Below are 72,089 nucleotides of genomic sequence, written 5' to 3' on the forward strand. Positions count from 1 at the left end.
AGAAATTGAACAAGCCATTAATGAACTCCCTAAGAAAAAATCCCCAGGGCCAGATGGGTTTACGGGTGAGTTTTACCAAACATTTAAAGAACAATTCATTCCAATATTATACAAATTATTTGGAAAAATAGGTGAAGAAGAAGTTCTACCAAATTCATTTTATGACACAAATATGGTGGTGATAGCAAAATCAGGCAAAGCAAAAACAGAGAAAGAAAATTATAGACCAATTTCCCTAATGAATACTGATGCTAAAATCTTAAATAAGATATTATCAAGGAGATTACAGCAAGTGATCACCAGGATAATACACTATGACCAGGTGGGATTTTTACCAGGAATGCAGGGCTGGTTCAACATTAGGAAAACTATCAATATAATCAACCATAGCAATAATAAAACTAACCCAAATCATATGATTATCTTAATAGATGCATAGAAAGCTTTTGACAAACTACAACACCCATTCCTAATAAAAACACTACAGAGTTTAGGAATAGGTAGAGCTTTCTTTAGAATAATAAACAGTATCTACCTAAAGCCATCAGCAAGCATTATATGCAATGGAGATAAATTAGAGGCCTTCCCAATAAGATCAGGGGTGAAACAGGGATGTCCATTATCACCCCTATTATTTAATATTGTACTAGAAATGTTAGCTTTAGCAATCAGAGAAGGGAAAGGAATTAAAGGAATTAGAATAGGCAAGGAGGAAACAAAACTATCACTCTTTGCAGATGATATGATGGTACAGTTAGAGAATCCTCAAGAATCAACTCAAAAATTACTTGAAACAATTAGCAACTTTAGCAAAGTAGCAGGATATAAAATAAATCCACATAAATCATCAGCATTTCTAGACATGACCAACAAAGTCCAGCAGCAAGAGATAGAAAGAGAAATTCCATTTAAAGTAACAGTACATAATATAAAATACTTGGGAGTCTACTTGCCAAGACAAACCCAGGAACTCTATGAACACAACTACCAAACACTCTTCACACAAATCAAATCAGATCTAAATAATTGGAAAGATATCAATTGCTCATGGATAGGCAGAGCTAATATAGTAAAAATGACAATACTACCTAAATTAATTTACTTATTCAGTGCCATACTAATCAGACTACCTAAAAATTATTTTATAGAGCTAGAAAAAATAATAACAAAATTTATCTGGAAAAACAAAAAATCAAGAATATCCAGGGAAATAATGAAAAGAAATTCACAGGAAGGTGGGTTAGCGGTACCAAACCTGGAACTCTACTATAAAGCAGCAGTCATCAAAATTATCTGGTACTGGCTAAGAAATAGAGTGGAGGATCAATGGAATAGGCTAGGCACAGGAAACACAGTAGTAACTGACACTAGTAATGTAGTATTTGATAAACCCAAAGACTCCAGCTTCTGGTATAGGAACTCAGTATTTGACAAAAACTGCTGGGAAAACTAAAAGATAGTATGGCAGAAATTAGGCATAGACCAACATCTTACACCTTATACTAAAATAAGGTCAAAATGGATACATGATTTAGATATAAGAGGTGATACCATAGGTAAATTAGGAGAGAAAGGAATAGTCTACCTATCAGATCTTTGGAAATAATAATTAGAGAGATGCAAATTAAAACAACTCTGAGGTATCACCTGACACCTATGAGATTGCCTAATATGACAAAAAAGGAAAATAATAAATGTTGGAGAAGCTGTGGAAAATTTGCAACACTAATGCATTGTTGGTGGAGCTATGAACTGATCCAACCATTCTGGAGAACAATTTGGAATTATGCGCAAAGGGTGATAAAACTGTACATACCCTTTGACCCAGCAATACCACTTTTGGGTCTTTTTTCCAAAGAAATCATGGAAAGGGGAAAGGGACCCACATGTACAAAAATATTTATAGCTGCTCTTTATGTGGTGGCAAAGAATTGTAAATTGAGGGGATGCCCATCAATTGGGGAATGGCTGGACAAGTTGTGGTATATGAATACAATGAAATACTATTGTGCTGTAAGAAACGATGAGCAGGAGGAGTTCAGAGAAACCTGAAGGGTCTTGCGTGGGTTGATGATGAGTGAGATGAGCAAAACTAGAATAACATTGTACACAGTATCATCAACATTGAGTGTTGATCTACTGTAATGGACTAGATTCTTCTCACCAATGCAATGGTACAGAAGAGTTCCAGGGAACTCATGATAGAAGAGGATCTCCAAATCCAGGGGGAAAAAAAAGAACTGTGGAGTATAGATGCTGAATGATCCATACTATTTCTTTTGTTTTTGATGCTGATGTTTTTCTATTTTGAGGTTTTTCATCATTGCTCTGATTTTTCTCTTATAGCTTGACTAATGCAGAAATATGTTTAATGTTATTATGTGTGTATATATATACATATATATATATATCTCCTATATCAGATTACCTGCTGTCTAGGGGAGTGGGGAGGGAGGGAGAAAAATCTGAAATTGCAAAGCTTGTATAAACAAAAGTTGAGAACTATATTGACATGTAACGGGAAAAAATAAAATACTTTATTAATTTCAAAAATATATATGTATATATGCATATATACACATATGCATATGTATGATTATATATAAACATATAGGCTTTATCAGCAATACTTTGGATTCATGGAAATCATTGTATTTAAATTTTTTTATTGTCATTTTTATATTTATTGTTATTGACCATAGTTCTTACAAATTTCAAAGCAATTTGTCTTTACAGTGTTGTGTTACTATATAAATTGTTCTCTTGATTTTGTTCATTTCATTATTCATCAGTTTATAAACATCTTCAAAATTGTTTGTTTTTATATTATTGTTTATGCTCTAGCATTAATTTTTCTTTTCATTCTGCTCATTTCACTGTTCCTCAGCCTATAACAATTGCTATCCTGGTCCCCATTCTGCCTGAAAGTCAGTCAGTTATATTTCACTCCTCCCAAAAGGTTCTCTTGTACACTTAAAGCATTTGGGGGTGTCTATATTCTTTGCCAATGGCCCCAGTCCCAGCTGTTGATGTTCTACCATTTGTAGGAGTTGGGTCCTTGACATCCTTATTTCATTTAGTCACCAACAGTTGGATTAGCTTTTACAAAGGAATAAAGGTATCAAACAAATTTACTCCCTAACATGTGACACAAATTTCCCCCTGCTAAGATTCTAAGATGGAAAAAAAAAATTATTAGTAGTTTTATTATGATCCACCCAAGGTGGTATGCTGAAGAGAAATTTTGGTGTGAAGGCCTCAGCCTAGGTTATATTCTGTCAGGATCCTAAATTCAACTAGTATATTCTAATCCACAGTTTTCATTCTTAACTATCTTATACAATGCTTTTCACACAACTACCCTTTGAGGCAGTTAGTGTGTGGTTAATTAATTTTAAAAAATTGTTATATTCTCATTTTGTAGATTTGAAAATTGAGTCCCAGAGAACTGAATTGGGTGCCTGAGGACACACAGATAGTAAGTAGCAGAACAAGGATTTGAACTTGTAATACTTTTTGTTTTTTTCTTAGTGACAACTACATTGTTTAATGCATATGCATTGAAAACAAACTATCCCTCTAAAAGAAACCAGGTTGGGCTTCATGAAAAATCAGTCTATAGTCCGAAAATAAATTTAATCCTCTTTCCTCTTCTAAGGGTAGGGTAGAAACCACCTTATCAGATTTCAGGTCGAGTTTTTAATTTGGTGAGAACATGCCTCAGTCAGTCAACCAACCAATCAATCAAAAATCCTTAGACTAAGTGGGGAACAGTTTTGCAAACCATTTGATGAAGTGAAATGATGCCAGAGAAAAGGTTTGTTAGTTGGCTGAGGGGATTTACTAACGCACTTTGGGTCCTGCATAAAAGCATCAAGTTAGCTAAAATGAAGAATCCCACAAAATGGAGGATGAAGTCTTAGCTGAATCCTCTGAGAAAGAACTGTCTGGAGATGTGGGGAGAGGAGAATTTTTGACCTTGGTAAGGATTCCTCCCAGCTTTTAGGGGTTGGACTTCTTATCTTCTAATTCATGTTCTCGGATTATGTACCTGGGGACATCAGCTTCTCTTTTTGGTTTCCTAAATGGCATCCCTGAATTGGATGGCTTCAATTTCTGCATTACTGAGAGCCAAGGATATACTGGATCCATGCCTCTAACAAGAATTCTGACAAAGAGCCCAGGGCACTCCCCGAATATCCCACCAATGGGAGAAGGGACTTTTAGAAATCAGGATCTTTGAGGCATCTCTTTGCCACATGTGTTCTGGAACTTTGCCCTGAACTCTGTAGATACTTAAAGGAGAATATATCACATACTTTTGAGGGCATGTTTTGTACCAACTGTTCTTAATATATCACCTTAGTCATTATTCCTTTCTAAAAGCTAATTAAGGCTGGTGGAGTAATCTATTCTCAGTTGCTAATCTTGCAGGGGTTGAGGGAGAAGCACATTGGTGGGGGTTTAAGGAACCAACTTCTGACTTCTTAAGGTTATGCCTAGAAACTAAGCAGAAGAGATGCCTCTGACTTCGATATGGAAGCCTGGCTTATCCATGAAAGGGAGAGTTGGCAAAGTAAGCTATTCACAGCTTACATGGCTTACACTGGATGTTTCACTAGTTTTGTAGACTAGCGCCAGCAACTTGAAGAAAGGACCATGTCTGATATCTTTCCTGTATCCCTTGAAATTCTGAGCATACTGCTGAGCAAATAACAGACAAATGGCAAATACCTATTTTTTGATTGTAAAGGAAACTTGAGTGTATTTGTTGCCAGAAACAATATTCTCAGACCTTTTATTTTTCTCATAAGGAGCAAGAATAAAAATTAGGAGTGATACAAAATGGGAAAGAATAGCGTGTGTGTGTGTGTGTGTGTGTGTGTGTGTGTGTGTGTGCGCGCACGCGTGCGCACATGCTTTGGGCAGGATGGTAAAAACAGCTTATTAAGCTTATTAAGCTGGCTTTACTCTTCACCCAACTTACTTTCACACATTACTCTCTGTACCATCCTTGTAGCCATGGAAGTTTAGTAAGAATACAATTTCATTCTACTCATTTACTTATTTATTCACCCATCCGTCTATCCATCTATATATCTATTAATTTATTTATATTTTTCTCCATCCATTTATTTATTTATCCATTCACCCATTTATTTATTTGTTCATTCATTCATTTATTTATTCATTCATTCATCCATCTACCCGTTCATCTATCTATCTCTACCTATCCATTTGTTTATCAATTTATTTATTTATTCATGCATTCATTCATTTATTTGATTAGCTATTTATTTGTTTATTTGTTCATTCATTTATCTATTTATTTTTCTTTTTTAAATCGTAAAAGTATTTTATTATTTTCCAGTTACATGTAAAGTTACATGTACATTTGTTTTTATAAGATTTCTAGTTCCAAATTTGTTTCCCTCCCTCCCTTCCTTCCCCCCTCCCCAAGGCAGAAAGCAATCTGATATAGGTTATATATATATATATATATATATATATATATATATATATATATATACAATCACATCAAATATATTTCTGCCTTAGTCATGTTGTGAAAGAAGAGTCATAAGTAAAGGGAAAAACCTCAAAAACAAAACAAAACAAAACAAAAAATAGCCCAAAACTTGAAACAGTATGGTTCAATCTGCATTCTTCTGAATGTTCTTTTTTCTGGATGTGGAGAACATTTTCTATCATGCGTTCTTTGAAATTGTCTTGGATCATTGAGAATACAATTTTAAACTCCAAATTTCATCTACCTTCACTACATTTCTTCCCTTGAAGGATGCTTCATCATGGGGATAGAGGTAATTTAGATGGCCAAAAGTTGTTTCAGGAGATCACAAGGTCTGGCAGCTCCTAACAATCTGGAGAGGCTTCACAAAAGGACCCAATAATGGATTCTGGGACTGTTTTCCAAGGAACAGCCAAGTAACTTTCTGGTTTTGCTTTTTAAAAAAAGGAATTTCAGATATCATCTTGCAGGTAGGGGAGATGTTTGGAGTATGTGGAGGTTGGGGAGGAAGAGATGATAACTAGACCTTTTAATGTATACATTTATCTATGCCCAAGACTGACTATGCTGAAGAAGTAATTAATTCTTAGATTAGTGAATGGTAGTTTCTGTTTCTCCTCTCCCCACATAGATTCTTCCACTCCCTATTTTTCCCTTGTTTCACTAGGGTGAATCAGCCCCAGCTGCATCTATTAGAGGCCTATTTTATTGGAGTTGTAGGAGTTGGGGAGACATAGAGGCATTATCCAGCATCATTGACCCTAGTGTAATGGTTTGACATTAAAAACCCTATGGATTTGTGTTTAGTCTAAGTTTATATCTCTAATCTAACTGATATCTTATAGCTAATATCTAAAATCCATGCATTTTTTAAACAAAAGTTTGTTAATGCTATCATAAATTAATCTATAAAAAAGGCTATAGAATGACTGGCAGAAGTTATATTCAACTTTTCCCATCTCTTGTGTTTCTCACTAAGACTCTGAGATACCACAAACTCATTCTTACTACTTATTCTACCATCTCTTTTGGAATCTCACATTATCTAAGTTTTGGGGGGGTTCTATCATCCCAGGGTAATTATCATGTCTTGTCTCTCTATCTGACTTGTTCTGCTGCCAAAATGCAATTCACAGCCTCATGGGTGCAACTTCAATTTCTTTCACACATAGGATGCCAGAGCTGGGGAGCAGGAAACAATTGGGCATTTTTCATTTGGGGAGTGGTACACAGGAGGACTGGTGAAACAAGAGAATATAGCCAGAATTTAAGGAGTTTCAGACTGGCTTATGGGGCTTAGAGGGGTATCTGAAGTAAGGTAGTTGTTAGAGTGTGAGATCCAGGACCTTTTAACATTTCTGAGCATCTTTTTCTGTGTGATGATGACTGTGGTTGAAATGTACATGTTATCTGAGAAAATTGTTGACAAGAAGTTGGTTATAGAAAGTGGGCAAATGACAAATAAAAATTAAAAATGTGGTTTAGCTGTATATAAAAACAATCTTAGAGTAATTTAGATGAACTGTTTACTGTTCTGGCTGCACTCATTTTTTTTTTTTTTAGTGAGGCAATTAGGGTTAAGTGACTTGCCTAAGGTCACACAGCTAGTAAGTGTTAAGTGTCTGAGGTCGGATTTGAACTCAGGTACTCCTGAATCCAGGGCCAGTGCTCTATCCACTGCACCACCTAGCTTCCCTGAACTGTTTACTGTTAATGTTTTGTTGGGTGTTTTTTTTTTTTTAATTAGTAAGCCTCTTTTTTCTCTTTCTTCCTCACTCCATTTCCCAAATGACTAGAAAGTAAGGAATTGCTCATTATTTGGGGATGGCTAAATGAATTATAGTATACCAATGTAATGGGAAAGTGCTGTGTTCTAAGATGTAATGAGAGGGATGGTTTCAGGGAAAACTGGAAAGACATGAATGAATGTATTCAGAGGTAAGTGAGCAGAACCAGTAGAACAATTTGAAAAATAACAGCAACAATGTAGAAATGGACAACTATGAAAGACACAAAAATTATGATCAACACAATAACAAACTATAATTCCAGAGAATTAATGATGTTGCCTACTTCCTAACAGAGAGGGGATAGTCTAAATATATAGAAAGAGGCATTTATTCTGGGACACAGTCAATTCACAGAGTCCTATACTATTATACTATGCCTCATTGTGGGTGAAGTAGAGTCTCACTTCTCAAAGGCAATGCCAGCAAAGTACAAGTTCTGCTGTGTTTTTTTTAAAGAAATATGTATTTTATTTTTAATTTATGTAATTTATTTATGCTATGTTCTACCATGTTAGAAGTTTTTAAAATTAATTATTGCACTGTTGGGTTATATCTATACTTGTTGCCTGAGGACAAGCTTAGCTGAATTTGCTAAACCTGTCACAATATAGGCCATAGGTAAAGAAATTTTAGGCCACAACAATCCTCAAAAAATACCTCCTAAATCTTGGAGAAGTTGTGATTTGCCTAAAGGGAAGGTATATTCATACTGAAGAATTCATAGCTGCTTGAAGTCTTTTATTTTTTTTTTAATATGGAACGCTTCATGAATTTGCATGTCATCCTTTCGCTGGGGCCATGACAATCTTCTCTGTATCGTTCCAATTTTAGTATATGTGCTGCTGAAGAAAGCACAATTTATCATCATCATCATCATCATTATTTTGTGGGGTTAAGTGCATTGCCCAGGGTCACACAGCTAGTGTCAAGTATCTGAGGCAGGATTTGAACTCAGGTCCTCCTGAATCCAGGGCTGGTGCTTTATCCACTGTGCCACCTAGCTGTCCCTTGAAGTCTTGAAGAACTAATAGAAGGAAATCTAATAATTAGTTAAGAATGGGAAAGGGATCTCTGAACTATAGACAAGCAATCAATTTCCTCACTGGTGACAATCATGGTCTGAGGCAACCAGCTCTTGGTGAGGGTTTGATTTTCAATTTTGAATGATCAAAAATAAGTTTTCGAGTACCGCCAAAAGAAAATCATTATACTTTAAAAAGTAGAGGCATTGCAGTTGTCAGAGTTCTAGATTTGGAGTCATGAAGACTTAGGTTCAAATTCTCCTTCTATCATTTAATAGTTGTAGGATACTGGGAAAGTAACAATCTCTATGTATTTCACGCAACTCCCTAAACCCTATATACTAAATAACAGTCTAGCTGCATCTATAATGTCAATGATGTTTATTAAGTATCTACTATGTTTCTGTCATTATGCTAATTGATGAGCATACAAATATGATGGGGGGAAAAAGACTGTCCCTGTCTTCAGGGAGTTTACAACACAATGGAGGAAGACAGCACCCAAAAGAAAGCTAAATGACAATAAAAGGAGGATCTGTGGTGTGGGCAAAAATGAGTGCAGCTGGGTGGAAAATGAAGAGGGAAACGAAGAGTTACTGTCCCACACTCCCCACTCCTTAAATAGAGGTTGAAGAGTTTATGGCTCCACCCATCAATCAGAGTGGCAGAGGATACTGCTGAGGTATGAGTACCAATGCTGATTGAATCCTGCAAAAGATTAAGATTTCCCAAGATAGGGTTCTAGGGGCATGGTGGTCAAAGAAGTTAAAAATTAGTGCAGCCTGGGGCATCTAGGTGGCATAGTGGAAAAAGCATCGGCCCTGGAGTCAGGAGTACCTGAGTTCAAATCCTGCCTCAGATACTTGACACTAGCTGTGTGACCCTGGGCAATTCACTTAACCCCACAAAATGATGATGATGATGATAAATTATGCTTGCTTCAGCAGCACATATACTAAAATTGGAACGATACAGAGAAGACTAAGGGGAAGCTAGGTGATGCAGTGGATAGAGCACTGGCCCTGGATTCAGGAGTACCTGAGTTCAAATCTGGCCCCAGACACCTGGCATTTACTAGCTTTGTGAACTTGGGCAAGTCACTTAACCCCAGTTGCCTCACCAAAAAAAAAAATGAGTGCAGCCAGAATAACTAAGACATGGAGATTTATAGTTAAGGAAATCATTGATCTTTTGTTTACACAGTCTTAACAGGTGCATAGAAGCTATGGTATTCATGGTGATTGATCTGAAGATTTTGTTCCCATTTTCAATGTATTCAACTTAGATATTGCTTTACATACTGAATAGACAAACAGACTTGAACTTGCAAAGACCTGGGTTCAATACTACTTTTTGTTATATACTAGCTATGTGGAGCCATCCATGGGCAATTCACTTAATATTTCATGGTACCCAGGCAACTCCCTAAAGCCATAAACTCCAGAGATGTTCCAGTCTGCATTGGTGGAGGGAGGTTTTTTTTTTATTATGCGATGTTTAAAATCTAAATTGTGGTCACCTTAAATTAGAAGCTTTAGCACCAGTCCTTGGGCATTAAACATTTATTAAAATATACAGATATTCCCATGGAGTTCAGAAAGTTAAGAAAAAGAAGTCCTACCTAGCCTAGAGTTCCAGCCTGGTTGGGTTCTTCCTCGAGTCCTCCTCCATGAGCCTGCTTTAATCAGGAACACTTTAGCAAACTGATTGTGGAAGCTTTTTATAGGTCTGGAACAGAGGCGGTCCTTACACACTGCTTCAAGCTGATTGGTTGGCATCCTCCAAATACATTAAGGGCTAGCCAGGTGTGATTACAATCTAGTTAACTTTGAAGTAGGCTAATCAGCAGTCAATCATTCTCACTTGATTCAATCAGTTTAGATTAATCTCCAGGTGAGTCTTTGAGTATCTGCCAAATCCCATTATTTCATCACAATTAGCAGTCCATGAAGTTTCTCACAATTGTGAAATCGTGGGTTAGTCACTATAATTTCTATCCCCTCAAGAAAGAATCTGATTCTCAGTAGTTCCCAGTTTTGATTGCTACAGTTTATTAAGAAGTATTATGATGTAGTGGAAAGTGAGCTAGCCTAGGTATCAGGAAGACCCGGGTCCAAGATACATCCTGACTTTGTGTTCCTGGGCAAGCCACTTAACTTCTCAATGCCCCAGACATTTCTCTAAGGTTGCAAGTTGCAGAACAGTTGTTCTGCATTGATAGAGGAATTTTCTCCAACAGAATTTCCATCCAAAATTTTGCAGATCCACCTTAAAAACAAAAAAAAAGCCCCAATGTTCTACAAAAAATTGTATCTTCCCGTAAATGATAATAGTAACCATTTTTAGTGACAAATACTAGATTATAAGCTCCTTGAGGACAGAGATGATATCCTCATATTTAATGTCCTTTAAGCCTTGCTCATAATAGCTTGTCAATAAATGTCTTTGGAGTTCAGTTAAAATTCAGTCCTAGGCCTGAAGTGTAAAACTGCCAAGGAAGAAACAAGCCAATTTATAATTTAAAATGATTAAAGAAAATAGCTAGACTTGAAGCTTCTAACATACCAATGCTTGGCAAGCTCTTTGCAGACATTAAGCATCCCATAAGTTATGTAATGGAAGAGTAATATAATGATGTGGGTCTTGCATTGAATGAAAATTATTGGCCATGTTTACCAGGAATATTAAAGGCAATTATATCAGCAATCAAAATTTCTGAATTTTCCAGCCAATTTATCCTCTAGAACCACTTGGCAACACTCAATGAAATGATGTAGGTAGAAAATAGACTGTGAAATTAAACTTCATTTTGATGATAATCAAATTATCCCACAATTCTTACTCCACTCCACCCCCAACACCACCTCCCTACAAAGTGTTGGCAAGTCAGTTTGAGTTCTCATTAATAAAGAGATATGTTCTTGGAGCCTTACCCAGGAGGTAGAATAGGCAACCATCTAGCTGAAGCTGTAGCCAGCATCAGAGAGATGCTGTTTAACTGGCAAGTCATCCCTAACAGTCACAACATTACTCTTTCATTCTGAAAAAGTTGAAGCATTATCATCTAGGTGAGGTAATGCAAGAGATTCTGTCTAGAAAAGTGAATCTGATCTAATGATCTCTTTCTGTATCTTTGCAATGTATCATAGCATTCTTGTGAGCATAATCTGATATACACATGCACACACATGTGTGTATGTATGTATGGATGGATAGTAAGAACTTTGCAAACCATAACACATCATTTCAATATTACTTATTATTATTATTAGCATGGAGGTGACATTGGAACACCTAAGATCAGATACCAGTCCTAGTGGAGGAAGAATGACTTTGATTTTTGCCATGTTGATTTTAATCTGGCAAGTTCCTTCATTTATCTGCTAAATCTATTTATAATCTATGTACTCACTGTAGACTCCATATCCTTTTCTTCATTCTCCCTGTGTCTTCTAATTACTTCTTAGAAACCTTATTTTTAGTAGCTGGAGCTGCATGTAGCTCAGGCCAGCCCTCCTTCATCACCTTTGCAAATTGGTTTGTTTCCCATAGGGCTCCTAACCAAACCAGAATCATCACTAGGAGAGAGCTCTTGGGTTAGCACACAATATCTGAAACTTTGAAATGTATGGGAAATCACTTTGTGAACTCTAATACAATATTGAAGTGTGGTGTTTAGTTATTATTGTCATGAGTGTTGTATTAAGGTCCTAACATCTCTCTTGAGTGAGAGGCAACATGGTGCAAAAGGAAAACCACAGGTTTTGAAAGCTGAGGATCTGGATTTGAAGCCTGTTTCTCGTGCTTATTGCTTGTGTGACTTTGAGCAAATCACTTAGCCAACCTGGGCCTCAGTTTCCTTAACTGTAGAATGAGGGGGTTGATATCAATAGACTCTTAGCTAGTCCTGTCCAGGTCTAGTTAGTTGTTCCTGTTGTGGGAATGAAGTGGGACCCCAAGAAACCTAAAGGTCCCAGCCCCCAAGGAATCCTTAAACTTTCCCAAGGGAAAAATCAGCTCTACCCCCACCTCAGGAATGGGTGTTGCCAAGCATGACCCTGGTATGCCAATAAGAAATAGCAAGGTCTGCAAGATGATATGCAGGATATGGATGGATGCTTCATGTCATGATCCTGGGGTACCTCAGAAGTTTTCTGGGGAAATCAATAAGCCTTCTCCTTGAAACTAAACCAAAGGACAGACATACCTAAAGAGATAAGCAGCATGGGATCTGGACTGAGATAACTTCAGGACTACCACCTTTCATTCCGGTCTCCCCCACCCCTTGAGGAGATAGTACTGTTAAGCATAGCCAAAGTGGCAGGAGGGGACAGAACAACCACCCCTCAACAGACTGCTTCCAACCTACCATTCAATAAGGTAACTTTCCACAGTCAGATGATTGCCCAGTCGGATCAGCCTTGGTCCTCTATAAAAGTATCTGCCTGTCTCCTGATGGAGAAGAAAGTTATCTCAGAGAGCCATGCCTCTGTGCCATGCCTTCTCCCCATGAGAAAAAATCCAAGGACTTCTCTCTTGGTTTGCTTTGCCTAGCACTTAAATAAACTATTATTTTATTCTAATTGGATTTTTGTGCAAGAGGATGTAATTCTTTAAAGAGGAATTCCTAAGAACCCCTATTGAAAACTCCCCACCAATTTCCCCCATAACACTTCATATCCTATTGCTACCCCATCCACTTATCTTGCCCTTCCCAGTTTGTGCATTTCCTCTGGCTTTATAATTTCCTCCCCTTTGTTTTGTAAACATACAAAAGACCAGGTCTTCCAGGTCTTCCAGGTCTTCTCTCGCTCAATGGGACAGTTTTCCATAGTAATCTGCCCCCAGACCATACATTCCTCTCTCCTAATAAATCTCTATTCTACAAGATCTGTGTTGAACCTCCAATTCTTTGGGTTAACTAGGCTCTCATCTAGGTCACAAGGCCCCCCCAACATTCCTATGATCATAAATCTCTTATCCTTTGCTTTTTCATTTATAAAATAAAATAAATTGGGCTCTGTGATCTCTAAGATTCCTTCCAACTCTCAATCTATCATCCTATGGGCAGTATAGTCACCTGGAAAAATCAGTGCCTTCCACTATCTCAGTTCTATAAGATTGATGAGGGAAATAGTGGCATCTTATTTCTTTTTAAAACATGCGGAAATGGGGACCCAGAAGAGTTAAATAACTGACTTCAGGGTCACATTCCCAGTGTCAGAAAGTGGTGAAGCTCTCTGCTGGCCTGCTGACTTATGTTACTTTGTGTCACGGGATTCTGCTCTGGGTTTTTCAAAGTCCCAAACCCATTTGAAACTTAGATTAGGATTGGTGAAATGAAAGGCAGGCTAATTGATGGGAGAGAGATTTCTAATTCTCATTGATAGTGGCTAGGGAGGGGTGCCTTAAAAATGACATAAAAGATCAGGAGGTTTTCAAAGTCACTTCAGAGGACTTTTTGAGACTTTTGAACATCAAATGGTTTGTATGAAAAGAATATAATTCCATGCTGAAGGTTAGAGAAAAGGAGGGTGAAAAGCAAGGACTATTGCCAGAGGCTTCTTCTGTAAAAATGTAGAAGAACGTGTGATTAGAAGACTGAATTACTTTAGAATGTTTTAATCCATACTTTAAAATATTTATCTGGTAACCTTTTTTTTTCCCCTTAAGGTGGTTTGAAAAATTAAAATTACCCAGTGGCTTGTTTCCTGAGTGCAGAGTTATGCATGTATAATAACAATAATATCCTAGAGCAACTCTGAAAGGTTTGGTGGTGTATTATTTTTCCTGTTTTATATACAAAGAAACCTGAGGTTATATGATTTGCCCAAGGTCATACAATTAGAAAGTGTCAAAGCCAGGAAGGAAATCTAGATTTTCTCACTTAAAATGTAGTGCTTTCCCATTACATCATGTTGAGTTAATTGGTAGCATCATCCGATTATATTTTACAATTGCTTTAGGTATAAAAAGTATTTTTCTTACAAATCTCTTAGTCAACTATTGTTCCTTCTCCCCTTCTTATTTTATGGATGATGCAAAGGAGGGGTGAAATGCTTTTCCTAGAGTCATAAGTGCATGCTAGATCAGTGACTTGAACTATGAACATGTGAATCTGTTGGGGGGGGGGGGACTTGTGACCTAAATTGGGGGACTAGCTCACCCAAAGAATTGGAGGCTCATCATGAATCTTGTAAAAAAAGAGATTTATTAGGAGAGAGGAATATGGTTGGGGAACAGATCACCATGATGACTGCCCGCTGGAGTAAGAGAAGACCTGGTCTTTTTTCTAATAAATGCTTAATGCCCAAAAAAGTGGTGCTAAAGTTTCTAATTTATAAGTAAACCCTAGCTAGTTTTCCCTACACTTGGGACAGGAATAAGGTGACCACACATTAGATTTTAAACGTCACAGGTTTTAGGACATGTCTCTCTCTCTTGGCTCCCCTCCTACCTGTCTCAATCCTGTGTCTCCTTTGTTGGATCATCCATTGTCTATCTCATGCCCTCTGACTGTGCTTGTATCCCTGTGGTTCTTTCCTAGGTACTCTTCCTTCCTTTCTCTACATGTGGATTCTCCTTCTCCCTCCACACTCTGTCTTTGTCTGCCTGTGTCTCTTTTTCTACAATCTCTATAGCACATGTGAGTTTCATTTCCATGCAGGTAACTTCTAGATCCATATAACCAGCCCCATTTCTCCTCTGAGTTTAAATCCTGTGTAACTACTAATCGCCTAATGGAAATTTGTAACTAGATGTCCTAGAGACATCTTGAACTCAACACGTCTGAATGTATGCTTGTTCTCCTTCTCTTATCGCTATTTTTGTCAAAGCGCCACTATGTGTTTAGTCTCTCTCATACTACATGGCGATCCAGTCAGATACCAAATCTTGCTGTTTCTACCTCCATAACAATTTTTGTGTATGACCCCCTTTTCTCTAAATGAAATACCTGCTGATTTAGCTCAGGCCCCAAATCACCTCTCACCAACATAATTTCAACAGCTTCTTCAATGGACTTCCTAGCCTCGAGTCTTGAACCAACCTAGTCTATCCTATAGACTCTAGCTGAAGTGATCTTTAGGCACAAATCTATGTCATTCCTCTGCTCAATCATCTCTAATAGCTCTCTATTACATTCAATATTAAATATAAACTCTATTATTTAGTTTTTAAAGCCCTTTACAAGCTTATCCCAACCTTTCTTTACAGCCTGGTTGAACATTACCCCCTTTATCATACTTTGGGATTGTTAAAATAAAAAATCCCTTGCTAATTGCTAAAACAGAAAAAAAACACCAGGTCCAAGAAGGGGATCTAGGATGAACCAGAGTATTATCACAGTTTCCAAAGGTTATAATTCCATTTATTGTCTGAGAAGAAAGCTTGTGAGCTGCAGCAGTGAGACAAAGTTCTCAGTTGCTCCAAGGGAAGTGGGAAAAAGGATGAAGTATTTCTACATATTTGAGGTATTTAGGACTTTCTGAGGTATGTATGGCTAAGTGGGGGTTCAGGGAAAAATAAAATGAATTGGGCGGTCAGGTGGAAAGTGGGGGTCTAGGGAGGAGGTATTTGTAAACACCATAAATGAGAAAGCAGGAGGATTGCTGCTCTTTAGATGTCAGGAAGCAAGATATTTGCTTTTCTTTCTGAACTGGTCAAGGCTGGTTTCAGCAGCTGCAGACATCTCTGAGTTCAGCTACAGTTTACTTCACAAAGGATCACTGGTATGTCAAGCAGCCCAGGGTACCAAAAGTCCTCCTCACTGGCTAGCTGTTGTGCTATTCCATTGACTGGTTCCCTTGTGAAAAAGGGAAGCTCTAGCATATTTAATGGGTTAGTACAATCATTACAGAGCCCACGTTCACAGGACCTAGCTACATTGGCCTCTCCATAACACTCCTCCTGTCACTGAGTCTCTGTACTGGTTCTCCCTTGTGTCTGGAATGCACAGCCTTTTCATGACTTCTTTCAAGATATAACTCAAGCACCACTGTCAATATGAAGACTTTCATCATCTCACGGAATGGTAGTGCTCTCCCTCCCAAACAACCTTGGATTTAATTGCTTAGTTTTTGGTTTTATTTTTTAATTAACTATTAGTATTAACAACATAACTAAAAATTAATATTATGGTTGTTATTGGTTATTTAAATTAATTTTAAATCTAATTACTTTGTTATCATTCTCTCCTTTGATATAACCTACATTTGTTGTTTTTATCTTTCCCATTCAATCCCTTGAAAGAAGTGATTGTTTTATTCATTGCATTTATAATCCTAGAAGCTAGAACACTGCCTAGAAGATAATAGGTACTTAATAAATGTTTCTTAATTGATTGATTAATAGAGATGGCAATCAGATCTACATTATAGGGTTCTCTTCAGGGTCAAGTGAAATAATATATGTAATACACTTTTCCAATTTTAAAGTTGCATATAGGGGCAGCTAGGTGGCACAGTGGATAAAGCACTGCACCTGGATTCAGGAGTACCTGAGTTCAAATCCGGCCTCAGACACTTGACACTTACTAGCTGTGTGACCCTGGGCAAGTCACTTAACCCTCATTGCCCTGCAAAACAAAACAAACAAACAAATAAAGTTGCATATAAATATTAGCTATTATTAAAATACTAGAGGTATTACTGCTTAATGATTATTAGTGATAGTCTCCTTCCCTATAGAACTAGGACTGCCTCTCTCCCCACAAAGTACATAAGTACTGCTCACAGAAAAGCTATCCCAGATTCATGCTACTCTGGGAGTCCAGAGCTACTCAGAACCACAGTACATAAGCTCATAGTGATGTGTTTATATCTACGAGTCAACCAGAGAACACAGAAAATTCAAAGTAACATGCATAGTGAAAATAGTAACAGTGGAACATTTTTCTCCCATAGACTTGGGACCAAAATTCCAAAACATAAAAGAAGAGGAAAAATAGACACTGCCTAGATAATCTGTATTAGGGGAACACGCATAGGGAACATGTGAAGCCAGAGAAAACAAGGAAGTCATTTCATACCTCCACTACTGTAGGACTACCAATGCCTTCTTGTGATCTTATCTCTAGGCTTGTTCCCTTCTGGGCACTGCTCTCTGCTGGATCTGTACCTAGGTATTTTGTTTATATCTCTGCTGTACTCTGCTGGTAGAGCTTGCTGCTGATCATCCTCTCCCCCTGCTCTTTGTTTTATCCTTTTTCTACCTCTTTGGAGCTGTCAGTGCTGACCTCAGTGTGAAAGGCTCATTGGGTTGCCCCAGTGCCCCTCCCTTGTTTTCATGATTTCTTGCTCTTCTGGATATCTCTAGTTAGCCTTATTGGCCTGCTTTTTTGCACCTTCTATTAAAGTTCCCAAATAAAACATCCTCTGGCTTTCAGCTTTGACTGACTCACCTGAATATTTCTGTGGAGCCTTTTAGTTCTAGTGACAAACCATGGAACAATAGCATTGATGGGGCCAGGAAGGGTTAACTCTAGCTAAATACTGGAAATTATGAAATAAGCAGTTACTCTCATTACTGGTTATTAAATCATTATGATTATTAGAATTTAATAGGTTGATTTAAACATCATAGATAGTTATTTTTAATTCAAGCGTCTCTTTTCTTCATTGGTTGATGAAGGTTGGCAAAGCTGAAATGAGTTGCTCCACAAACCTTGTAAGTCAAATTGCATTGGTCTCTTTGCTGACACTGAGCATACAGGAAGGAAAGAGAAATAACTAATAAAAGCTGCAACTTTCTTTGCAGTCCCAGGACGTTATTTGGAATGAGAATATAAATATGTTCAACATAACTGATGACTCTATTAAAAATTAACCAGCCACAGTTTCTCTAGTTCTGAGCCTGAAGCAACTGTCTTGTCTATTCCTTCTTCCATCCATTCAAAGAATTCAATTGATGCTATATGCGAAAATATTCATTTTGGTGCTTTTTATCTGTAGGAATAAGGGAGCTACTTCTGTCTTTCTTTTTTCTTTCTTTTTTCTTTTTTTTTGGGGGGGTGGGGTGGGGCAATAAGGATTAAATGACTTGCCCAGGGCCACACAGCTAGTAATTGTCAAGTGTCTGAGATCGCATTTGAACTCAGGTCCTCCTGAATCCAGGGCTGGTGCTTTAATTCACTGTGCCACCTAGCTGCCCCCAGCCACTTATTTCTTAAACCATTTTGTATTGCCCCTTATGAGGCCGACTGAATGTGGGTGTGCTTAAAACAACCAGCACACCTCAATTCTACACTGCTTGGTTATTTTTAGCTGGAATTTGGATATTAAATTTATTTGTTCATTTATTACTGTAGCGCTGACCTTCTAAGACCTGGCTAAGTGTGGATAAAATGCTATCACCAATAAGAGACCCATGTAATTGAAAGGCCTTTAGCTGGAAAAGAAAATTGCATCCTAATAATAGATTTAGTTGTATTGCATCTTAAGGAGGACCCCCTTCCCACACTGGAGGAAATAAGGAGAAGGGTTAAAATGAATACTAAATGGGGAGATTTGTATGAATTGATAGAGAATGGAATGAATAGAACTGGAAGAACAATCTACACAAATGGCTACAATAATGTAAACAGAAAAGACGACTAAAAGGGTGTATAATTCTGATTAATTTTTTAAAAAAGCAATTTGGGGCTTTGGGAACAGATAATGAAACTTGTTTCCTTCCTCTTCGCATAATTTTGCATACAATGTCAGAAGTATTCACTGTGTTTGTTTTGACTAAACCATTCTTTTGTTTATGAGGGAAATTCAATTCTGTGGTATGGAGGGCAAGAGTAGAGGTAGCAATAGGCCCAAAGACTGGATGACATAAAAACAAAGGACTTTAAAAAGCATTCAAAAAATCCCAGAATGAATGTTAAGGAAATATTGTCAGACATTCTGGCAGACCAGAGGATTATGGTGGGGAAGGAGAACAAGAAGAAAACTGGAAAAATTCTAAAGGTGGCTCCTTAGTTAGGGATGCTATTGTTTTGCACATCAAATTTAAATAGGGGAAATTAATTTACAAATTGCCCTATCCTTGATGCTAAAGTCTAAAGTCCTGTCCTCTAAAGATTTCTTGTTTATTTCTCTCCCATTGCTACTATATTGCTTCAGACCGATGAAGGAATTTAAATATGTTTTCTGAATCTCTGGAAGGACGTGGCCAATCCTTCTTCCTGAAATTCAACTAAGAAATATCCAGGTTTAGAAGTTTTACTAAGGAACTGAGGGAAAAAAAATGAAATAAAATTATATATAGAAGCATGGAAATGTTGAGTTACAAAAATATCGAACACCTCCCTTTGTTTTAACTCTGGCTATAGCATCTGGTTTGCTTCCTGAACCCAATACTATGTGTATTTTTTAAAATTTTAATTTAATTTAGAATTTTATTTTCCCAAATTACATTTAAAATACAAATTTTGACATTACTTTAAAAAAAAACTTTGTGTTCTAAATTCTCTTCCTCCCTTCCTACCCACCCCCCCCCAAGAACTCAAGAAATTCAATATAAGCTATACATGAGCAGTCATACGAAACATTTCCACATTAGCCAGGTTGTGAAAGAAATCAGTCAAAAACAAAACCAGATAAAGTAACAAAAAATTATACTTCAATCTGTATTCATATACCATCAGTTCTCTCTTTGTAGATGGATTGCATTTTACATAAGACCTTCAGAGTTGTCTTGGATCATTGCATTGCTGAAAATAACCAAGTCATTCATAGCAGATTATCTTACAATATTGCTGTTATTTTGTATACAGTACATCTCATTTTGCATCAGCTCATGTAGGTCTTTCCAGGTTTTTCTGATAGCATCCTGATCATCATTTTTTTATAGTGAATTACATTTATGTAGTACTTTATTTGTTTGTTTGTTTTTGTGAGGCAATTGGGGTTAAGTGACTTGCCCAGTGTCACACAGCTAGTAAGTATAAAGTGTCTGAGGTTTTGAACTCAGGTCCTCCTGAATCCAGGGCCAGTGCTCTATCCACTGCATCACCTAGCTGCCCCTTATATAGTACTTTAAAGAGAAATTTCCTTACAATAAACCCATGAGGTTGATTATTGCAACAACAGTAATAGATAACATATATATAGTACCTTATACCTGACAGAATTTTCTTCACAATAGTCCAGCAAACTAAGTACCATATGTTTTGTCATCATCATCCATAAATCTTCCTCATCATCCTCAATAAATTCTCCTCATCATTCAATCCCCATCTTTATCCAATCCTCATCAATCCATCTATCCATCAATCATCATCATCTTACATTAGTCTTGCCTCTGCTTCATCCTCCTCCCCAAGATATTTACTCTATTTTCTATCTTTTTTTCACCTTCTCCTTCCTTAAAAGTGTTTTGCTTCTGACTGCCACCTCCCCCACTCTGCTCTCCTTATCTCCTTCCCTTCCTGCTATCTTGTGAACCCAATACTATGTTTTGGAATATACTCTCTAGGCATAGATAAGACTGGCTTTCTATTTAAGTCAAGGTTAGCTACTTTACTATTAAATAGTATGTCAGCCTAATATGTATATATATTTTAATTAGTGTGGGCTAACAACTATTTTTAAATCCAGGAAATTGGCTTTTATGTAGTTCTCTGTCCTTTGGAGTTCAAGACTGACTCCTTTCTTTTCTAGTATTTTACCTTTGTAGAACCCCTAAACTTGCATATGAGTACCTTATATGATGATACCCCAGGTTCGCTCTTTCCAAATCCACTTAAAACCATAGCTTCTGAAACTCCATTGATATGCTTTCTCTTACTAGTTATCTAGAGAAGTAGTGTCAAATTCAAATAGAAGTGATGACTATCTATTCATAAATATGCATGCATATTGATTTAATTTAAACATGGATTGTTATCTATATTTGATATTAATTGTATTAATTTTGTTAAATATTTCTCAATTACATTTTAATCTGATTCTAGCAGTACTTGGGAGTGTTGTGGGCCACTTGCAGCTGAAGGGAGAGAAAAAGGGAGGGAACAAACATTTATATATCACCCAATGGTATTCCAGGTACTGTGTAAAGCACTTTATAAATATCTGTGAGTGAGCCATATGCACTTAATGAAATAGCCTAGTTAGAACTGTAGCAACAAAGCATTTTTCCATAAAGCAGGGGATATTCTTTCTTTTTTTCTATTTAATATACTCATTAATTTAGTATTTTATTTTCCCCAATTATATGAAAAACTTTTTTAATATTTGTTTTTAAAATCTTAATTTCCTAATATCCTTGCTGAACCCTTCATTGAGAAGGCAAACAGTATGATATAGGTTATTCTTGTGTAGTCATGAATTCACCATAGGTGAATTCCATAAATAATGCAAAAGAAAACATAGACCATAATGTAACATAATGCAAAAGTTATAATGTAAAAGCAAATAATGTAAATTATTGGTCATTATGTAATGCCATAATATTTAAAAAACAAAAAATCCCCAAGAAAAATAAAGTAAAAACAGTATGCTTTGATCAGTATTCAGACTCCATTAGTTCTTTCTCTGGGGATGAATAGCATTTTTCATCATAAGTCCTTCAGAGTTCTCTTGGATAATTAGGGAAATATTTTCACTGAAACATACATGTTTTCAGTGGGAAGAGAGGTTACCCATATTGAAGCTATTCACATAGAGACATGTAGCCAAGGCACATACATAGTGAGAAGGGGACATCATGTGGCTGGAGCCTATATGCAGAGGGGCAACTCATGCCTCTGGTGCTGTAAGATCACTGATGTCTTCTAGAGATATCATAACGATGTTCCCACTAGGCATGCTCACTGTTCCTCTCACCTGGTGCTTTATTGTCCCCTGGCAAGTAGGTATCATCACCAGATGCATAGCTACTGCCTGATGTAGTCTCTCCTTCCAGTATTGCTCTGTGATAGCCTTTAGGGGCTACTGCACAGCAGTGTTCTTCTGAGTTCCATAGTGGCTTTTGTTTGCTGCCAGACCTGGCTCCACTGGGTATATGGTTATAGGGCTTCTTTCTACCAGTTTCTGGCTTTGGTTAGAGTTCTCACCTAGGGTGCTGTCATTACTCATAGAAGGACAAATGACCTTTTCCATGTTCTTTTATTTTAAAGCTCTGAGGCGGTCTTTGACAAAACTCTACTAGAAAAAACTAATAGCCACATTTACCCAGTCATTGCACTAGGGAAAAGCAAACAACCAAAACTTTCTCCCCTCAAATAAAAGTCTATATCTTTCTAAAAAACTTTGGCTAGAAGATGTTTTCCTCTTTGAGGCAATCCTTGCCCCAGGCACCATGATCTTTGGAACACAGAGCGAAGTTATTGGGAGATATTTAGAGCCTTCAGACTTAATTATCATTTTTGAACTGTATATTCTGGTTATTGCAGCTTTTTTCTCTATCGGACAACCCTATCTAATTTAGGGGTCAAAGATATGTTAGATTCCCCTGTTTGTGTTTTGATAGTAAAACCACTTCTAGTTATTCTTTATATGGTTACTCTTCCGGTCAATTGTCAAGGAATTTGGGGCTTAGGATCTCTCAATTTTTAAATTCCTTACCTTTTTTTTGTACCTCCTAGGAAAACATGTGGGAAGAGGAAAGGCATAGTATAAAAGTTAAGTCCAAGGTTCAAGGTGATTATGGCGATAGGGTCAGACCTAGGCTTTAGAAAAATAACCTTGGCAGCTGAATGGAGAAACTACCAAAAATATTTTATAGAGCTAGACAAAATAATAACAAAAATCATCTGGAAAAACAAAAGGTCAAGAATATCAAGGGAACTAATGGAAAAGAATGGGGGAAGGTGGCCTAGTTGTACCAGATCTAAAATTATATTATAAAGCATCAATCATCAAAACTATTTGTACTGGCTAAGAAATAGAGTGGTAAGTCAGTGGAAACGTTAGGTACACAAAAAACAATAGAAAATGACTTTAGTAATCTACTATTTGATAAACCCAAAGGCTCCAGCTTCTGGGATAAAAAACTTATTGTTTGACAAAAAACTGCTGCAAAATCTGGAAAATAGTATGGCAGAAACTAGGCATAGACCAGCATCTCACACCGTATACCAAAAGAAGCTCAAACTGCGTACATTATTTAGACATAAAGGGTGATACCATAGGTGAATTAGGAAAGGAAGGAATAGTTTACCTTTCAGATCTTTGGAGAGATGAAGAATTTATGACCAAACAAGAGATAGAGAACATTATGAAATGCAAAATGTATTATTTTGATTACATTAAATTAAAAAAGTGATTGCACAAACAAAACCAATGCAACCAAGATAAGTAGGAAAGCAGAAAACTTGGAAACCCATTTTAGAGCAAGTATCTCTGATAGGCCTAATTTCTCAAATATATAGAGAATTGAATCAAATTTATAAGAATATAAGTCATTCCCCAATTGAAAAGTGGTCAAAGCATATGAACAGGCAGTTTTCAGATGAAGAAATTAAAGCTATCTATAGTCATAAAAAAATGTTCTAAATCACTATTGATTAGAGTAGTGTAAATTAAAACAACTCTAAGGTACCATGTCACATCTACCAGTTTGGCTAATATGAAAAAGAAAGGAAAATTATAAATATTGGAGAAGATGTGGGAAAATTGGAACACTGATGCACTGTTAGTGGAGTTGTGAACTGATCCAACCATTCTAGAGAACAATTTGGAACTATGCCCAAAGGGCACTCAAACTGTGATCTAGTGATCCCAGTACTACATTTGCATCTCAAAGAGTTTATAGAAAAAGGAACAAGGACTTACATGTAAAAAATATTTATAGCAGCTCTTTTTTTGCAGTGGCCAAGAATTGGATGTTGACCTCATTTAACACATGCCAAAAAAATCCCCAGCACCATATTGTCTCTAAGAGAGAGCACATGGCCCCAAGTAGAGTGCTACATTACTCAGAGAGAGAGCTACTGGACATACTTCTTCACCTAGCATGCCACCCAGAATGTTATTCACCTTGTGGTCCAAGTCTTTTTCCTCTTCCAATAGAGGTGGCTCTTACACAATGATCAAAGCTAATAATCTAGAATCATTAAATTTCATTGGTTGATGTGACCTGAGGGTGGTCCATATTTAAATGAGCTCTACTGTGATGAGTTCAGGGGCTAATGAAAGACAGAGCCCCTCCCTCCTCCCCACCCCCCCCACCCCAGGGGCAAAGGTGCTTTCAGATAGGTGTGGTTTTAATCTAAACTCCATTTCTATTTATCCACCCATGGACCTGGGCTGGTCCCAAAAGGGCAAGTGGAGGTGAAGAGAAAGCTGACTAAGACTGGGTCCCTGTGTCCCCCAAGAAATCCATTATCAATAATTATTTTCTCACAATGTCATGTGTTATTTCCTTTAAGAGGTAATAATTTCATGATTCTTCTATTAGTTAATTGTCCCTCAAACCACTGTGTGTGTATGTGTGTGTGTGTGTGTGTGTGTGTGTGCGTGTGTTTTGTATAGATCCTGTTTGTGTTTCTTTGGGAACATATTGTATTCTTTCCAGTATATTGTAAGATCCTTTAGATTAAGGAGTGCCTCACTTTTGCCTTTGTGTCCCCAGTGCCTAGCACTGTGTCTGCTACACAGTTGGCCCTTAATTAATACTTGTTGATTGATCAGCTAGACAGAGGCAGTTCAACCCTATGATAAATCAGCAAAGATAGAGGTTGGGAGAGAGAAAAAAAATGACTGTTTAATGGTTTATATTAAATAAAGGGACCCTGGCCATTTTGGCTCATCACAGAGCACTCATTTATTAAGTACCTAATTGTGTTAGGGTTCATAGAGAGAATTACACAGTTCCATTTAGGAATTTAATAACACAGATATAGACAGATATGCAAAGAGTGTACAGACAATAGAATGAAAATATTAAAGTAATTCATCAAAATGCAGGAGAGTTTTCATGGCCTAAATAGACCAACGATTAATATATTTTCAACTTAACAAAACAAACATGATTTTGTATAAGTCACAATACAAGGCATGAGGTCCACAAATCAGAAACAAAAGAATTCTTACTTCCATTTGGAAAAAGGAATGCAGTATGCAAATAGAAAAAATACCAAAACAATTCTTAAGGAAATGAGCACTACTAATCTGAGGCATTAGAAAAGTCTGACTAAGAGGTGGCTTCTGAAATGAACCCTCAAATGTTAGACATGAAAGTTACCTGTGATCTTATTGAATATTTCCACTTTTGGTGTTTAGCTGTGTAAGGGCTAAAATTCTGGCTATACTAACTAAAATCTAATGAGTGGTCACCAATAAATTGAAAGCTTTAGCAAGAGTATTTAAGTGTTTAAGTATTTATTAAAGAGCATTAGGATCAGAGGGAAAGGTAAAAATCTAACTATTTCTGAGACCCCATCATCTGCCCTGTCATGGTGAGGTCAGGAACAAAAAGGGGAAGAACCCCTCTTCCAGCATCCACTTCCAACTTCATGTCATCCTCCCAGAAATGGGAGGCTCATCAAGTTGATTGGTTGGTAGCTTTGATAGACTTTACGAGCAAACATCACTTCCTGATGCCAAGGAACGGACCATATGGCTTGCCCTCAGATGCCTTCTCCTCATGGCAGAGCTTTCCTACTGTAGCTCTCCAGCAGGTGGCATCATTCTAGTCGTTACACCTGCCACCCAGGTCTTACTTGTGGATATAAGAAGCTGTAGCATGTGCAATGGCAACACTCTGGCAAGCTGTTTTGGTAGACTGACTAAATCAGATTGAGGGTAACTGACAGGCCTCAAACCCATTGGTGAGTTAGGTGGGTATCTACCTGAAGCATGTGAAGATTTTCCCTGGTGGATTGGGTGGATGTGAACAATTTGGTCCAATGTTCCATAAAGGTGATGGAAGGAGGTGTTATGAAGTGCTTATGACTTGGTTAGACATAAAAGACACTAAGGTTGTCCAATGCATCCTGAGCCATCACCAGTCATCATGACTTTTGTCTTACTACTAGACACTAATGACTCTGGAAGAAAGAGTGAGGCCAACTTCAAGCAACTGTTCCTTATTTAAATCCAATTTATGCACATGTCAAAAAATATCACCCATACCACTTTACTATTTTTACCTTTCAAAGCCCTGTGGTTATAGGCAAATGACAAAGCAAGAGGCATGGATACACTGGGAGATGTAGGTTTTTAATGTAATAAATATTTTTATTTATAGTTTTGGGTTCTTATTTTTATCCCTCCTTACCTCCCTCCCCCATCCCATCCTGGAGGCTATAAGCAATCAGATATGAGTTATTCATGTATGATTATGTAAAGCATTACCATATTTATCATTTTGTACAAGAAGATGATTAAAATTTAAAAAATGAAAGAAAGTGAAAAATATCCTTGCTGTAGCTCCACAGTATTTGAATTAATTTTTTCTAGCTGCTTGCAAAATTTTCTCCTTGACCTGGGAGTTCTGGAATTTGGCTATAACATTCCTGGAAGTTTTCCTTTTGGGATCTCTTTCAGGAGGTTATCAGTGTATTCTTTCAATTCCTATCTTACCTTCTGCTTCTAGAATATCAGGGCAATTTTCCCTGACAATTTCTTGGATGTCTAAGCTCTTGTTTTGGTAATGGTTTTCAGGTAGTCCAATGATTTTCAAATTATCTCTCTGGATCTATTTTCCAGGTCAGCTGCTTTTTCCAAGAAGATATTTCATAGTGCCCTCTATTTTTCTATGCATTTGAAATTGCTTTACTGTGTCTTGGTTTCTCATAATGTCACTAGCTTCCTTTTGTTCAATCCTAATTCTTCGGCAATAATTTTTTTCAGAGAGCTTTTGTATCTCCTTTTCCATTTTGTTTTTCAAGCTGTTCACTTTTTTCTCATGACTTTCCTGCATTGCTTTCATTTCTCTTTCCATTCTTTCCTCCACCTTTCTAAATCTTCCTTCTATCTCGCCTACTTTCTCTTCAAAGTCCCTTTTGAGCATTTCCATGGCCTGAGACCAATGAATATTTTTCTTGGAAGCTTTGGATGTAGGGGCCCTGAGGTTGTCATTTTCTTCTGAGGGTGCACCTCAATCTTCATTGTCATTAAAGAAACTTTCTATAGTTCTCAACCTTCTTTGTTTACTCATCTTGCCATCTTTTACTTGACTTTTAACTCCCTCTTTCGATGGGGTTCTACTTCCAAGCTACACTGTCCCAAGCTTCAAAGGTTCCCAGGTGTTTTGGTTTGAGGAAGGACAGTTTTTCTCTCACCTGGCCTGTTCTCTGGTCTGAAGATAACCTCAAGCCAACTTGATAATTAACCAGTCAGTAAAATTTTGCATGCTGTTTCTTAGCTTCTGAAAAGCCTGTGCTCCTCCCCCACCTGGGCCTCCCACCACTTAAGATTTCTTCCTGGTTCCCTGCTGGGGTGGGATAGCCGAGTTCCTCCTTAGGTCCCATAGACACCCCTGTATTCCCCCCACCACCCCCTGGACAGCCGTTCAGCCCTCTTACCTGGCCATAAGCTTAGTTCCAGAAGATGCTGGTGCTGCAGCTGATTTGGAGGCTTGGGAGTAAGTTTCTCTGGTGCAGCATGCCTGGGGACTGTGTCAGTACAATCACGGTGTTGGATTCTTCTTGCAGCCCAGTATGGACCCCTCTAAGTAGTCTTTGACTGGAGAATAATCTCAGCCTGTCTTTTTGTGGGTTTTGCTGCTCCAGGGGTTGTTTTATTGCTGTTTTGGGGATCAAGGAAGTGAAAATAGCATGCTTCAGTCTGTTCCATCAATATCAACTCTTTCTTTGGACATGGAAAGTATGTTTCATCACTAGTCCTTTGGGATAGTCTTGGATCATTGTATTTTTGAGAATAGTCAAGTCATTCACAGTTCTTCATCAAACAATAGTGCTGTCACTGTGCACAATTTTCTCCTGGTTCTTCTCACTTCACTATACATCAGTTCATACAAGTCTTTCCAGACCTTTCTGAAATCATTTTGCTTGTCATTTCTTATAGCACAATAGTATTCCATCACTGTCATATACCACAGTTTCTTTAGCCATTCCCCAATTGATGGGCATTCCTGTGATTTACAATTCTTAGTCACCACAAAAAGAGCTGTTGTAAATATTTTTGTACAAATAGGTCTTTTTCTCTTTTGGGGGATGTCTTTGGTATATAAACCTAGCAGTAGTATTGATGGATTTAGAACCATGCCCAAAGGGCTATAGAACTGTGCATATCCTTTGATCAAGCTATAGTTTTTAAAAACCCTGAACACTGGTGTTCCAGGCCATAAGGTCATCTTCTAACTGGACTGAAGGAGCAGTGGGATTCAGCAGACCCCTGTGTGTCTGAGCAGACTTCTTCTTCTTCTTCTTCTTCTTCTTCTTCTTCTTCTTCTTCTTCTTCTTCTTCTTCTTCGTACTGCTCACTTCCTGGTGAGAGGAAGGCTTTAGATAAGGTGTCCTAAAATTGTCTGCTTCACCTAAACTAACCCTGGCCTACTTAGCCTTGGAGGTAGGGATCCTAGCCTAAGGTTGCATACATGTAGAAAAAAACTTTTGTGAAGATGATTCCACTTTCCATTTGTATATGGAATGTGCACATGCTTGTGGACAACCAGAAATCAAGTAGATCTGAAAATTCAACAGCTCTCATGAGAGAACTTAGCAGGTATCTCATCCAAATAGCAGCCTTGAGTGAAACAAGGCTGGCAAATGAAGGCCAATTTATCAAAATCAGTCCTAGATACATGTTTTTCTGGAGTTCCTACAGTAATAGGGAGTACTGTGAAGCTGACCTAGGTTTCAGAATCAAAACGAATCTAGTCAACAAACTTGTAGACCTACCAAAAGGAGTGAAAAATGGGCTCATGATCACACAATTGCCACTTGAAAGAAAATGCCATGTCACCATCATCAGTGCATATGCTCCCACCATGATAAACTCTGATTGGGTTAAAGAAAAATATGATGGAGATCTGAAGAATATCATCATCAATGTGTCAAAGTAGGAACAAGCTTGTAATTCTGGGTGACTGTGATGCCAGAATAGGCACAGACTATAAGACCTGGCAGGGTGTCCTTGGGAGGAATGAAGTCAGAAATAGCAACAGCAGTGGTAACTTACTACTGAAGACTTGTGTATCTCATGATCTCTTCACCAATACTGTCTTCTATTTACCTAAACACAGTAAAATCTTCTAGGTACACCTTCACAGGAAACATTGGCATTTAATAGACTATGACATTGTAGGGAGAAGAGATAGAGAGGATGTGAAGGTAATGAAGTGGTACAGTGTGCTGGACCAATCATATTCTCTCCAAATGAAACATTTGTATTCGACAAAAGTTGTGGCCTCAAGGCCAGATGACTGCAGGTAGACAATGTCAACAGATTAGAGTGCTGCTTTGAGCATAAACAGTTTACGGCTAACTTGGATGGAAAGCTGAGCCAACCCATGGTTGGCAACAGAGGAACAGAAAAGGAATGGGAAGCTTTCAGAGATTTGGTGTTTGGTACTGCATTTACTCATCTGGGCCAGAACACTGGCAAACATCAAGAGTGGTTTGACAAGAATGATGGGGAAATTCAGAACCTGTTAAATGAAAACTGAGAATGCTACAGGGGTTATCAGCAGGATAGTTCATTTATCTCTAAGAAGGCAGTATTTAACTCTATCAAAAGGAAAGTACAAGTGATGTTTAGAGAGATTCAGGATTCTTGGCTCAGTAAGAAGACAGATGAAATTCAGTTTTTTATTGATAGTAACAATCCAAACAAAGATGTGTGGTGCATATCACCTACTCAGTGCTGATGGAACCATATTGATTAGTGATAAAGACATGATCCTGGAGAGATGGGCTGAATACTTCCATGGTGTTCTGAACAGACTATTTATTATTAACCAATGCTAAAGCCATTGACTGTATACCTCAGACTGAAGGCAATCCCTCTGTAGCTGAACCTCTACCTGATGAGAGGTTTTGAATGCCATTAGGCCCCTCTCATGTGGCAAAGCATCAGGTGCTTATCTTATTCTAGCTGAGATTTAAAAGACAAGGGATCCACTACTCATATAAAAGCTGACTGAAATCTTCCACATTATATGGCAAGAGGAGGTTATCTCCTAGGAGTTAAAGGATGCCTCTATTGTCTATCTCTATAAAGGAAAAGGAAATAGGATGCCCTGTGACAATCACAGGGGGAGGTCTTTCTCCTTGTCATTGCTGGCAAGATTCTTCCCAGAGTCATCTTTAACTGGCTGATTCTTCACCTGGAAGACAGTCATCTACCAAAGAGCCAAAGAAAGGGCTGAGGAACATGGTGTTTGCTGCCCAACAGCCCTACAAGAAATGTTAGGAACAAAACAGAGGTCTGACTAAAGCCTTTGATACTGTCAGTTGTGAATGCTTGTGGAAGATCATCATAAAATTGAGTTGCCTGGATATTCATCATATTGTTCATCAGTTTCATGATGTCATGCTTGCAAAGGTTCTGGATAATGATAATGCTCTTGAGCTTTTCCAGTAACCAATGAAGTGAAGAGTGAAGCAAGGCTGTGTGCTTGCTCCCATATTCTTTAGTATGATGTTTTCAGCAAAGTTGTCAGGCCCCTTCAACAGGGATGAAAACAGCATGAAGGTCAACTACTGCATCATTGGTAAATTATTTGACTTGAAAAGACTACATGCTAAGACTAAAGTGGAGGGAGAGTTGGTATGTTTTTTTGTTTGTAGATGATTGTGCACTCAGTGCAGCCTCTGAGGCTGAGACACAACATAAGATGGATTGATTATCTGCCATTTGTGCTAATTTTGACATGACAATTAACACCAAGAAAACAGAAGTTCTCCACCAGATTGCACCATACCGTCCATACATGGAAACATCAGTTACAGTGTAAGGTGCTAAAATTCTAGCTAGTCTGTCTAAAATATCTAATGAGTGGTCGCCAATAAATTATGAGCTTTAGCAAGAGTTAGACTTTTAAGCATTTATTAAGGAGAATAAGAATTTGGTGAAGAGAGAGAAAGGCCTAGATTCATCTATCTATTAAAGGGAGAGCACATTTCTAGCTCCCTTCCCCACCCGAGTCCTCAGGAAAGAGAGTGAGAGCACCAGCCTCACTTCCTCTTCCTCCCACAAGCAAATGTCACTTCCTCACACCAAAGAGCCAAACGTCTTGCCCTCACATGCCTTCTCCTCATGGTGGAATGTCCTGCAGTAAGTCTCCAGCAGGTGGCAACATTCCAATTGTTACAACAGCAAATGGATAAGTTCACTCACCTTGGGAGTTGTGATGAAATAATGGGATTTAGCAGATACTCAAAGACCCACCTGGAGATTAATCTAACTGACTGAATCAAGTGAGAGTGATTGACTGCTGATTAGCCTACTTCAAAGTTAACTAGATTGTAATCACACCTGGCTAGCCCTTAATGTATTTGGAGGATGCCAACCAATCAGCTTGAAGCAGTGTGTAAGGACCGCCTCTGTTCCAGACTTATAAGAAGCTTCCACAATCAGTTTGCTAAAGAGTGTTCCTGATTAAAGCAGGCTCATGGAGGAGGACTTCAGGAAGAACCCAACCAGTCTGAAACTCTAGGCTAGACTGGAGCTGAAGCTTCTGATTTAAGGCGACCACAATTTAGATTGTAAACATCACAGAGTACATTTTACAGGGATGTACACATAGATGATGAGGTTGAGCTAGCTTGGTGTTTGGGAAGCTCTGAAGGAAAGAGGAGGAAAGAAGATGTATTGGTTGACTACCAAACCAAAGGTCTACAGAGATGTTTTGTTGACCTTATTGCCTGTGAAAGCTGCACATTCTACCAGCACCATGCCAGACAACTGAATCACTTCCATTTTAATTGTTTTAGTAAAATTCTGAAGATCACCTGGCAAGATAAAATAGCATACATTGATGTCCTGTCTTTTCTTTTCTCTTTCTTTTCTTTTTTTCTGGAGCATTGAGGGTTAAGTGACTTGCTCAAGATCACACAGCTAGGAAGTATCAAGTATCTAAGGTCAGATTTGAACTCAGGTCCTCCTGAATCCAGGGCTGGTTCTTTATCCACTGATGTCCTTTCTTGAATGGAACTGCCACATATTCAAACTCTACTGCAAAGAGCACAACTCTGATGACTGGCCCTATAGCCCAAATGCCAAATGCATTTGTCTAAAAGACTATTTTATGGAGAAACTGAACAAGGAATGGGCTCACATAGAGGTCAGAAAAAGCAATTTAAGGACACCCAGAAGGTCTCTGAAGAACTTTGGAATCAATTGTGATGCATGGGAGACCCTGCTACAGGACTGCCCAGCATGGTGAACCTGCATCAAAGAAGCTATTGTGCTCTATGGGCAAAGCAGAACTGCAGTAGCTCAAAAGAAACATGAGTTATGCACATTTAAAGCCATCTCAATTCCAAATGTTCATGTGGACTGTTTGTGCCTGTCCTGTGATAGAGCCTTCTGAGCTCATATTGTTCTGATCAGCCATAGTTGGATACACTGTACCTTGACCCCAACATAGTGATGACATTTTGATCCTCTTCAAGCTTGAAGGACAACAACTATATCAGAAGAATCTGTGATTCCAAGATCTGTTGTTTATGAATGAAGCCACAGGTGGAGAGGTAGGAGATATTTATTCTCTTTTTCATCTGGCTCTCTAATTTGTTCACAGTCTCACAAATCCAGTTATGTAAATACTCATTTAGCCTCAGTTTCCTAATAGGCAAGTAAATGGATAGAGAGAATATACCGCACAGACCCTCCTAATTTGGGGAACAAGGTAAAGATTTGTGAAGGTGTGATTTTGGTTGGATATGGGGAGTATAGCTTGCCTTCAGTAACCATGGCTTGCCCATCTGTTCTCAATTGAGAAGATTAGCTATAAAATTCTCTTTAAAAGATTATAGTATATTTCAGGATTTCCTCAGAAAGGAATTACTAAAACATAACTGATTTGAAAACAGCCACAATAAAATTGTGCTATGTTTGAGGCATCTTTTATCTGTCTTCCCCCAACTCACACCCCTAGATTGGATCACCAGAGTCCTGTCTACCTGAGATTCTAGATAGATAGATAGATGAGAGATAATGATGATGATGATAGATTATAGATGATGACAATATATTGATTGATATATAGATAGTATAGTGAACTCATGTTTCTGCAACTCATAACTTTATTACTTTAGAAATGCGATACCCTTTGTGTCCTGTTTTCTCTCTCTCTCTCTCTCTCTCTCTCTCTCTCTCTCTCTCTCTCTCTCTCTCCTGATCAAACTATTTAGAGATAGTTATTTGCCTGCTAAAAGTTGCTTTAGCACTTTCCCAGAATTTTTGTTATGTTGTTCACTATTGTCATTATCTTTAATGAAATCTTGCTCTGGGGTCAGAGTATCAGAGCTGATGGCCCACTTCTTGTCTGTGCCTTCCAAGTGGTTGAATATGATGATCCTGCCCTGGGGTCAGTGCAATAGGCCTTTTCTATAATTTCTGCCCTGATCACTTGTTTGTCAGCTGAATTTGCGATCTTGGTCTGGGAAAAAAATGACCCAATGTCATTTCTCCTTAGATTTCTTGATCACTGCTTGGTCTATGAGAAAAAAAGAACACTTCTGAGTTCTTTGTTGGAGTAGTTGTGAGGAGGATGTGATTTTACTGCTTCCTCAAGCTCTGGCATCTTTTCTATTCTCCTATTCGTATTTCTTTAAAACCTTAATACCTATTTCTGTAATTTTACCAATTGAGCTGGAGTGAAATAAGATGTAGCCTGATCAACTTCTATCTAGTAGATGTTCAAATGTCATATAGGATCATGAAGTTAAAAGCATGGAGGAACTTTATGGATGATCCCATCCAACTATTCACTTTATAGACGAGGATCTGAAGTTTCAGTTCGTTGTATCAAGTCACACAGATGGAAATCCACAAAGCAGATATTGCAACTCTGACCCTCTAACTTCAGAGCCCACACTCTTTCAAATATACCATCATGTGTTGCCTTCTAAGATATTGGCAAAACAGAAGGGGCAGGGGGAGAGAGAGAGAGAGAGAGAGAGAAGGAGGGGGGGAGAACGGGAGAACGGGAGAACGGGAGAACGGGAGAACGGGAGAACGGGAGAACGGGAGAACGGGAGAACGGGAGAACGGGAGAGGGGGAGAACGGGAGAGGGGGAGAACGGGAGAGGGGGAGAACGGGAGAGGGGGAGAACGGGAGAGGGGGAGAACGGGAGAGGGGGAGAACGGGAGAGGGGGAGAACGGGAGAGGGGGGAGAACGGGAGAGGGGGAGAGAGGGGGAGAGGGGGAGAGGGGGAGAGGGGGAGAGGGGGAGAGGGGGAGAGGGGGAGAGGGGGAGAGGGGGAGAGGGGGAGAGGGGGAGAGGGGGAGAGGGGGAGAGGGGGAGAGGGGGAGAACGGGAGAGGGGGAGAGGGGGAGAACGGGAGAGGGGGAGAGGGGGAGAGGGGGAGAGGGGGAGAGGGGGAGAGGGGGAGAGGGGGAGAGGGGGAGAACGAACTAAAGCACATGAATTGGTCATTGTGCTCAGAACTGTAAAGGTGAGATTATCCTATTCTTGATAGCCTATACTGGTTTATTTGACAGAAATATCTCTGGAGTAGACCAGGGTAATGCATCAAGTACCTTGGCTTGATGGAAACTTCCTTCAAGACTGCATTTCCCAAAGTAATTTGGCCACAGAACGCTTTCAAACTTGAAATATATTGATGGGACTAATAATAGTGGATCTGAGAGATTTGGGAATACTCCTAAGACAAAGCTGGGCAGAGGAAATTTTGGAGTAGAGTAGAAGAAATGTAATCTATTTTCCTATAGAAAATTGGTACATATAATAAGGACTTTGAATAAAACAGCTTTATATTCAATAGTTTGTATGAAAAAAAGGATCAGTAGCAGCAAAATTTTCTCATTGAAATCCTATCCTTATTAGATTTTCCCTAGGTATCTTCAGACTATAGTTTGAGAAATGTTGCCTGCCTTAATAGTAATAATGCTTTAATATTTCAAAGGTCTATGAGTCTATTGGTATGATTGGTATGAGAATTTCCCCCACAAAGCATGTTGCAATTGATCAATCAACAAGCATTTATCAAACACTATGTCCCAGCCACTGAGACATACCTTAATCTATCAGTACATGGTTTAATCAATTGCCATGGCCAAAAATATTTGTCACCTTGTGGTCAATTATCTGGTAACTAGCATCTGAACTTAGCTAAGCTTGTCCTTCAAGAACATACAATCCGGAGCTGGGCTTTACGTTTGCTAGTGTGGTAGAATCTTCCAGAACTAATGTGTGCTTCATGGGATTAAGTATCAAGAAGGATCTACATAGTAAGGCACAGAGTACTTTAGCCCATTGGGTAAAACTGTTTGTTCCAGAACAAACTAGAACCAGAAGTTGAACCCCCAAATCCCCAAACTGTAACCAAATATTTAGGAACCAATGAGGGCTTATTGAATTTGTCAGCAAGGGAGCCTCACTCCATGGACAGAGACTCTCTGAAGGAACAAAAGGACAAAGCTTATATAGGTTTCAATTGAGGCAGGAGGTGAATTGGGTATGTGGTACCTCAAGGTTAGGTAAAGTCTGTTGCTGGGGCCTTGCAGGAGAGGAATAGGGGATGTGGTATACTTGACTGGACAGGACATGTTGCTGGGACTAGTAATAGAAAATAAGGAGGCAAAAGATGGTCTATTTTGCCTTTATAAAAGAATCAATCTGGGAGGGGAAGGCCCTTGACTGATTAACAGTGGAATGAATGGAGCAGCTAGGTGGAACAGTGGATAGAGTTCCAGGCCTGGAGTCAGGAAGACTCATCTCCCTAAGTTAAAATCTGGCCTCAGATACTTATTAGTTGTGTAAGTCATTTAACCCTGGGTAAGTCATTTAACCCTGTTTGCTTTAGTTTCCTCATCTATGAGACCTGGGAAAGATCTTAGCTTAAAAAGGCCAAGGTCTCCCCATGCACCCAGGACCATTGTCAGCCATCCTGACCTATGTTTTGTCACTAGACTCCAGTGACTCTGGAGGCGAGAGTGAGGCTGATGACGGCATAACCCTTCCTCACTTAAATCCAATTCACTTGCAAGTCAAGACATTACACTTCTAATGTCATTGATCTTCTTCTGAATGAAGGACAAACATCTTCTGTAACCCTACCCTAACAGGTAGGACTATCCTTGATTCAGCAGTAAAGAAGCTCGCAGATAGGATAGGGATTGTGATACAAGCAGGTTCAGGGGCAAGACAGAGAAAGTGCAGACAAGATGGAGTCCTCCTGAGTCCAGGGCCACTGCTTTATCCACTGTGCCACCTAGCTGCCCCTCAGTATCAACTTCTACACAACTACATATCAGATCCTTCTTTGCAACTTATTCTCTTAGAGAATTTCTTCTCCATTAAATGATTTGTCCAGAGTCTTACAGACACTGTTCATCAGAGGAAATACTATAGTTCATGTCTTCTTCACTTGATGCTGCTCTTCTATATCCATCACATCAGATTGCTTCTTTATCATTGTTATTATTGCCAGAAAGATTATTAGCAGATGATTATGATGATGATGGTGGTTGTGGTGGCAGCTAGGTGACACAGTAGAGCAAGTACCTGGACCTCAGACATTTACTAGTTATATAACCCTGGGCATATCATTTAACCTCTGTTTGTCTCAATTTCCTCATCCCTAAAACAGGGATGATAATAGTATCTACCTTTCAGGGTTGTGGTGAGGTCCAAATGAGATAATTTTTGGGGGGGGGGCAGGGAATGAGGGTTAAGTGATTTGCCCAGGGTCACACAGCTAGTAAGTGTCAAGTGTCTGAGGTTGGATTTGAACTCAGGGCCTCTTGAACTCAGGGCCTCTTGAACTCAGGGCCGGTGCTTTATCCACTGCACCACCTAGCTGCCCCCTTAAATGAGATCATTTTAAAGCACTTAGCACAGTTCCCAGCACCTAATAAGTGCCACACAAATGTTAGCTATTGTTTTATTATATTTATAATATTTGGCTTACAGAATTCTCTCATATTTATGGTTTACAAAGTTTTCTCTTCACAAGACTCCTGGCACGTAGAGAGGCAATGTGGTATAGTGCTGGACCCAAGAGACCTAGTTTCAAATCCTGACTCTGACACTGTGTATACACAGGCAATTCACTTATACCCTCTAAGTCTCAGTTTCCTTGACTGCAAAATGGGGATAATACTGTACCTGTAGCACCTTTCTGCAGGGTTAATGTGAGATTCAAACAATTTAAATGAAATGCTTTACAACATGAAAGAGCCATATAAATGCCAGTTATTGTTAGTAAAAGCTTTATTATCTCCATTTTATAGATGAGATAGGCTTGGAGAGTTGAAATGGCATGTTAATCATTACACAAAAATACAGCTCTTTTTGCTTAAATTCTATAGTCATGAAGCACAATTCTGTTTGTCTAACTTGATCACCCAAAGGTAAATAGTCCTTATGCTTATGGCTAGGCTAATATCAGGTCTCTTGGTCAGGTATATACATGGTATCTCATTGCAAATGAATGTTAGAATTCTGGTTTGTCCATCTGTTTCTTACGTGTTTCATTAGTAGGGAGCAATCTCCCAAAGCCTGCTCGTCTCTGGGTGGGCTAACAAAATTGAGTTCTTTTGTCCATAAAATGGAGGTTGCTATACTTGAGACCTGCTTTGATTCCCAGTGGGAAGTTGCTAGTTTCCTAGCTAGAGATCTAACCTGAATATCTAATTAACTTCTTTCCTTCCTCACCAGCTTCAGGCTTTACTTTTTCTATAAAACCATGATGGAGGTTGCACAAGTATTGTTCTCTCCATTTTACAAATAGTAAACTGAGATTCAAAAAAGGGACCGGCGAGGTCATCCACAAGAAGGGAGGCAGCTTTTTCTTAATATCCCCAACATCTAGCATAGAACTGGGCACATAATAAATTGAATTAAATTGTCAACCATTGAGTTAGTCAGCTAGCAAATAATAGATGGGCTTTAGACCCATGTCTTCTCAATCCAGCATTCAGTGCTCTTTATATTATCTGAATGATGATGGGCTAATGCCTAATGCCCACTTCCCAGTGTAATAGAATGGGATAATATTTATAAAGTGCTTTGAAAACCTTGTTTTTGTTCAGTCATGTCCCATTTGGGGTTTTCTTGGAAAAGATTGTAGAGTTGTCTGCCATTTCCTTCACTGGCTCATTTTATAGATGAGGAAACTGAGGCAAACAGGATTAAGTGACTTGCCCAGGTTCACACAGATGGTAAGTGTCTGAGGCTGAATTTGAACTCAGTCTTCCTGATTCTAGGCCCAACCCTCTATCCACTGTACTATGTAGTTGTCTTTGAAAACCTTAAAGAACTATATAAATGATAATTTTTGATGATGATAATGAGAGAAAAGGTCCATATTTGGACTCTTCTCAGAGATATGTCAACAAGAAATGTTTCACCTTTCTAACTTAGGTTTTGTTTCTTGGAAAGTATGTGAAATATGTTAACATGAAGCATTATAAGGAAAGTAAATAGTTCGTGAATAATGTATACAAATAAGGAATTGCAAGTGATAAAATGTGATTGGATAATTCTCAAATGAGGAAATGCTAATGCATAGCATTGAGTTTAGTATGATGTGATTGTTCAATACTTGGTGCAATGTGAATGGTTGATATTTGGGATGATGTTATTGGTCTATACTGCATATAAATAGGTGAATGGAAATGCTAAAATATGAATGTTTAAAATTAGGTAGTGACGTATCAGGAAGATTGTAAACTCTGAGTACTCAACCAACGAGGAAAAGAGGGAGTGACACTTAGTAGGTATAAATATCTGTGTGAAACTTCAGTTTGCTGCACTCTCCACAACATTCAGGAAAGTGCCCACCTTAACATAGATGCATTAAAGAAGCCTTCAACCACACTCTGCTGTACACTTGTATTATTTGGGCTTTAGAACTTATTTGTTAGATGCGTTTCTAATAATAATGATGATATCACAACTTCTCTAAGTCTCAATATCCCTCATCTATAAAATGAGAATAAATACTTGTGTGATCTTTGATTTGTAAACCTTATAGTGTTGTGAGATTGTGGGTTGTTCTAATTATTTGCATTATACTGCACTGCCCCTTATTTTTAATTGCAAGTATAAGTTGAACTCCTTGAAGATCAACTTCTGGTATGACTTCATTGGGGGAAAGCTCCTGACTGGCAGCTCTGGTACATTTTTAAACTAGTTCTAACTAAAGAGGCCTGGCATCTGAAAGGTGGGGTAGACCTACTCAACTGAAACTTGGCCTTTATGCAAATGTGTGGGATTTTCCATGTGAAATGACAACACCTTTTTGAGAGAGAAGAACTAGCAGAATATAGATACAAGCTGTCTCACGCAATGTAGCTGTTCACGATGTGCTCTCTGGAAAGAATGCAATCTCTTTACTAGTTGTAGTGTCATTTGGTAGTTGAAGAAATGTTTTGTTCATGGAAGATTCCAAAAGAAGCTGTTATAGGTAGTAGACCACAATTTATAGGGCAGTTCCTCGAAGGATCCATATGCAAGCAGTTTCTCAGATGCTACTGGCAGCCTCAACATCCTCAATTTATTGGAGAGGCCAAGAGTGATGTTCAAATATGTGAGAGAATTCTGAGGCTAGATGGTCCATTTGTAGCACTATGACATCGTCGAAGGACTTCACCAGTACCAGTTAAATTCAATTATGTCCTACTGATACCATATTTGTAAATTAGATAGAAAAGTTGACTCCAGGATTAAAAAGGAACCTATGACTTTGTTAGACAGAATTAAAACCTAAAGCTAAAGTAAAAGATCAATTAAATATGTTATACTCAGGATTTGTATGCCAAGAAATCTGGAAGACAATTGAGAAATTATTTATACAGAGAAAACAAAGGGAAAATAAGCAATTCATAATGCCATAGCATCTTGCAGTCCAGAAGGATCTCAGAGATCACCAAGTCCAACCTCAACCAAAGCATGAATCTTCTTTGCCACATCTTTAGCTAGTGGTCTTCTAGCCTTTTCTGAAAGACCATCAGTGAGGGGAGCTCATTTCCTCATGAAACAGACCATTCTGCTCACAGATTAAAGACTCATTGATAGAAGGAGAGGTGGAAAGTTTAGGAAAATAAATAGATTTTAATTTATCAGAATTCCTGAATTTTAGGGGGCATAAATATAGAGTTTAGTAGTCTTAACAATCATCAAGTCCAATTCCCTCATTTTGAACACAAGGAAACTATGACCCAGAAAAGGTTAATTAAGTGACTTGGATGAGGTCAAACTAGTGAGTAGAGGAAGCAGTATTTAAACCCATCTCCTCTGGCACTAGGTCCAGTGTTTTTCCCATTGTACTAGAGTGAGGTTTGAGGGCCTGACTTTTGAGACTAGGGATTGAGTCTAATTTATTTGTTTATTTATTTTTGTGGGGCAGTGAGGGTTAAGTGACTTGCCCAGGGTCACACAGCTAGTAAGTACCAAGTGTAGGAGGTCAGCTTTGAACTGAGGTCCTCCTGAATCCAGGGCGGTGCTCTATCTACTGCACCACCTAGCTGCCCCTCTAATTTATCTTTGTATCCATTTCCCTTTCTCTTTCCTACAGTACATTTAGTGTTGGGCACAAAAGTACTTAAGTAGTGTTTGCTGACTTAATGTGCCATTTAATAATTGGTTTTTGATCACCTATTATGTACCTAGGACTCATTAGTTAAGGATCAGACTTTATCAACTCCTCTAGGAGTTGGTAGCTAGGATTAGAACCCAGAAGTCAATCAGTAAACAATACAAAACAGTAAGTGCTTAAGTGTGTAGTAGTTGTAGGAAGTCAGCAAAAGAAACATCAGTGTGGAATTGGAATAGTAGTATTGCATATTGATAAGATTTTTATTGGAGCCTGGAAGGATTGGTAGGATTTGAATAGGCAGGGAAATAGGCAGTTGTTGTTGTTTGTTCTTCATTCTTGAAGAGGAGCATGACTTTGGGAGGTGATGTCATGACTTGCAGTGACTTGGATTTAAGGGAGAGAGCGCTGTGCAAGGTCACCAATCTCACTCTCTCCTCCAGAGCCATCTGGGTCCAGTGGCAAGATATATTTCAGGAAGACTAGAGATGGTCCCAGATGTTTTTAAGGCAATTTTGGTTACACAGCTAGTAAGGGGCAGTATTTGAACCAAGGCACTACCCCCAAGCTCCCAAGTTCTCTCAAAATGAATTGGTCACTTTCTACCATAAATCTAATATATGATAACTGAAAATTGAGTCTCGTTAATGAGAGTCTAAAAGCATCCTTTTTAGAGGGTCTCATCCTAACAATTTGGCCCTGCTACTCTTTTGTCCAAGATACTAAGATAACCTCATCACATGATGAGAATGTTATGCTTGCACGACTTTTGCCACTACAATGATGGAGGGAATGACTTTAAAGAAACACTCAAGAACACAGCTATTGCTGATTATGTGGGACATATTAATCACTATCCAAATTTTTCATGGTCTCAGTGCCTGAGACAGTATAGTTCTCTTAGCCTATCACACAAAACTTTTCAAAGGACATTTGTAACCCCAGGGAACACAGGAACACACATGGACCAGGAAACATTCAGGAAAAGATATCGTGGAGCAACAAAACCCACTGGCCACACTGCTCTGCAAAAAAAAAAAAAAAAAAAAAAAGTCTTGTCTGACTTGTTTTCTGTCTCTGTCTCTCTCCCCCTCATTCAGTGAGAATTAGTTCTGTGGCCACAATATAACCATAATATAAAGCCTAGAATGGCAGGCCAGAAGTTTTGCTGCTTCTTACTTTTATTGGTTTTAGCTGCTGGATGGAGGTAGCCCCAGCTTGGGAGAGAAAATGGTACCCTCATCACAGCTATTGGCAACAGCCACAGCCTTAATGCTCTCAGTTCTTTCTTATTGTGATTATCAAGACAAATACCAGGCAACAGGCTTGGCTCCCCAAACAGTGAGTCCTGAATAAAAGATCAGCTGGTCTTGGTGGTGAATGGAGTGCCTGAGAGAATTTCAAATGATCTAAGCTTTTGACACTCTCTCCTCTCCCTTCCACCTGCCTCTAACTTCTGTAACAATTTTCTATGTAGTATTATTTGTGGCAGACAATCTATTTTTCTTCTCTGAAGCTACTACCAAAGACAAATCTATTCCTTAATTATAGGAGTCAGGCTGTGGGAATATGGGGTTGGGGGACAACTTGGTGCTGAAACACTGTGAATTTAGTTAGTCTAGTATTCAATCACAAGGTATGACGTGTGGACTAAAAGTTTTCTCTCTTGGTAGGACTTTAGTGATCTGTCAGTGCAGCATCTGGCAAATCAAAGACTGAAGAGAAGCAGGAACTAGAGATTGGGGGTGGGGTGAATTGGGAGGGACAGTTGGATGTAGAGCTTCTGAAGGCTAATGAAATTGGGAAATAGGAAAGACAAAACAATGTACAATATCCATGGAAGTCATGTCAAATACACATTTATTTTTAAATAATATTTTATTTTCCCCAATTACATGTTAAAATGATTTTTAAACATTTTTAAAGTGTTGAGTTCCAAATTCTATCCCTTCCTCTCTCCATAATTCCCCTCTCCCTGAGATAAGTAATCCAATAGAGTTTACACATGTGAAATCATGTAAAACATTTCCATATTAGTCATTTTGTACAGGAAGACGAATAAAAAAAGAAAGTGGAAAAATAGCATCCTTCAGTCTGTATTCAGACAGTATCTTTTTTTTTTCCTCTGGAGGTGGAAAGTATGCTTCCTCATGAGTCCTTTGAAATATTGTATTGCTAAGAATACCCAAGTCATTCACAATTCTTTATTGTACAATATTGTTGTTACTGTGTACAACATTTTTCTGGTTCTGTTCACTTCACATTGCATCAGTTTATCTAAGTCTTTCCAGGCCTTTTTGAAGTCATCCAGCTTGTCATTTCTTATAGCACACGAATGTTCCATCACAATCATATACCACAGTTTCAATAAGCATTTATTAAGCTCCTATTATGTGCACCGTGCTAAGTATTGATGATACAAAGAAAGAAAAAAAGCCAGTCGCTTCTTTCAAGAAATTCATACATAATATCATTCCTATCATCAACCCCAAAATAAACAATTCCAGAACATAGAAAGGTAAATAATTTTCTGCCATTACCTCCTCAGTTCCGTCACATGCATATTGTTGTTGTTGTTGTTTTGGTGAGGCAATTTGGGTTGAAGTGACTTGCCCAGGGTCACACAGCTAGTAAGTGTCAAGTGTCTGAGGCTAGATTTGAACTCAGGTCCTCCTGAATCTAGGGCTGGTGCTTTATCCACTGTACCACCTAGCTGCCCCACTTCACATACATATTAACTGGCTCAAGGTACCTGAGATTTGTAACTGCATGCGAGTTTATGGGTTGATATAGAGCTTATCAGTCTGATTGGGCCATCAGGTGTCATGAAGTCTAGCCTCCTATTTGCACATGGGAAAATGAGACCCAATGTATGGTTTGTCATAGTGACTTTCACACAGAGGGTGCTAAATACCTGTTTATTAATTGACTTGAACATGTCATCATTGACATGCATATCAAAATATATGCCTGAGCTTTTGACAAGTAAGCCCTAGATGAGGTCACTGATTGCCCCCCTCCCTATTTACTGCCCCCTCCTTCCCCACCCCACCACCAGACAGAGAGGCACATGCCAGAGAGTATCTTTGAAAACACAGAAAGTAAGATATCAGAAATATGGAGAAGATGAGGGGAAGAGGAGTAGGTAGCACAAGATTTAAGAGTTCTCATCAACTTATTTCCAGGGGCAGCTTGTGGTGCTTTGTTACAAATGTTATCTCATTTGATCTTTAAAATAAAACAAAACAAAACCCTGAAAGGCAGGTGCTGCTGTTATCTCCCTTTTATAGCTGAGGAAATTGAAGCCAACAGAGATTTAGGTACTTGTCCAGGATCACACAGCTAGTAAATATCTGAGGATGGATATGAGTTTAGTTGTTTTTTTTTTGTTTGTTCGTTTTTGAGGGGCAATGAGGGTTAAGTGAGTTGCCTAGGGTCACACAGCTAATAAGTGTCAAGTGTTTGACACATGAGCTTAGTTTTTCCTGACCCTTGGCCCAGTACTCTATCTACTCTATTGCAAGGGTGGAGAGTTCAGGTGCCACATAATGAAGGCTGGGCTGAAATGGTTATGTTTAGGGATCTGGGGATGACTATTTGAGACTTGAGAGGCAGTATGGAGTAGTGGATAGAAAGCTGGAATTGTTGGAGTCAGCAAGATTTGGGATCAAATCATGCCTCTGACATACTGGCTATGGACTCTTGGGCAAATTAGATTGCTTCCAACCTTTTGTTGTCATGGGAACCTCTCTAATCAATTGATAATCAATAAATATTTATTAAGCACCTACTATGGGTTAGGCACTGTGCTATGTGCCAGGGAAATAAAAAGAGGCAAAGGACAGCCTCTGCTTCTAAGTGTAATGATTGGAATGATGCTGCTACCTGCTGGAGACTTACTGTACCAAAGCTCAGCCATGAGGAGAAGGCCTCTGAGGGCAAGCCATGTGGTCAAGGTCTTTGGCATCAGGAAATGACATTTGCTTGTGGGTACTGTCTATCAAAGCTACCAGCCAATCAACTTGAGCCTCCCATTTCTGGAAGGAGGACACGAAGGAGGAAGCAGATACTGGTGGGACTGTGATTCCTCTTCAGCTGTGAGACATTGTCATGGTGGCAGGGAATTTGAGAAGTAGGAGATTAGGAAGGCTAGAATTGCCAGGTTATAAGAAATCTCTTCTCAATCTTTCTCTTTCTTTTTCTATCTTTCAATAAACCCTTAAAATATTTCTAAACTCGTTTATCAGTGATTTTAGTCAGTTTCCCCCAAAATTGGGGGGTCAGATTAGAACCCACATTTAGATTTTTAAATTACACATAAGGAGCTTGCAATCTAATGGAAGAGGCATCATGAAAACGAATATATATATATATATGAAACAAGATATATACAGGATAAATACAAGATAATTAACAAAGAGAAGGAACCAGAATTAAGCTGAACTGCATATTTAGAGGTGTTTTTCTTACCAGGGGTTCAATGAACCAATGAAAGTACAGGTTCAGAAACTTTAAAAAATGATGGTGAATTATTTGATTGGTACCGGAGACTCCAGCCCCTCCCACCTTCATAAAAATAGTTTTATATATAAATATATAATATATATTCATACTGGCTATTTTTACTAATGGCTTTGGTTCTGAAACCTCTTTCATGTTAATCTTAGACTCATAGAATTATAGAATTTCAGAGTTGAGTGAAACCTCAGTCATCATCTAGTTTGTTCAATACCTGAGCAGGAATACACTGACAAATAACTACTTAGTCTTTATCAGAATCTATGACCTTTGAAGCTGGCTCCTTAAGGTACTGAAAATGGCTTCATTTGGGGAGGATCAGCCAGGCAGCAGTTGGTTGTGTCTGTAGGTATTCATCTGCTGATCAGCCAATTCTATCTTGTTGTTTATGTGCCCAAATTCCTAAGCTGCTTGGTTTTGGCTACTGACAGACAAGACATGAGTTAGGAAACACATCCAAGAGAGCTCCTTGGATACTGCCTTTAGTTGAGATATGCTGCAGTAGAAAGAAACAGTCAATGAAGGAAATAGATATGAAAAATCCTAGATTTCTATTGCAGTAGTGAGTCATTGTATTGGAGATTCCTCCCCATTCTTTCTTTGATTTCTGCCTAGTCTTTTAGCCTGTTATTTCAGAATGATAGGTAGTTCTAGAAACACCTGTGACTCTTCACCCTCAGGCCCTCTCTTTGAATAAGCTGGTTAATTATATCTCAGCAGGTAACGGTAGGTGGGCTTCCTGGAGCACAGACTGAATCATTTAGTATCCTGTTCCTGCAACTTCAGAACTATTTTATTCACTGCTTCTGACAAAAGCTTCCATTTTATTTGCTTTGCTTTGTTTTAAAGGCCTGACCTGTTTTTCCTAAGGCAGAGAGAAATGTTATCTGTTTTTAGGGATGTGTCCATTAAAACATATAAACCTCAGACCTTAGTTCTAGAAAAGAATAATACACTTAAGACTCTATATTGCTGATCTAATTTATCACCAAAGATGTTGCTGGTTGACACAGTGGATAGAATGCTGGGCCCAGAGTCAGGAAGATCAGAGTTCAAATCCAGCCTGAGACACTTACTAGCTGTGTGACCCGGGAAATGGAGATAATAACAACATCTACCACACACAGTTGTTGTAAGTGGTAATATTTGTAAAGCACCTGGCATAAAGTAGAGAACATATAAATACTTATTCCCTTCTCTTCCTCAAAGAGGAAGGGGTTGAAGTTTGAGGCACTGGAGTCAGAGGATTTGGGTTCAAAATCTTTCATTCACACCTTTGGCAAATAATTTAATCTCCCTGGGCCCCAGTTTCCTAATCTCTAAAAGTAAATGTTTAAAATTAAATTGAACTGTTGTTTATTCATGTATTCAGTTGTATCTTGGATCTTTGTGACTTCATTTGGGGGTATTCTTGTCAAAGATACTGAAGTGATTTGCTATTTCTTTCTTTTTTTTTTGCAGGGCAATTTGGGATGAAGTGACTTGCCCAGGGTCACACAGCTAGTAAGTGTTAGGTGTCTGAGACCAGATTTGAATTCAGGTCCTCCTGAATCCAGGGCTGGTGCTTTATCCATTGTGTCACCTAGCTGCCCCCTGCCATTTTTCTCCAGCTCATTTTACAGATGAAGAAACTGAGGCAAGCAGGGTTAAGTGACTTGCCTAAGGTCACACAGCTAATAAGTGTCTGAGGCCAGATTTGAACTAAGAAGATGGATCTTCCTGACTCTGCCTAGGCTTGGCATTCTATCCACTGTCCCACCTACTTGCCTCAGAGAATTGTATCAGATAGCTTCTAAGTTCTCTTGCAATTATATCTCTATGAGCTTATGGTTTCTGGCATTAAAGACACTGATCAAATGGGAGGACAGAATGTTTGAGAAGGTACATAAAGATGTGGTGGAGCTTTCCTACAATAAGTCTAAGTCTAACTCTTGCTAAACCTTATAATTTATTGGCGACCACTCATTAGATATTTTAGACAGACTAGCTAGAAATTTTTGCCCCTTACAGATGCATGTTCAAATCCCCAAATAGGAAGACCAATAAGGTCGGGGAGGAATACTGAGTCAGGAGTTGACTTCTATGAGAATGGAGGGAAGATAGAGACAGATCACTATGACCAAGATTTGCATAGGTGATATATCCAGATGGAGTAAAAGGAAGGAGGATTCCTAAGTGATGGAAGCCAAGGATTGTTAAGGGATTTGCCCCAAATCACACAGATAGTAAGCAGTAAAGGTGAGACTTGAAACCCATGTCTTCTTAATTCCAGAGATACAAAGATCTTTCCAAGGAAGCATGCTGATTGGCAGTGTGATTACCTAAACTTCACACAGGGATTGATTATGCCCTTGATTTCAACATCATCAATAGCTGTTCAGCATTCATGGTCCAGAATGCTTTTTATTTCAGAAACTCCCAAGATTCTTCTTTCTGATTCTAAGCTCCTATCCTTCCATTTCTCCCTCCTTCCCTTCCTTCTTTTTTCTTTCTTTCCCAGTCCATCACTGCTCCAGCCTCACTTCTGTTACAGCAGAATCTTTACTCTTTAATTATCCAATTCATTTTCCTACCATATTTCGTCCTTTAATCTTTTTTTAAAAGAAATAGTAAATGCTGACTTTTATTCAATAAAGCAATAAAAATATTGTGAGCAAAGAAGGGAAGAGCAAATTGGCCTGAAGGCTTAAATAAAATACTCAAACAGCTCTGCAGCTATTAACTTAAAGATTTATACATATAAATATAGGATATGCTTTCCTGGGCATCTGAAAATGTCATTAGAGCCTTCCCAGGGCAAAGTTATCAGCATATACAAAAGAATTCTATCATAGAATATCCCAGCACTTCCTGGACTCGGTAACATGCAGTTATGCTAATTACTCTGCTATTGTCCAAAACATTTTTTATTTGAATATAATTTTATTTTTCAAAATATATGTAAAAACAAAATTTTAACATCAATTTTTTAAAAAACTTTGTGTTCCAATTTCTCTTCCCCCCTCCATTCCCATCCCCCCCACCCACAAGAACTCAACAATTCAAAATAAGTTATACATGAGTAGTAATGAAAAAATTCCCATATTAGCTAGTTGTGAGAGCAAACAGTCAAAAAACCCAAAACTTCAGATTAAGGAATTGTCAAAGAGGAAAAGAAATTTTTTAAATGTGTTTCCATCTGTTTTCAGATACTATCAGTTCTTTCTCTGCAGATAGGCTGCAATCTTCATAAGTCCTTCAGGGTTATATTGGATCATTGCCTTGCTGAAAATAACCACATGCTTCCCAGCAGATCATCCCCTACTATTGCTGTTATTTTGTATACAGTACATTTCACTCTGCTTCAGTTCATGTAGGTCTTTCCAGGTTTTTCTGATAATATCCTGTTCATTATAACCTGTATATAGTACCTTAAGCTTGACAGATAATTTTCTTCATAAAAGCCCAGCAAAGTAGGTACCATATGTTTTGCCATTATAATCAATCATCATAACTATTTCCCTCCATCCCACTCCCTTCTCATGACATTTACTCTATCTTCTTTTTGCCTATTCCTCCTCAATAGTGTTTTACTTCCGACTATCCTCTCCCTCACTCTGCATTCCCTTTTTTCATCCTTCCTTCCTTATCCTCTTCCCCTCCTACTTTCCTGCTGGGTTAAGTAGATTACTCCTCCCAATTGGGTATGAAATCTATTCCCTCCATGAGCCCACTCCAATGAGATCAGGGTCCCTGAGCTAATTCTGTGTTCTAAATTTTTCTTCCTACCTCCCTCCTCAATCCTCCCCATGAGATCAAGCAATTCAATATGTCATACTGGTGCAGTAATGCAGAACATCTTCATCTTCCTTGAAAGTCTTTTTGCTTTTTACTGCTCTCTCCCCCAATCTGCCCTCTCCTCCTTCACTTATTCCCCCCTCCCCTTTTCTCCCTCCCCTCCCTCAGGGCAAAAATATATTACTATACCTACTTGAGTATGTATGTTAGTCCTTCTTTGAGCCAATTCTGATGATATTAAGGTTCACTCACTCCCCAACTCCTTCCCCCTCTTCTACTCTCCTCCATAAGCTTTTTTCTTGTTTCCTTCATGTGAACTACCTCTTTCCAGACCATCTCTCCCCTTCTCCCTCCCCCAGTTTATTCCTCCTACACCTCAACCCTATTTTAAAGATGTCATCATGGGTTAGTTAGGTGGCACAGTGGACAAAGCACCAGCCCTGGACCCAGGAGGTCCCAAGCCCAAATCCAGCCCCAGACATAAAACACCCCACCCTGTCTGCCCCACAAAGAACAAAACATAAATGCTTTACATATATCATCCCTTCATATTCAGTTCAGACCTGTGTCTTCTGTGAGTTTCTTACTGAGATAGTTCTTATGATTTTGAAGTGTTATCTTCCCATGTAGGTATGCTTCTCCAGGGTCTTGTATCTGAAAGTCAAATTTTCTATTCAGTTCAGGTCTTTTCATCACAAATGCCTGAAAGACCTCTTTCTCATTGAAATCCCATTTTTGCCTTTGAAAGACTATACTCAGTTTTGCTGGGTATGTGATTTTTGGCTGTAGTCCCAGTTCCTTTGCCTTCTGAAATATCATATTCCATGCCCTTCAGTCCTTTAATGTAGAAGCTGCTAGATCATGCTTTATCCTTACTGGAGCTCCACGGTATTTGAATTCCTTTTTCCTAGCTGCTTGCAGTATTTTCTCTTTCACCTGGGAGTTCTGGAATTTGACTATAATATTCCTGGAGGTTTTCCTTTTGGGATTTCTTTCAGGAGGTGATCCATGGATTCTTTCAATTTCTATTTTAGCTTCTGCTTCTAGAATATCAGGGCAATTTTCCCTCACAATCTCTTGGAGGATGGTATCTAAGCTTCTGTTTTGGTAATGGTTTTCAGGTAGTCCAATGATTTTCAAATGATCTCTCCTAGATTTATTTTCCAGGTCAGCTGTTTTTCCAAGGAGATATTTCACATTACCCTCTATTTCTTCATTCAATTGTATTTGCTTTACTGTCTCTTGGTTTCTCATAAGATCCCTAGATTCCATTTGTTCAATCCTAATTGTTAGGCAGTTATTTTCATCAGACAGGTTTTTAATCTCCTTTTCCATTTGGCTTTTCAAACTGTTGACTTTTTTCTCATGACTCTCCTGCATCGCTCTCATTTCCCTTTCCATTCTTTCCTCCTTTTCTCTACATCTTCTTCCTATTTCTCCTACTTTCTCTTCAAAGTCCCTTTTGAGAGCTTCCATGGCCTGAGACCAGTTCATGTTTTTCTTGGAATCTTTGGATGTTGGAGCTTTGACCCTGTTATCTCTTCCTCCTCCTCCTCCTCCTCCTGTATTGTGGTCTACCTTACCCCCAAAGAAGTTTTTGATGGTTTTCTGCTTTTTCTGCCTACTTATCCTGGCTTACTATTTCTTGGCTTTTAACTCCTTCTTAAAGTGTGGTACTGCTTCCAGGACACACTGTTCAAGCTACAATGTGGCCCAAGGGATGGTTGAGCTTCTTCTCAACCTGCCTGGCCTCACATTCATTTGATTTTAAACTCTCCACTGGAGGGTGGGGGTGGGGGTGGGGGTGGGGGTGCTTCTCAGCTCTGCTCCTGTTCCCAGCTTCAGAGGGTCTCAGGTGTTTTGGTTTGGGGTGGGGGGGGGCAGGTTATAATCTCCAAGATGTTGGAGGAAAGGCATTAAATGCACAGGGCTCCTGATACAACCACCCCAAAAATAGCAATAAAAGAACCCTTGGGGCCAAAAAGCACAAAAATTCGGGCTGAGAGTTTTCTATAGCTATAGATAGATTTCAGGGGGCCATGCTGGACCACAAATAAAGCCTAACCCCACAATTGGGCCGACACACCAGACACCCACCAGAGGAATTTGCCCCAGTGCCTCTGAATCAACTGAAGCACTGGCCTCTTCTGGAACCCAGCACAAGATCAGGCTGAATGGCTGGCCCAGGGGGTAAGTGCAGGGGTACCAGTGGACTGGGGGGAAGGATTTGACTCTCCCACCCCAGTGGACAACCAGGAAGAAATCCTGAGTGGCTAAAGGCCCAGATGGGGGAGGGGACCAGGCAGGCTCATCAGAAGCTAAGAACCACACCACAGAAAGCTTTGCTGGTTGATTGCTTAGTAAGTAGGCCTGAGGTTATCTCTGGACCCGAGAACAGGCCAGGTGAGATTAAAACCTGTGTCCTTTAATCTTTTGCCCCTTCGTGCAACTATTGCTCTTGCATTTCCAAACACCAGACCTGGATCATCCTGCCCCCTCCCATGGCCGTTTCTGTTCCTACTTAACATGTTTCTGAATGCCACTAAAAGTTACTATCTTTTTACTAACTGGGTCTACTACACACACACACACACACACACACACACACACACACACACATATGCATGCACATGCATATACATATATACTGTGAGATTTAAAATTGGATATACGAGTATTAAACTCCCCCTTTTAACTTTTCCATTATATACCTCCCAGACCACTAAGAAAAAGAAGCCTCTAAGTTTTAATCAGTGAGGGATTAGTTTTTATTGCTTGGGAATTAATTAGACAACAAAAGGTGATATCAATTAGGGAAATAGGGAAGTAGAAATACAAATGAATAATCTTAGATCTAAGCTTTGTCTATATTCCTTTATAAAACTCACCGAATCCCAAACTGCCCACCAGGCCAAGAACCAGAGCCAAACACCAAATGCGTGCACCTCCATGGCTAAGCTGAAAAGCCAGAGAGAGTGTGAACTTCCATTCCTCCTTCAGTTTTAAGCTGGCATGCTGGAAGTTCATCTCAGACTCCTCCCCAAAAGGGCAGTCCTTCAAAAGCCGCTTCAGTAGCATGCGCTCAACTCTCAAATGATTCAGCTAAAACTTCTGTTTTTTACCACAGTACACATATGTATGTGTATATGTATATATGTATGTACATATGTACACATACATGTATAATCTATTCTTATATTCATATATGCATATATATTCTTATAGAATGATAGTATCCAAGATTTGGAGGTAGGAAATACTTCAGATCCTCTACTATTTTAAAGATGATAAAACCAAGGCTCTGGGCAATTAAGTGAATTGCCTAAGGTTTCTTAAGAAGTAATTCTCAGAAGACAGATTTCGACCCAGGCTGTCTAGAGGCAGGCAGATTTTTTTTTTTGGTGGGGCAATGGGGGTTAAGTGACTTGCCCAAGGTCCCACAGTTAGTAAGTGTCAAGTGTCTGAGGCTGGACCTGAATTCAGGTACTCCTGAATCCAGGGCTGGTGCTTCATCCACTGTGCCATCTAGCTGCCCCCAGGCAGGCAGATCTTTCAAATACCTCATGTTGCCTCCTCAACTAGGTCTGCATTGCAAGTACTAAATCTTCTAAAATTGACCACTTGTCACATTCCCTACAACATTTTTATCAAACTGCATCTCCTCTTCATAACTTACCTATCCCTTTCCCCTCACTCTCATCAGAGGATCTTACCCCATACAAATAAAAGGGTTTTGGTAAGAAGAGGCCTTTCTCAGAGATTAGAGAAAAAGGAGGAAATAATGGAAATGATGCCGTGTTTTGAGGTATAAAATTATGGAGAAAAGGAAGCTCAAGATTCTTGACCTCTATTTTCTCAATAAAGTATGAAATGAGGTATTCTTTTGAGGAGTGGGGGGGCGGGAGATAGTATAAGTGACTTGAAAGGAAAGAAGGTTTAAAATGGCTACTTCGGTAAGAAGGTTAAAAGGAGTAATAGCCAGTTGAGATTTAGAAAATTTAGATTTCTAGGGGACTCAGTCAAGATGGTTAGATGACTTCATTCAGTAGATTTCAGGACCAATGGTTTAGTGGGAATAATAAAGAGTTGGATTCATAAATAGATAAGCAGTGATAGGACAAGGGAACAAGATAAGAGAGCCATATAAAGTTGAACTATTTGACTAAAGAGAACTTTTTGAGAAAGGAATGGGAAGCCAGCTCAGAAGCATAGTATAGAACCTGTGAAAGCAGGTGATGGTAGAATTATTGGAGAAGTCACTATTTTCCTCTCCACATTCCACCCCTGACTCTCAGACTTTCTCTATAATGCCACAACAGCTTTCTCATGCTGGAAGTTCCCTCTGCCCTTGGCCTCCTTACAATGGAAGGACATTTCTCTCCTCTGAAAGTGCCTGGGGCAGCCATGTCTTCATTATTCTCCAGGTTCCATTCTTGACTCTTCAGACTGTTTCCATCATGACCCCACATGGTTACTTCTCTTCTCTGCTCCACCCTGGTTTTCAGATCCTTTTTATATGCTGGTTTACCTCATTAAAATATAAGCGATGGGGCAGCTAGGTGGTGAAGTGGGTAAGGCACCAGCCCTGGATTCAGGAGGAACTGAGTTCAAATCCGGCCTCAGACATTTGACACTTGCTAGCTGTGCGACCCTGGGCAAATCACTTAAACCTCATTGCCCTGCCAAAAATAATGTAAGCTACTAAGATAATCCTGATGTATAGAAGTGTAGGTTCTGGCAAGAAGAGAGCAAAAAAGTGTTTGGTTTTTTGACCTTTCTGGCCCCTTTCCCCCTACCCCAGGTTGAAAGGATGATAAAAGGGAGGACATACCTGGGAAAAGCACATTAAAAACTCGGCTCTTTTGGGGGATGTGCATTTCAAACAAAGGTGTTTTCTTGACCTTATTTCCTGTGGAGCACACTCTTAGAATTATATCAAAGCACCTTAGCTATTGCAGAAGAAGAGGATGAGGAAAAAAGAGGAAGAGGGACAACACTCTTGTTTTATCTGCTGGAATGAGATAACCAAGCCAATTGCCCTTTACTGTGGATACCCTATTTACATGTTCTGTCTCTGGAGCAAGAGAAAAACTTCTCCACTTTCTCACTTCTCTGTGTGCTAGGAATTCTTCCAACTGAGAATACTCCAGGCTGACATTGACAAGTACCCTGAAGGACAAAGCATGTGTGATATACACTGGAAAGCATGGAAACTATTCTGTGATAGTTACTAGAACATATTCTGTGTAACCTGCTATTAATTGGGGGAGACACACATGCCATATACCAGTCCATGGCAGTGGCTGCTCGGCAGGTTAATAATAATAAGATCCAGCAGAGCTAGACATTTTGAGCAGAAACATAAAAGACTTTCAGCAACTGCTCTCTAAAGAGGAGAGACTTCTGGCGTGAGCTATGGTATGGATAGACTATGGCAATATGTCCCAAAGATATTTGAGGAAAAAATTCAGGAAATACTGAAATATCTGAGAAGGAAGGAGGAGACTAAGGAATAAAAAATCTGTACTCATTTTGATAAAGATTAGTGAATCAATAAACATTTATTAAATGTCTACCATGTGCCAAGCACCATGCTAAGTGCTGGGAATACAAAATGATAGTCCCTGTTGTCAAGGAGCTCACATCTTAATGGGTGAATTAGAAGAAAAATGAAATGTATTCAAGACTTAGAGAGGTCAATTCCAGATAGGAATATGAAATAATGGAAGAAAAGAAGGGGGTGGAACAGATGGGTAATGGAAATGATTACTGACCTTGGAGGAAAAGAGACAAACCAAATGTGGAAGTGCCACAGAACTTGAGAGACAGATTGGAAAGGAGTTAACAATTCAGAGTCCAAATCTTTAACTTCTTATTCTGAATATGGATAGTTTTCATCTGACTGTGGCAACCAAACTGTCTCATAAATCTGGACTGTTACAGAACTGTGATTCCTATAGACTCTGTGAAGCTAAAAAGAGGACTATGGCATCTGTACCTGGCTGTTCTTGTGAGACATATGCTGTTTATACTATAGAGAATATTCAAGCTGATGTCATCCAGGTAAAGGCATTCATACCAAGAACTTGGTCCCAGGATAGATTTTTTTTTTTTAGGTTAAGTTTTACCTTATTTTTAGTTCTACATTCTCTCCTTTGCCCATCATTGGGAAAGTAAGAAAAACAAAACCCATTACAAAAATGAATAATCAAGCAAAACAAATTCCCCCATTGGCCATATGAAAAAAAAATGCTTCACCCTGCACTCTGTTCATTACCTCTCTATCTGGAAGTGGACAGCATGCTTTATCACAAGTCCTCTGGAATTATGGTTGGGGATTGTGTTGATTAAAGTTCTTAAATCTTTCAAAGTTGTTTGTTTTTACAATGTTATTGTTGTATAAAGTGTATTCCAGGTTCTGCTTTACTTCACTGTGCAGCAGTTCATATGCCTCTTCTTAGGTTTCTCTGAAACTATCCTCTGCATCATTTCTTACAGCACAATGGTACTCCATCACACTCAAAAATAATATATTTTATTACTATAGCTAGTATTGACAGCACTATATCAAATAACAATGATGATAATAAACTTTTTTATCTTTTTTATCTTGAGGCCTCTTGTGTATATCCCTTAACAGATAATGCTTGTTCTTAATTTTAAATAGATACTATTTATTTTAAGAAAAGTCCTATTGATTCCTATGGTTTCTAGTGTTTTTTTAAAAATCTGGGTCTTTTTATCTTGTGGGGCAGGTGGGGCACTATGTTGTGTGCTCCTGGCCAGACCCCATCTCCAGTGTTCCTTGTCAGACCTTTCTTTCTGTATCCCTAGGTCAATCTAAACTGAAAAAAAAAATACTCACTATGATTAAAAAAAAATCCCTGTGAGGGTTTGATCTGGTGAATTTTTCAGATTTTTGTGAAAGAAGCATGGTAAGGAAGCCAGGCTTTTCTTCTTCCTGCTACTCTGCTATTTTGTCTGTTCTGTCTCCCAGGATAGAAATTTTGAAGAGGAAATATAGCAAGTAATAATCACCAAATTTAAGACTGCCATTTTTTAAGGTGGAAATTACATTTCAATCCTCTTTGTCACCATTAGAGTGGAGGATGGCCAAATGGAGAGCACTATGGGCCAAGGGTTTTTCTGGATGATTTTGTAACTCTTCTATTTTATGGTCTTCAAAGCTTTTCAAATACTTATGCATAGCTTTTTCATCATGGGCAGATCATAAAGTCATAAGATTTAATAGGATTATAAATCTAAACCCTTGAAGATTGGATAAGGTTTCAAGAGAATGGGAAGCAAGAAGATAGTATTTACTTTTTAGTGTTTCTTTATAGATACTTATCAAATGCCAGCCTTGTGTATTTGTCTACTCTACTTGATCCAATAAATGTGATTCCCTAAATTATTTTATTTGATATAAAATCAAATCTGTTCAATATGAGAAATATTTCCAATGTTTTACATAGGAAAGTTCCCAAAAATTGTTAGTTAGTGGTAGAAAGTAATTTTCAAAGAACAAATTCTATGATTAGTGGGATTGTTTGAGAACTCATTTTCTTATGGAGAGGCCAACTTAATATACATAATCACCGAAAAATCACTCCTCCAATTTTCACAGTCCACGATCTGTCTTTTAATTTGGTCCTGGTGTAGTGATTACAGACTAGTATTTCACTGATCTCCATGGAAAGATGACAACTCCACAAGGAAGTTTTGTATAGCAATGGGACCCCTGAACCTGGAGTCAAGGGAGACCCATATTCAACCCCTAATGCCAAAATTCAGTAGATTGAATAATCCAGGGTAAATCCCTGGTCCTGGTTTGCTGCTCTTCCATTTCCATGAAGTTAGAGATGTTTATCCCCTGTACTACCTCATACATAGTAAATCACTGTTTCAACTTGTTGATCTGAAAATGGGGGTGGGATACCACTTTATTTTCATTTTTTCCTACCACATATTGTTGCAAATGGTGTGTGTGTGTGTGTGTGTGTGTGTGTGTGTGTGTGTGTGTATACACATACATACATACATACATAATTTGTTGTTCAGCTGTTTTAATTTTGTCTGACTCTCCATGACCCCATTTGGGATTTTGGCAAAATCTGGAGTGGTTAGCCATTTCCTTCTCTAGCTCATTTTACAGCTGAGGAAACTGAGGCAAATAGGGTTAAGTGACTTGCCCAGGGTCACACAGCTAGTAAATGCCTGAGGCCAGATTTGAACTCAGATCTTCCTGACTCCAGACCTAGTGCTCTATCTACTGTATTACCTAGCTGACATACACATACACACCCATGTACCCATGCATACATGCACACACAGTGCACATGCAATGCACACACACATACACATGTACATATGTATAAATACATATAAATATATATAGAAATCTATGTCTATCTATACACACATACACATACATAAATGAGATATTTTGAGGAGGAAAGGTACCTAGGAAAGACTTTGCAATTATACCTATCAATAGTGTTTAAAAGAAGAATTCATCTTGATACCCATTATGTTGATACTCTTTTCTTACTACTGAAGTACCCCCCCCCCAAAAGAAACCCTTTCTCAAAGGTAATTGTTATACTTCAAAACAATTTTCCTCATGTTTTAAGACAGGATAAGGAAAACTGCTTTAAAGCATGACTTAAAGGTTACCCAGCGACCCAAGACAGCAATATGTCATGGAAAGAAGGATAATCTACTGAAGAAGAAAGGATGGAATGAACCATTTGTTTATGTTGCGGGGTTTGCCTTTGTAAGGAGAAGAGTGAACTCTTCATGTAGGAAAAGGGTAAAGGAGAAATTTTGTGAAATATGAACCAAAGATTTTAGCTGAATGTGAGAGAAGTGGAGAAGCTATGGGAAGTTTGAGGAGGAATGAGAAGATATGGAAAAGTGAAATTATCAGTGAGGTCTAAAACATTGCCTTGCTTCAGTGTGGGCCCAGTGGAGATTATGTAAATATGAATTTGAAATGGATCCAGTCAACATGGTTTTATTATCTTGTTTATCTTCAGAAGCATATTAATAGGAGCAAAAGCCTTAGATGCTAGGAGTAACCTAATACTGGGGCTTGAAAGGGCAAGACTGGGGACAGCTAGGTAGCACAGTCTATACAGCACTGACCCTGGATTCAGGAGGACCTGAGTTCAAATCCAGTTTAAGACACTTGACACTTACTAGCTCTGTGACCCTGGGCAAGTCACTTAACTCTCATTACCCTGAGCAAAAAACCAAAAACAAACAAAAACCACAAAAGGGCAAGATTGGGCTATAGGATATCAAGGCAGCTGATAACAGAAAATAATTGTATGAGACTGCACTGTTTTGCCAAATGGTCAAAATGGTTCAGGAATGAGTGTAGACAGTACAGGGGTGAGGACTTAGGGAAGAAATGGAGCATGGAGAGATTAGAGAAATTCATTTGGCTCTTTAAGTGTCCCAGAAAGTGATCATCCTATTTCCTGAATACTTCAAAGAATGGCAAACTCAGTACTTTATATATCAACCTAATTATTTTTTTTCCAAAACAAATCTAATTGTTAGGTCTTCCTCATACTGAATGAGAATTTTCCTTAACATTATAGGTATTACCCATTGGTCTTTTGTTCCCCATGTAGTGCCAAGCAAAACAAATCTCATTCTACTTTTATATATAATCCTTAAAATACTTTGAGGTAGTACTAATGTACTATATATGTCTTCTTTATTACAAGCTAAACACGGCCTGTTCCTTGAGTCAATATTATGTTGTCAAAGCTAGGTATATGTTCTATACCTAATGGAGTGTGGGTACCTTGGGGACAGGGACCCTTTTCACTTTGGCTTTGTGTACCCAGAACAAGGGACAGAGAAATACAGATCCATCCTCTTTCCCCTAACATTTATACCAGAGCAGGGAGCAGTGTTTATCTGATGCACGTCACACTTTAGCTGAAACAGCGTTTCTTAGATGTGCTGAGCTTGTTGAACTACACAGGCCTCCTAAGCAAGGGTGAGTGGCAGAGGCTACTTGCTGAATTATTTTTTCTTTTCATTTCTCCTAGAGAACCTGGATTACATCTCATTATAGAACAGCTTGTTGAGATTCTGTTAAATCCTCACTATTGGCCCTTTTTTTTTTTGGAAGCTAAATCATGCGCATACTCCTACATAAGATGAAGCATTTAAAACCAAATCAGCTCTATGCTCAGTGGTAAAACACCATTTAATTAGTTTAGGTTATAAAAAAGTGATCCCCCCCCTGTTAGATAAAGAACAATGTTATGTTGATAGTGTCCCCATTAATGGTTAAAGGTATTAAATAAAAGGGATAAATATTATTTCTAGTCTTTGTTCTTTTCTTCCACTCACATTCCCCAGGATTTCCCCTCTCGTACTATACTTCAGGGCATGTCTTATTTCAGATCTAATCTAATAAAAGCCAATGAATAAAGGTGAGATATAAGCAAGGTTTGTGAAAGGATTTTTTTAAAAACCACGCTGGCCTCTTTAGTTGCTGTTACTGTGTTATGGGAAGCTTCACGGTATGATCTAGTTTTCTCATCATTAGGCCAGAAAGCTGTAGGAAAGAATGATAACCAATGATGCCCAGCTAGTACCAGGGTCAATGGAAATCTATTGAGTTTTTCTTGAGGGGAAAATTAACCACAGTCTTGATTCCTTTGCTGAAAATTATTGTGTTTGAGGAAGATGAGGTTTACTTAGTCTGTGACTATCAGTGCTGCCTACTTGGAAGGGAGAAAGGATGGTATTAGTTTGCCATTCTCTTTACCATGATGGTCTTTTCTAGTTGAGAGTGTTTGGAAACATATTTAGGGGCAAGAATACAGCTTGTGTTACTGTGACTAGTCAAATGTTTGATTTACTCTGTTCACCTGTCTCTTCTGTCAGATTAGAAATCTAGTTCATAAACTATACCTAAGGGATTACTTGTAACTTTTTACCATTTGAGCTTCTCTTCAATATACAAAGTACATTTCCTTTGAGTTATCTGGCTTTCCCTGTCCTTCATCTCTCACATTTGGAATTCCAGTTGCATTCAGGTGATTTCTTAGAATGACTCTCTACAGCATGAGTATCATTAAGAAGGAGCCATTTTCCAAATCTTGAATAATATTTTAAAAGAAGTTACAATCCATTAGATTTGTTCTTTTTAATTATACAGGCTCCAAGCCATTAGAGTATTAATGTCTGCAATGGAAAATGTTCTGTGGGATTTGCCAATGTGGAGCTTTGGTTGTTAGATGATTGAAAGGCAGGACTGTTAGGTAACAGATTTTTCAAGGTTAAAAACTAACTTTTGAGTTCCTTTGGTGTTTGGTGAGAGGCTTATTCTTATTGATACTCCACCTACCACCATTTCTTGCTTCCTCACAGTCATCCATGCTAGTCCTATCCCTGTGATGTTCCTACGCAATTTTCCTGTACCTCTTATCATTCCCTCTGGAATGTCCTTTCTAATGCTCACTGCTCTTCATTGTAAACCTGTATTCTCCTCCTGGAATGTGTGTGTGTGTGTGTATGTATGTACATATACATATATGTATATATACATATATATTTATATTTATACACACATACGCATATTTAAATTTTTATGTATATATTTTGTTTTCCCCCATAAAACACTTCACCCCTTCTTGTTGATGACAGATACTTTCATTTTGTCTTTATAACCCTAGTTCCCAGAATGGTGCTTGAGACATGGGAGAGACTTTAAAATGCTTGATAAATTGAACTCAAGTGGGAAGGAGCCTGGCACAGTGAAAAGGGAAATCAAGGTAACTGTCTTCCAATCCTAGCTTCGCCTTTTACTGTGTTTTTACCTCAACTTCACTTCTTTGTGCCTCTCTTTCCTCATCCAAAAGATGAGAGGGTTGGGCTTGCTGACCTCTGGGGTTCCTTTAGCTAGGAATCTAAGATTTTCCCCATTTAAAGATATCCTAATTAAGCCTTTCAAACATACCAATTGCTTTGACCACAGCCACTTTTTATAGCCCTGAGGGGAGCCAGCATTCACAGCTGTGGAAACTGAGATACACTCATAGATTTAACACTCATTTGGATGTTCCCTCTTTACAGTGACTTCCTAATTTCTATCACCTTCTTTTACCTCAGTTCAATCCCATGCGTTTGCTGGCTGGTTCTGTACATTTGCCATCTGGCCAAAGATTGAAGTTTCTGTCTGATACCAAACAAAGTTTCTTTCCATTTCTATGTCCTGGCATCACCACTCAGTACAATGATTTTCTTTGATTTTCCCTTACATTGCCCTTCAAAGACTTCCAGTCCTGGGAATGATCTCTCTTGACTACTCTAATATCTAATAACTTTATCCCTTCATTCCCTGTTTAATGAATTCTAAAGCATAGCAATGGGATTTGCCTTATGAAAGTGACCTGGTCAACCATTTTTAATTTGACCTTCTCTCCTGCCCTGGAAACAGCAGCATAGTTGTCACTTCAGTATAACCCCCATTAGCCTTCCTTGGTTTAACAGAGCACAGAGTAAATTGAAAGGATCAGGTCGAAGATTAGAACACAAATGGAGAGTTTCCCACCTCTCTGTTTCTTTCCTCCCAGGGATGCTGCACTCCTCAAGCCCCTGGGAACCTCTTTTTGACACTTAAGGCAACTCCTTTTTCAAGTGTCACAGGCAGAATAGCCAACTGACTGAGCTTTTATCCATCTTTATCCCCTTTCTCTTGGCTCATCAGTCTCCATTTATTTTTACCAAGGAGAATTCTGAGCTCTTTTGTGCTCTGTATGTGTTTAAACAGGTCAAATTTTTCCATCTCTCCCTTTTTGCACCATTTATTAAATGTTTTCCCAGTGGCAGACATGCTGTGAGTACAGTGAGACTTCCTGGCTTATTCTAGCACAGATTTCCACCTTTCCTTTTTTAACTCCCACCCTCCTTTCTTATGACAATAAAGATTCTGTAAAAGCTGGAAAGTAAGAGCATAATTCATCCAAACCCTACATGATACTTATCTTTACTTCATGTCTGAATCTTGCTTTGAAAGAGTTGAATTAATAAATGAATAGAAAAAAGTTTATTAAATGATCACTAATGAACCAGGCACCAACCTTAGCACTGGGGATAAAAATACAAAAAGGAAAAAAATTCCTACCCTCAAGGAGCTTATACTTTTTTTTAAAGTTAGCAATTATTAATTTTTATTATTTTCTAGAGAACAGTATAGTACAGTGAAAGAAACTGATTGAGTGTAACAAGTGATAGAATCTATTCAATGACAGGAAGATGGCCAGGGTGGAGGATTGTTGTTTACACTAGGCTCTCACTGATCAAGAGAGAATGGGGTGGGGAGGGGGAGATGAAGCAACAAACAATAGCAGAAAGTGGCAAGGTGATGCGGTAGAAAGATGGCTCCCAGGAATTCTTTTGACATGGTTACAGGCATCTTATCCCCTTTCAATGAACTCAGCAAACAATCAAGTTTCTGGAAGATTTTGACGAAATAGATAAGAAATTGCCTCTAAAGTTATTTCAATGAAGCCCCTTTCTAGATAGGGTTAGACAATGATGGAATAGTTTGAACCTCTACCCTTCCCTTAGAAGAGTGTTCCTCATATCAGTCTTTTCTTCCTATAGCTGAGGAAGGTTCCTATGACCTCACAATTACAACACACATACACAAACATGTACATACACATATACAGACAGAGAAATATATACATGATCAGGACTTCCTTGCTTTCAAGAAATGGAGAGTATTTTTTTCTTTTTTTTTTCTTTTCTTTTTTTTGCAGGGCAATGAGGGTTAAGTGACTTGCTCAGTGTCACAAGCTAGTGAAGGTCAAGTGTCTGAGGCCAGATTTGAACTCGGGTCCTCCTGAATCCAGGGCCAGTGCTTTATCCACTAAGCCACCAGCTGCCCTATGGAGAGTATTGCTTAGCCTTACATTGAATATAATATCGAGTAGAAAACAGCTCAGATTCCTCATTGGTGGAAATAAATGAAGACAGAGCCACGAGAAAAGGGATAAAGAGGGATAAAAACTCAGTCAATTGGCTATTCTTTCTGTGATACCAGAAAAGTAAGTCATCTTAGTATCAAAAACAGCTTCCCAAGGGCATGGGGTGTGCTGCAGCCCTGGGAGTAAGGAAACAGAGAGATGGGAAACTCTCCATTGGTGTTCTAATTTAGTTAAACATATTTAATATTGTTATACATTATATATATATATATATACACACACAAACATATATCATAATTACATTGCAGAATATGTATGTGTACACACATAGACATATACATATATCAATATCTATATCTATTTGTCTATCTATGCATGGGAAAGGCAAGCAATAAACCAGAAAACTATGAAGCCCATCACTCTATACCATCATTCTACTCCTTGTGAGGGGTTAGTAAATGTAGCTAAGTGATTATGGCTGGGAGGGAAAAAGGGAAACAGGCAGAAAGGTTTTGTTGTATTCATTTACCACCGTGATCCTCACTGAATCTCTAGATAAGTTCTTAGCAGCTAATAACCACTCATTTCAGAATGGATTCCTAATAGAATGTAAGCTTCCTCAGGTGAGAGACCCTTTCATTTTTTTAACACCAGTGCTTAACACAGTGATTGTTAAATGCTCACATGAATATGCAAACTCATCAATTAGGAAGTGCCTTCTAATGATACAAATTTTAGCCTATCTATGCTTGGCACTGTATGACTTATTCCCAACTTCCTAAAAGTTCACCACAGGAAATCTCTCTAACATGCTAGAGGCCTTCCTTGCTTTGTCCCATCATTATGAGGATGCCAGTAGAACACTCTGGCTGTCTGTGTGATATTGGGCACTCTGGTCACATGACCAGCCCATCTTTTATTTCTATCATACAACTCCTTGATGATATCTTTTACCCTTGGTTTACTTCAGAGTTCCTAATTGGTTATATTTCAGCCTGCTCCAACCCACCATGTCTCTTTCCATTGCTCTCTGTGTGTTGCTCACCTTTAGTCCTTCAGAAACAAGAATGTTCCCAATTTTGCTGCCACACAAAAACACTGGTAAAATATTTGTATTAAAAATATTAGAATATTTATAATTGAAATCTCGAAGTCAGTCAGTATACAAAATAGAGAAAGGAAGAGGGCCCAAGACAGAGCCTTGGGGGGATAGAAGATATAATATAGACGCTGGAGCAAAGGAGACTGAGGAAAGTTCAGACAGGAGGAGTACCAGGAAAGAGCAATGGTATGAAAACCTATAGAGGAGAAAGTATTCCATTTGTGAAGCTAATAAACAATTTGAAAGAGTACAGAGAGGTTAAGAAGAATGATGAACACTGAGAAAAGGTCATTGGATTTGGTCATTAAAACAGTTTCAATTGAATAATAAGATCAAAAGCCAGATTGTAGAGGAGAGGAAGGAAAGGAAGTGGAGGCACCAAGTGTAGATAGTTTTCCCAAAAGTTTTTCTTGGAGAGATATCAAATTGATTGCTAACAGGCATGGTGAGCTAAAATGAAGTGGCTTTTTGGGTGGTTTCTTTGAGGGGGGGCTTTTTTCCCCCTGCATGCTATGAGCAGGTAGATAGGGCAAGACTTGATAAGAGAGAGTGGGGATGTAAAAGAGGGAAAACAGAATGAGGATAATTTGTTAGAGAAAACAGGAGGAGGTATAATGAAAAGTGCAAATAGGGCTGATCACTTTGGCAAGGAGAAGTTTCACCTCTTCAAGATAAGAATAAAGGAAAGAAGAAAGAAAAAATGGAAAAAAGAATAAGGGAAAGAATGGATTGAAAGATGAATGGGTAATTTGAGATAAGGAAGAAAGAAGAAGGAAGAGCTCTTAGTGAATGCTTTACTTTTTTCAGTGAAGTGTGAAACAAAGTCCTCCCTCAACTGAGAGGAGTATGGAAGGCTTGAGGAGATATGAAAAGGTTTGGAATAGCAGTTGTGGAAAGTCAGATAGTGAATTGATTAGAGGGGGAGGAGAATGATTTCTTTATTGCAATGAGATCAAATTTAGATAACATAAATTTTTGGTAAACCTAGTCAGCATGATTTCAAGATTTCTTCCAGTTCTGTTCAGCAATCCATGAATAAGAGAAGAAATCAAATGAGAGAAGTAATCCAGGGATACATACACTCACAATGTGCACACACAATGCACACATGTGTATACATATATACACATACACAATGCATGCATGTACACACCAACACACAATGCACTCATACATGTATAAATATATAGACATATATATACACATCCACACATATATGTATATGTATATATATATATATATGTGTGTGTGTGTGTGTGTATGTATGTATGTATTTTTTTCACCATTGATCTCTTTACTGCAATTTCTACTTCCTCTTTAAGCACTTTAGAAACTGCGGTATTAGGATTCAAGTGTGGTAATTCTACCACCCTTGATGGAGAAATGAGTTTGTTGTAATGTTTTTTTTTTTTTTCTAAATCTTTTCTACTTCTTTTTTTTTAAGTAGTCTTTCTGTTTTCATGCTTGAAAACGTTTGGGGTGGGGCATCTAGGTGGCACAGTGGATAGAGCACTGTCCCTGGATTTAGGAGGACCCGAGTTCAAATCCAGCCTCAGACACTTGACACTTACTAGTTGTGTGACCCTAGGCAAGTCACTTAGCCTCAATTGCCTTACCAAAAAAAAAAAAAGAAAAAACCCTTTAGGGTGACCTTGTTTATTTGTATACTGTACTAAACTTTTAAAAACTGGTTTTTATCCTTTACTGCTTCTCTGCATTATGAGATGATACTGCTCACAGTTGTCCATTTTTCATCTTTCTAAGATTTTACCAGTGACTCTATCTTCTAACCTGATATTGCCTTTGATAGCCACCTCTCTCTGTTTTGCAAGTAAGTCAAACATTTTCTGACAAAAGCACGTTCTAAGTTCTTTTAGTTTCCTTGTAGCAATTATTTTAATTGGCTTAACTTCTGGATGATATTATTAAAATCAGTGATGTTACTGTTGTCCATTTCCTAGTTTTAATTTTAATAGCTTGTTTAAATAATTCAGGGTAAATCTTTTTAATTATATGGCATATCATTTTTATCATTAAATTCTTCATTCCTGTGTATTATAAATTCTGATCTTAGCTCTGATGAGTTGATGGTCTGAATGTGCACAGACAGCTGATTCAGGGATAACTTCCACATCCATAATAAATATTCTCCTACTTGTCAAAAATGGAATTAATTTTATTCTTTGTGGTGTTATTTGGTGGCAGGACTGGCATCTGCTAATTATTTTTTTTAAAGAAATTATTCATGATACAGTTGTGTGCAGTTTCTCTATAATCTACAATTCTTTGACCTCTCTTGTTTCTGAACCCTAGTTTTCTATTCCCATCATTTTTACACCTTTGCATATATTGATTTTATTGCAAGACTCTTGTCAAGTTTTTCTTGGTTTATTTCTTCTTTGTTGTCTACATGTACTGATTTTGATGAGTAAGATGCAATTATTTGCACGTTGGTCTATTTATTTGCTTTTTATTTATTTGTTTATTTGTCAATAACTATCATTACTACTGTGTTACATGATGACCAGAAATCCCATGATGGGATTTTTTCGGGGGCATCTTTTGGTTGTGTGATTAAGCTCACTTTGCCATCTCCCTAATTTGACTTTCCAAAGATTACCTATAAGCTATCCTACTTATCTACAACTTGCTTCTGGTCTCTGTTTGGAAGACCAGTGTCAGTAATCAAATGATCCAGTTTTTCCAGAATATTTCCACTTATTGGTGATAGGACAACATTCTTTTAAAGTTGTTGTTATTGTGCAGGTGATTTTCAGTCACGTCTGACTCTTCATGACCCCATTTGTGTTCTTCTTGGCAAAGACATTGGAGTAGTTTGCAATTTCCTTGTCCGGTTTATTTTACAGATGAGGAAACTGAGGCAAACAGGGTTAAGTGACTTGCACAAGGTCACATAGCTAGCAAGTGTCTAAGGCCAGATTTGAACTCATCTCTCTAGATGAGTCTTCTCGACTCCTGATGATCTGAAGACTGTCTGATTCTCAGCATACTCTCTTCTCTTTCCCACTACTCTACAGAACCACTGCAGAATGGAAGCAGAAGTCACATGACTAAGGGACATTTTTAAATATTTCTGTTTCATGTGTTGCTATAGCCAAAAATGTTTAATCACCACATGACCAGCCTACTGATGGTATATCTCTCCTTTATTAGATATGTTGGTATTAGGAAAAAACAATCAATCTGGTCCAAAGCATTCACAGGATTGTAGAACTTGCACTCATTTGGTTAACATAACCTTGAAGAATCAACAGTCATCTCCATGCCAAAATGAAGCATTGGAATAGGACTTTTTGGAGGTGTGCAATAGGTGCTTTTAATGTATATGTAATAGGTAAAGGTTTGTTGACCCATTTATACATTGATTAGAAGCCATCCAAAAATCAGAGGAGAGTACCAGCTATGTCCTCCACAATGAAGGACACCTATAGACTACTCTTCTAGAAAACTGGAGTGGCTTGAATCATGGATCAAGATCCTAATGGCTTGGTCTTTCAATTTTCTCAAATCATGAGTTTCACAGACTCAATTTCACTGGATTATTATCTCATATGCTGCATGTGATGAGTACCACAAGGGTATAGCAGGGAAAACCTGAAATAGAAGCTATGTGTACAAACACCTGCAATGAAATCCACAATATTTAGCTTGTTACCTAAATAAACACATTGTTAGTATTTACTCCTCACCAAATTTCAGGAAAAGTACCTCAAAGTTCTCATAAATTAATTTTATCTAGGCTGAGTTAGATTGTATCTTACCTGGGGCCTAGGGAATCAATTTAATAATTTTCCCAGTACATTTCCACCCCCTAACCCAGGTATCCCTCTGATTCGATTAAGAACATCAAAGAACAGTGCCATACCAATCAGACTACCTAAAAATTATTTTATAGAGCTAGAAAGAATAATAACAAAATTCATCTGGAAAAACAAAAAATCAAGAATATCCAGGGAAATAATGAAAAAAAAAATTCACAGAAAGGTGGGTTAGCGGTACCAAACCTGGAACTCTACTATAAAGCGGCAGTCATCAAAACTATCTGGTACTGGCTAAAAAATAGAGTAGTAGATCAATGGAATAGGCTAGGCTCAGGAAATGCAGTAGTAAATGACACTAGTAATGTAGTGTTTGATAAACCCAAAGACTCCAACTTCTGGGATAGGAACTCAGTATTTGACAAAAACTGCTGGGAAAACTGGAAGATAATGTGGCAGAAATTAGGCATAGACCAACATCTTACACCTTATACTAAAATAAGGTCAAAATGGATACACGATTTAGACATAAGAGGTGATACCATAGGTAAATTAGGAGAGAAAGGAATAGTCTACCTATCAGATCTTTGGAAAGGAAAACAGTTTTTGACCAAATGAGATAGAGTATATTATAAAATGCAAAGTGGATGATTTTGATTACATTAAATTAAAAAATTTTTGTACAAACAGAAGCAATGCATCCAAAATTAGAAGGGAGGCAGAAAACTGGGAAACAATTTTTGAGGCCAGTACTTCTGATAAAGGCCTCATCTCTAAAATATATAGGGAACTAAATCAAATTTATAAGAACCCAAGTCATTCCCCAATTGAGAAATGGTCAAAGGATATGAACAGGCAGTTTTCTGATGAAGAAACCAAAGCTATCTATTCCCATATGAAAAAATGCTCTAAATCTCTAATGATTAGAGAGATGCAAATAAAAACAACTCTGAGGTACCACTTGACATCTATCAGATTGGCTAAAATGACAAAAAAGGAAAATAATAAATGTTGGAGAAGCTGTGGGAAAATTGGAATACTAATCCATTGTTGGTGGAGCTGTGAACTGATCCAACCATTCTGGAGAGCAATTTGGAATTATGCCCAAAGGGCGATAAAGCTGTGCATACCCTTTGACCCAGCAATTCCACTTTTAGGTCTTTTTCCCAAAGAGATCATGGAAGGGGGAAAGGGACCCACATGTACAAAAATATTTATAGCTGCTCTTTATGTGGTGGCAAAGAATTGTAAATTGAGGGGATGCCCATCAATTGGGGAATGGCTGGACAAGTTGTGGTATATGAATTCAATGGAATACTATTGTGCTATAAGAAACGATGAGCAGGAGGAGTTCAGAGAAACCTGGAGGGTCTTGCATGGGCTGATGATGAGTGAGATGAGCAGAACTAGAAGAACATTTTACACAGTAACATCAACATTGAGTGTTGAGCTACTGTGATGGACTATATTCTTCTCACCAATGCAATGGCACAGAAGAGTTCCAGGGAACTCATGATAGAAGAGGATCTCCAAATCCAGGAAAAAAAAAAAAAGAACTGCAGAGTACAGATGCTAAATGAACCATACTATTTCTTTTGTTCTTGATGCTGTTGTTTTTTTTTCTATTTTGAGGTTTTCCATCATTGCTCTGATTTTTTTTCTCTTATAACATGACTAATGCAGAAATAGGATTAATGTTATTATGTGTGTGTATGTGTGTGTATATATATATATATATATATATATATATATATATATATATATATATATATATATATATATATATATATATATATATATATATATATATATATATATATATATATAAAATCTAGATCAGATTACCTGCTGTCTAGGGGAGGGGGGAGGGAGGGAGAAAAATCTGAAATTGTAAAGCTTGTATAAACAAAGGTTGAGAACTATCTTTACATGTAATGAAAAAAAATAAAATACTTTATTAATTAAAAAAATAAATTATATATGTGGAAAAAGAAAAAGAACATCAAAGAAGAGAAAGGATGGTGAGTTCTTGAAAAAATGATGCAAAGGATGTCAGCAACTCACACTACTTTGTTGTTTAGTTATTTCAGTTGTGTTTGACTCTTCATGGACCCATTTGGAGTTTTCTTGGCAAAGACACTACAGTAGTTTAGCATTTACTTCTCCAGCTCATTTTGAAGATGAGGAAACTGATGAAAACAGAGTTAAGTGGCTTGCCCAGGGTCACGCAGCTAGAAAGTGTCTGAAGCCAGAACTCAGAGAGATGAGACTTCCTGACTCCAAGCCTAGCACTCTATCCACCTATTTAATGAGGTAAAGTACAAAATAAAGTATTTTGTAATTGGAAGCCACTATATAAATATAAGTAAGTGTTACTTGTTGCTTAACACTTATTCATTGCCTATTGGGGAATAAACATTGTTCTACTGGGGCTTTCCCCTCTTTCTGGCTTTTATTAGTACTGTGAACTTGGGCAAGTCATCTCGGGAGCCATCTAGGCAGCAGAGTGGCAAGAATAGAAAACACAGAATGACGGAATTAGGGTATGATTCCTAGATCTCTCACTTAACTATGGCTTACACAGGTAAGCCACTTAATTTCTCTAAGCTTAGGGTTGTTTTGGTTTTGTTTCATTTTTTTAAGATGGTGGTGTCCCAAGAAAACAAGAAAAGTACTTTCCAAATCATAAAGTGCTACATAAATGTAATTTATATATTATGTATGGATCAGTAAACTCACAGATGTATGCATGACCTTAGTCATCTGAAGGCCGGAGTCTAGATGTAATGGTCTCTGAGATTCCTTCCACGCCCAAGTTTGAAGTTGTTGAGATATAGCCCCAAATAAATTATTAAAAAGGTCAGAGGAATATTGGGGAGTCATTACCAAAAACTTAGATTTCTTTTTCTTTCTTCCTAGAAACTTTGTATTGGGATATTTTTGTATATCCCTTTCATTCTGAAATGATTCCTGCCCTTACAATCCACTTTTCACTTGTAATGAAAAAAAGAAAGAAACCATGAAAGAAGGGAAGAAAAGGGAGGGAGGGAGGAAAGAAGGAAGAAAACAAAGAGGAGAGAAAAGGACAGGCAAAGGCAGAAAAAAAAAGTCATTACTGACAATGCCTAACAATGTATGCAGTGTTCCATACCCACGGTCTCCCATGTATGCAAAGAAAGAAGAGAAATAAATTTTCTCGTCTCTTCTTTAGGGACAAGTTTTCAGATTTTGGAGATTTTATTTTTAGTTCTTATTTCCATAGTCATTGTATCTATATTATTTTTCCTGGTACTGCTTACTTATCTCTCTATCAGTTTTATATTTTTTCATGCTTCTCTAAATTCTTTGTATTCATCCTCTTTTATGGTTCAATAATATTCTGTGATTGTCATGTAACTCTATTCATTTAGTCATTTCTCAATTGATGGGCATCTGCTTTGCTTCCAGGTTTTTATTAACACAAAAAAAATGCTGCCAGGACATTTTCATGTGTATGGAACAAAAATGTTCTATTTCAGTATTAATATTCAAAGTTATTATTTCATGGATGCCAAAAAATCTAAGGACTATAAAGGATCATCAACATGGCTTTTAATTAGTTTGCTAATAAGCAGGCCTCTTGTTGTCATTGTCTTCAACACTTTTATTTCGAAGTCCCACGGGCTGGTTTTTAACATACTTTCAGAGACCAGAAATGGTTTAATGTCACTTGTTTGATGCATAAGGCCAGGACATGCCAGAAAAGAAAATACAGAGTGTTTCTTTATGAGAGTGCGAAGCAATTGTCATAAAACACTCCTCAAGTCTCTGAGCTCATTACTGGGCATCTGCCCATGTGTGTCATTTGGGAGTTTCTCTAAGCTGAGCCAGCTGTGACACTAGAGATGTGTCATGTCCTTGCTTGCCAGAGCCAAGAAAAAAAGTGACCCATTTCCACCTTACCAAAAAATAGCAGTGAATAGGATATAATAATGGCTTACATT

General features: G+C 38.3%; 1 non-coding gene across 1 annotated transcript; it reads right to left on the reverse strand.

The window, feature by feature from the left end:
• Positions 1-8,068: 8,068 nt before the first annotated feature.
• On the reverse strand, positions 8,069-8,175 carry LOC122737589. The gene has a single exon (XR_006354412.1). It is a non-coding gene; the product is annotated as a U6 spliceosomal RNA (small nuclear RNA).
• Between the last annotated feature and the right edge of the window lie 63,914 nt (positions 8,176-72,089).

Source organism: Dromiciops gliroides, chromosome 1, assembly GCF_019393635.1.
Source record: "Dromiciops gliroides isolate mDroGli1 chromosome 1, mDroGli1.pri, whole genome shotgun sequence".
Classification (NCBI taxonomy): domain Eukaryota; kingdom Metazoa; phylum Chordata; class Mammalia; order Microbiotheria; family Microbiotheriidae; genus Dromiciops; species Dromiciops gliroides.